The sequence below is a fragment of the Pseudopipra pipra genome, chromosome 2 (genome assembly GCF_036250125.1).
Source record: "Pseudopipra pipra isolate bDixPip1 chromosome 2, bDixPip1.hap1, whole genome shotgun sequence".
NCBI classification, from domain to species: Eukaryota; Metazoa; Chordata; class Aves; order Passeriformes; family Pipridae; genus Pseudopipra; species Pseudopipra pipra.
In genome coordinates, this window is record NC_087550.1 from 69837177 (window position 1) to 69908873 (window position 71697).

Genomic DNA, 71697 nt, shown 5'->3' on the forward strand with positions numbered 1-71697 from the left:
ATGTTGTATCTTTCTTGTTTAATATGAATGTTCATTATACAGGAAAAATAAAGAAAAATATTCCTTGTTACCCTTTTCCTTGTTTTTATGAGCATAGTGTTTATGTGTGATGGGTAGGAACATGTTCTTTTTTTGAAACTTCAACTCCTTTTTAAAGTTTTTTTCTGAAGATATTTTCATTACTTTTGTTGTTAAAACTCTTTCTATTCATACATATTAAATATTTTTTACAAATACTGTGATTCAACCAATAGCCATTATAACTCTTGTTTACAACAATAGTCTGTCTGGGGTTAATAAATACTCACCTATTACTACCACCCTCTCCAATCTGTCTGTTTTTCAGAAGTCTGAAAATGTAGTCTTCCCAGCTTCCAACAGAGCTAATGAACTGAAAATCTTCTCCAACAGAAGAGGCAGATTTTGCCTTTAAATTTTCTCCACTGAGGCTGTTTTGATATTGTTACTCTCCCAAATTAACATGTTTAAGACACTGTACTGCTTCCGGCTCCTAGAGCCATACAAATGCACATGTATGTGTATTGGTGTATGCATACAACACGTGTGTGTTGTACCATATACCCTGGCCTGCATTTTTTATGGTCAGATGACTACTGAAATCATATAAATATTTTACAGGAGGAAAAGGATTAATTCTGCCTAGTTGTAACCCTCTAAAAATGAAAAGAAATAGGTACCTCCAAGGAGTGCTTCATCTATCTGACATGAGATGCTTGTTCGGAGGTGAACTGAATTCCTGCGAGGTGTTTATGTTTTTACACTAACTCCAAAGAGACTTTGAACAAACAGTTCAGGTTCATTTTTTGAATGTCTAAAAGCTAGCTGAAGAGAACCTCACCCTAATTAATTGTTCTATCCTAAAGGATGAAATCAATATAATTGTATCCATACAAAAGCAATTGATATCCACGTAGATTTTATAGTATAATGGAAGATTAACAGTGCTCTTACACCCACTTTCTGTTGTTTCGTCACTACCTCTCTGTGGGAGCTACCTCAGCTACTTTTCCTTTCCTATATGTACCTGTGACAGGAAATCACCTCTAGCTCACAGGCCCAATGGTACAGCACCATCCTCACCAGGACCAATGCCTTCACATAGGCAGCATGTGCACTGCCTTGCACTCAGCCCTTTATCTTACCTAGGCCTTCTGCTGGCATCATGCAGCCTTAGGTCAAGTTCAGGGGTGAGAAGCAGGAGAGGAAAGGAAGGCAAGCTGTATTTAAAATACCTGAAATAACATGAGGGATGCTTGCAGAAGTCATTTTTAAGAGTAGAAGTAAGTAACAAAAATAAAAAAAAACAACTAAAGATACATTAATACAAAATATATTTTGCTATTGACTTTAGAGGATAGAGGTCGCTTCCTCTTTTTGTCCACTTTTTTTCTCCTCTCCTCTTTATCCTCCCCCTTAATGCAAAGTAATCAAGCTGAATCTCTGAGAAGTCAATGAAAAATTCTAACCTAAACTACCAATCTGCTGTTGTTCCTTGCACATGAATGACTACGAATCATTTTCATGTTCACACATTTGCAACCAAAACTAATTAATGAATGAACAGATTCCCTATATTCCCATGCTCTTTAAGACGCACCTGAAAGTCATGTAGACCTCGGCCACAAAGACTGAGGTAAGGATGTACAGCTCTCCAAGGCTGGTTAACCAGCTGAGACTTTCTGTCTCTGCTAATGCCAGCGAAAAGGATAGGCACCTCTGGAGAGCTGTTCAGCACAGCTATCTCAGTCAGTTGTCTTCAAGTGAAATAAATCTCCATTTGGAAATGCCTACCTCTTTATTCATGAACAGTAGCAGAAATCTAACTGTTAGCTCAGGCAATTTGTCTCTTTTATGGTTAAAGTTAGGTGAGACGAATGTACAGCTCATTGTCCACATTCTTTGGTCACAAGGTTCACTCTGCAATGACCGATAAATATAGAGCTGCCACCCAGCATGAGAGATGTGCATATGAAATCAGTCAACACATGAATTTCAACAGATTCACATTTGGATCATTAATTATAGCAGACCTTTGGGTCTGCCCCTTGCAGGTGCCTTAGTAGTGGTGGTAATCACATTTATTTGATAGTAAGAAACACTTTTGGAATCATACAGAAAGTACTGTAAAGAAGGTGCTGAGTAGTAGCAAACCTAAGGGACACACAACAAATTAAAGAAGAACAGTAAAAGATATGGATGATATCTGGGATGACAACAAATACAATGTTTCTTCTATAAAGAAGAGAGAAGTGGGATAGGAAGATTGAGTTGAGTTAAATAGAGTACACTATGCAGAAAAACAAGGTTAGGTGAAGGGACTGAAGGTCAGATGGGGTAAGGGGTGTTTCTTTATCTCATATCTAGAAAGTAACACAGAAACCTTTTCCTTGGGATCAGTGGGCATTCCAAATCCATGTGAAGCTTTTAAACTGAATATGGAAGAAAACTTGTGCTTGGTATTATTGATTATTGCCCATTAGAGCTTGTGTGGAGACCATTAAGCTCATTTCGCTTCAGATTATGGAATAAACTAAAAGGTGAAAAGTTTGTTTTTCATCCACTGTGCTAAAGAACCAATATCTTTTTTTTTTACATTAAGCAACTGTGAAAGGAAAGACTGTACAACAACTAGAAGTATAATGTAAATATCAAGGTTACCAAAAGTCACAGAGCAACCTTTCCAATAATCTGAAGTGGTGATAGAAAGAGTAATACAGTAAATTTATATTGATGCAGCAATCATTAACCCTACACCCTTACTTTGATTTGCACTAAAGAGGCAGCTGACTGTATTTTTGTGTTCTGTTTTTTTATCCCATCAAAACTGTTTAGCAGATTGGCAAGTTTACTGTCTATGAGTATACATGTGCATATGTGTGTCCACCTGTGTGTCTGCGAATGTGTTTGGGAACATATATAATATTCTAAGTTCCTTATGTTACAAAATAGTGTGCATATATTATTCAGATATTTTAAACATGCATTATTAAAGATCACTTAGGGGGGCTCAATTACGTGAATCCAGATTCTGCTACTTTAGAAGGTGCTGAGGAACATTACTTTGGGCAGTGGTACCGAAATATTTAAGATTCTCAGGAAATGAGTTACTCATGCAGAATCTGACCCGAACTGTTATTTCCACAGATCACTGTGAACAATTATTTATGTTCTTAGTTTTATACAGACTCTGTTGTCACTCCTCTCTCCCCTATATTCTGTGGCTTGTCCTATCCTTTGTAGAGGAGCCTTTGTACAGCTAGAGATTGTTGGAATGCTTGAGTCACTTACCCACATAAACCAGTGACTACTCACATTATTTTTCAGTGACAAAGATTTGAAATCCTACAGTGGACAGGCAACTTTAACTGGAAAACAGGGAAAGGCTATTTAATACTGAAATAAGTAATCAGGAAGCAAGTATCAGTGAATCATTAGGGTGTTTAAGAAAAAATAAACAGAAAAAAAGTAACTGAAAAAGCAAAGATAAAATTAAACAGTAATGATGATTTATAGTAAGATACTCTGAGACATGACAGAAGTCTCAGTACACCAAAAGGAAAATCTTGTTTGCTCAAATTATTTGTTTCTTCTGTCTAATGAATGTAATTCTAATATACAAGTGATAACACTGGCATTTCTTTGAAGTGTTGATTCAGTTTAATTATGAAAATCACCAAGGTATTTTCTGGCTGCTGCATCACTCCCTGTACTAAGATTAATCACATCAACATCATTCATTTAATCTTCAAAGAGTAAGCAGTTGTCCACAAAAGCCTTCAAATAGCTTCATTAGTGCAATTTTTCAGACTCAAACACTTATCTGGCAGCATATGATTGAGAGTAAGGAAGGTCATTATATTCATCTGTTTCTTAATCCAATTTATTTTTTTAATGTTTCTACATTTCTTTTGTGGATAAGTTTAAGCTCCACATTCTTGCCCTTTATTATGGACAATCAAACCATGTGCAGTTCAAACACAGATAAAATACTTGATGGCTATCATGATTTACTCAGTTTGCAATGGGATGAATTTGAGCCAGAATGTGCTCCTCTTCAGAGCTCTGCACTGATTTAACATACAGATTGTTTCCGTCACCAGTCATGAGCACAAAAGAACTTAAGATGTATTTGCTCAAATATGCAAATAGAGTTAAAAAGGTGAGACACAGAGTGATGTGCCTAATGTTTTCAATGCCAGACTGAGACCTATTAGCAATGTTTTGAAATAAAAATAAGTCCGGCCTCTCCCTATTACTAATATTTGATTACATGCTAAAAGCATCATCTTCTTCAGCCTCCCATGGATGCTGAAAAGACCTTTCCTTGTTTTATATTACAAACTTCTCTAGCACAACCCTGTGCATTGTCAAAGAATCATGATACCCAGTGACCAATTAGCTGAAATTGTGCCACAGTCTTTGATTAGTTTAAATTTTTTAAAAATATAGCATTGCAACCCAACATATTCACACTGAATGTGAGAGCTCACTAGCAAGATTGCAATGACAACCTGGTCAGACACAATTATCTTACCTGCATAACAGTAAAATAGCCACTGATCAAAATGTGCTTAGTTCTAGTATTGAGAACCAAAGCCTCCAGGTTTAGTTTTGAAGCTTTAAAAACCAAACACTTTATTAAAGTTTCTGCTAAGACATTTGCCTACAGCTGTCAGTGGATTTCGTAAAAAATTTCATCAATCAGAAAAGGGGAAGCCTTGAGATGTTGGGCAGTGAATATATTTTTTAAAAAATATAGATTATTTAAATAACGATAAATTATAAAAAGAACTATTACAATGAATTAAAATTGTCCTTCTGTTTAATTTAAGGTGAGAAAAAAAATCAATTTTGCATTCAACAGAAAAACTTGGGCAGAAATTTACAAAAATGTATCTTAAGGCTCTGGTGGATTGCCACAGTTGCAAATATACCAGTCATTCAGAGGCTCCCCAAAAGGAGGCAAAGATGTGTTTGAACCACTATGATATTTGTTTTATTTACTAGATATAGTTTAGAGAGAGGAGCACAGGAAAGTTCCGTAGCTAGAAACCTGTGTATATGCTTCAATTGTCCGTGTATCCCACATAGCTATTTTCATTCCTTTCCCTGGCGTATAAACAGCACTCACGCTCCATCTTTGGTTTGCAGTGATATCTAAAATCAATTGCTATATGAAAAAACAGCATAAAACACAGACTCCATGTGTCTCTCAATCTAACCACTCAAAGGTTAGATAGGTGAGGCTTTTGGAATCAAGGGTCCCCTGCACAAGCAAGTATTTTCTTTGTTCTTAAAAAAAAAGAGAAAAAAAAGAGAGAAAAGTCAGTATTCTCAAAAGCAGATGGATAACCTAATACCTCACTTGCACCTTTTTGTAGATAAGACTGCCCCAGCTTCGGTGCAGAGTGGAAAATCATAATCTGGTGCAATACTTATTCATGGTGGAGAAGATTAAGGCATATCACAAGATGAGTTTACAATGCAGGCTTAAGTTCTTGAGTTGATTTATGAAATCCAGTAGACTGTTTTTCTCCTGGTGAGCTTTTTGGCTAGAGAAGAGTCATGCTGGGGGACTCCTCACTCATGACAAGAGATTGAGTCATGGAAATCAATTTTGTTTAGAGGAGAGGTCAGGATGCAAGAAAGTCACAACAACTATAATAGTTACCACAGATGAAGTGACACAGAAGCCACAAGAATGTGTCTCCATTGGTATTTATCAGACATTTGTCACCTGGATATTTCAAGCTGCGTTGATATCCCATCCTTAGTTCGAGGTGTTAGACTCCATATATATCTATTGCTATTCCAATATATCAGAACTTTCCATGCAGGAACCGAGGGCCTCTGTGGAGGATTTTTTTTTTCTTTTGTTTTGTTTTGTTAAGAAAAAGAGCAAGTTTGGGCTTGGAGAACTGTACTTTTTAAAACCTTTCCCTGAATTGCTTTCAGGTCTTGTCCCTGGATCTTGGCAGTATGAGGCCACATCATTTCAAACTGTGAACAACAGAGGGAATGACCAGACTCATCCTGCAGTTTGTCCCACTTCACTGGAATACTTAGAAATTCTTATGCAAAGTAAGCTTATTTCTGCCTCTACTTTCCCTCTGCAGGATGTGGTGGAGTGAGGGCATAGCTACTCTATTGTGCACTTTTAAACAGGAATCTTTATGAAAAAGAGCTGCTGTATATCCCTGGAATCATTTCATCCAAAGAGTCATCTGCAGTCATGGTTCAGTACTAAAATCAGTATGTTTCTAATAATTTAGCCTTAAAGGGCTATAATCCTTGGGTGACATTTAAGCTCTCCTTTTCACTTCTCCTTTTTATTCAGACAGTGTTATCCTCAGGAGCCCCAAAGCTTCTAGGTCTCAATCAGGCCTTAAAAGAAAGCAAATTCTTCAAACAGGTCTTGCTGTGAAAAATGTAGGTATTATATGCTACCGTTCTTTATTGTTCTCCTCAAATCTCAGTTTCCCTAATTACACATTACGTCTCTGAAAACTACGAATTATATAATGAGTCTAACCAAGACGTATGCTGCAAGTACTGCTTCAGTTATCAGGCAAAGATAGGAAAATAAAGCTAATCATTGGGAAAGCATTTTCAATTAGTCTGCCTCACTGTGTCCATTTACAAGGCATTCATTTATGGTGGTTGCTTTTAATTTTAACAGTAAATGAACTTTTGCTGCTAAAGTAGGAACAGATCCCTGAGTAAGTGCCAATACACAGGACAAATAAATAATCAATTAAGGATGTATTTATATCTGAAAAGTAAGAGAGAAATAATCTGTAACCCTTAAAGATGACCGTGAATACAAATATATTTAGATCAGCCACTAAAAGTGAATTGGGATTCACCTCTCCAAGGGTCATGATCTGCCTTTTTTTTTGTATTACAGATACATGAGTTTTCAATCAAAACTGGTACCAAGTAAAAAACCTTCTTCATAGAGCATGAAGAAGTAGAGATTCACCTTTCTGACCACCTTCTTTCCTGTCTTCTATATATTCTCATAAAATATTTACTCTACTTCTGAATGACCACTCTGATTATCCTCAGACTCCTTTTCAGATTCCCTGATGATGTCATGGAAATGTTAAACCCATTATGCTAAGCTAGGACCTCCATCTACTGTGACCTCTTGGCACTAGCTTCTGAGGACAGCATGATACTTTTACATAAAAGTTAGTCTTCCTTTGGGTCATCAATAGATGGACTCAGCACTTCAGTCAACACCAATAATACTTAAGCAAGGCAATTTAAAAAGTTCAAATCCATTCTGTGCTTACAATAAAGCAATTAAAATGTCTTTTAAAACATACCATTATTTTCTATTGGAAAATAAGCATTTATATTATTTCATGGATCCACCCCACAGGTAATACATGGCATTCCTTTTCATTAAGCTATAAAGGAAGTGATTACTGACTAGCACCCTGCTCTAATTATCTTTAATGTAGTGTTTCAAATTGATCATGCATAATGCAATTAGAAATCATAATTAAATTAATTTATATTGATTTAAGCCTTTATAAGTTGTTAATAACCGTGACCCATTACATTAATTCCTACAAGCCAACATTAAAATTTCCAATATGCTGAAATATTTCCCTTTTTCCCCCTTCCTCGTGTCGGGCACTGCTGCAGGAACTCACAGGGGATGCCGGTCGAGGCACGCTCCCGGGCAAGCGCTCCCGTGGCCGGCGGCTCTAGCCTGGTCCTTCGTATTCCCGGCGCGAGAGGGTGCTGGGGAACGAATCGATGGCTGGCTTTAATGCGGGAATAATGACCGCTACCCGGGCTGACAGCCGCCCCTTAGATTTCCATGGAGACAGAAAGACCCCGGCAGCCGCCCAAGGGGAAAACTCGAGGGTTGGGAGTCAGAAAAGGGCGGGGGGGGATGTCTGCTGAAGGAGAGAAGCCCTCTCCCCACCCCTTCCCAAAAGCCGCTCGTGCAGGAGCTCCCCTCCGGCCGCAGGGAGGGCCCCAGGGGGGCTTTCCAAGGCGAGAGATGCAGCGAGACCCGCGGGGGTCCCGTGTGGGAACGCCCGGGCGGGGGGTGCAGGCAGAGCCGGCGGGGCGAGGGAACGCCGCGGCTCCCGGGGACATGTGCCCGTGGCTGGAGCCGGCCTCCGGCCCCACGGAAGGCTCCCATACCTCCCCTCACCTGACACAGATCTTGTTCTGTCCCATCCTCCCGTCCCCATTCCCCTTCCCCCAACCCAAAAGCTCTCGTGAAAGTTATTTTCCCCCAACTCCAATTAAACTCGTACAACATGGCCCCCTTTTCGGAAGAATTATGCATAAAAACAAGAAGCAAAACATCCAGCGTGGGATGTCACGGGCCAGGCAGTGCTCGCAAACGGGTGTACTTCCACCCTACCCCTGTCAGACACCTTTCATCAGATGCGAACGCTCCAGGGTCAAAATAAGTTTTTCAGTGAAAAAGATATCCGGCTATAGTAAAATCTTACAACGGGGGGTGTCACGAATCATTTAAGAAAACAATTTATGCTTAAATAATATTTCCTTTAAAAAAAATTCGGGGTTTGCAAACCAGAATTTGATTTAAGAGGCATAAATTCTATTATATGTACAATTTAATCACGGGGTATTTAAAATAGACATTTCCATCTAAAATCCAATCAGAAATCAACACAGTACCTCGAGGCATTAAGATGATCATCTCCATTTTGCATTCGTAAACTGGTAGAAATAAATGTGACTTGTGGATACCAAGAGGTCAAGTACGGCTGCTCAAATATTTTTCTTACAAAATGACGGATTTATTAGACAAATAAGTGGCCCGGCTGATGCAAAACCCCCAGTGATTGAATTTTGACGTTAAGTCAACAACAACTCGAACTACATCAGTGCTCCAAGATTTAGTTATGATGGTAGAGATTACTGAACAAACAGGAGGCAGAAATGAATACAGATTTCCTAGGATCTGCCCCTGGCACCCTCTTCTTGACATTCGCCTCCATATGCTATCCCTATTCATAGTGTATTCTAATTAAAGGACTGGGCTATGTCTTCTAATTTTACAAGAACTTTTAAATAATTAGTCTGGTGTGTGTTAAAAGGGACAGCTTCAGACATAAGGGGATTTCAGTCCCTTTAGGATCTCTCCCCGGCTTTGCAGTTAACACAGTCCCTTCCATGAGGAAGGGTGGAAAACGCCTCTGATTTGATTGCAGAAAGATATGAACCCTGACCAAACTGCCGTATGCAAACACAGACGTCCTCGGTTCATTTCCATCCCATCCAAAGAGAATAGTTTGGGGGGGGTGGGGGGGGGGACGGGACGACGGACGACGACACACGACACGGATTGACGGGCGGGGAGGTGTATTTGGGATTTTGGTGCAGGACTGGGGGGTTTTTCCCCCTTCCCAGTGTAAAAGATGTTGAGGGTTCAGCATTCCTGCGAAAATCCCACGGATTCGAATCGCCTATGAAACAAGGTTGGACTGCAGCCTGCATAGCCTCGACAGTGGAACCTCTACCACGCTGAACCTGTTCCCTCCCTCCTTTTCCCTTCCTCTCTCCTTTCCCCCAGCCCCCCTCCCACCCTACAGGTGTGTGTATCTAAGCGAGTCCCCCGGTCTGAGCGTTGTTAGCCGGCAGGGAGCAAGGCGTGTGCTGGAAAACCTGCGTGAGCTGGGCGAAAGCGATGTTATCCTTGCTTCATTTCTTCAGCGCTTTGGAGCGTTACTTTTACTTGCTAATCACGAAGGGGCGCTTAAATAATTGAGAGTACGTTTAAGCATAAAGCAGTCAGTTTCTAATCTTTTCAGGGGGAAAGGGACTAATCTGCACCTGCTGTGAGAGCCCTTTTTTTATTTATTCTGTATATTACTTCCACTCCAAGCTGGACCTGATGGCTCCAATTACAGTTGAGCCTTGCGGAATCCATACTCTCCCTTTTGCAGCCCCTTTCTCTGCTATAAACTTTTCCTTGACAGAGGAAGCAGGGGGATCTTACCAGACACCATTTAGCTGAGATTATAATTTATTTATTTTTTAAGAGAAGCTCTTCAGAATTCCCAAAATCTCCAAATTTGCCTTCTTTCTATTGCCTCCACTGTCTCATATGCATATTTGTAGAAAAGAGAAGCATACACTGGCTGCCACAGCGATCTGGATTATTTTTTAATAGGGCATGGTTCGAGAGGAGAGTTTTAACGTAGATTTTCTCTTATTTAGCATTTGGGAAGAAATTATATAGGAAGCCTTTCTTCTACTACCTATTTTCACTGCCGGGTTTTTACGTTGGATAGAGGCTTCCCAGAGTACTGCCACAGTTAATTCCAGATTTTTATTTCTGTAACCTACTTAGGATGCAAAAAGGAGAAAAAAATTCCCGTCAAATTAAAGTGAGTCCTCCTGTCTTGCCTGCTCCCAGCAAATAACTTGCAGCACCTAATAAATCCAGATGGAGTTCCTCATATAGCCCGGTGCAGAAATAATTATTGTCCTGGCTTGTTTCATGTCAGAGGCCTCTTTGGCTCATCTGTCATGAAACCAATTTCACTTTATTTACATCCATTTGCTAGTTTAATTACTGTGCTGATGAATAGCCTGAAGGAATTAAGTTACGAGTCTTTGGAAACCTAAAACGACAGATATATGGGTTACCTCTTAAATAGAGGAAGAAAATGATGGGTGGTGTGTGCACCAAAATTTAAAGGTAATAAGAGCCTTTCCCTAGCTAGGTGGAAATGCAGAATCAACTGATACTCAGCCCGTGCATTTACCTCTGTCTTGATGTAAAGTATTGCTTAGGAAGGCATTCATATTTTTGCAGATTTAATGCAATCTGTATTAAAGCATAGGTTCCAGAAGACGGGTGCCAGCTGTAGGTCTAAGCACAGATGCACTCATTATTTTTCCAGCCACCAAAAGGGGAAAAAAATGTTAAAAAGTAAGGCTGACTTCAACATAACCTATGCACTTTACCATATAATACATATCAATAGGGCTACTATCCTGTGTTTGCAATGGCAGAAATTGTCTCAAGCTCTTTTCCCTCCAACTTGCCTCTCTGTGGTGTCCTGTACCAACAGAGGGAATTCCAACCAGCTACAGGATACTGTGCTTTTTGTGTAAGCCTGCAAAAACACAGTTTGTCCTCGTGTTAAGCGTCCCTGCTGTAGCTCACGTCCTTTTCCTTTCTTCGGGTATTTTTTCACCATTTACAGCACATCCATGCGTGTCACTTGACCTGGAGATCAGGCATAGAGACCAGCCCCATCCACCTCCACGATCCCTACTGCAGGATCCTACCATACTGAAGTGAACCCATTCTCCCCTCCTCCACCGCTCAGTAACTTTCCTGAGCCGCTGTAGCATTTTATAGTAATCTAGTATTTCAAAACTTTATGTGGCGTGTACCTGAGCAAAAGGTCAGTCTCTTTTATACTCTCTTTCATTCACTGTGAAAGATAAAATAATAATTAAAAAAAAATAAATTAAAAATGGCAGCGGTCTCGGAATTGGGTTGGAAATGTCGATTGTCTGAGTTGTGCCCCCGAGTGCCCCCGAGTGCCCCTGACGTGTCACCTACGGACTGGCCAAGAAGGTTCAGGAGGAGCCCATGAGAGTACGTTCATTCTAACCCTGAAGAGAAAGTCCCCCGAAAACCCTATCCTCCAAACAAAATTGAGAAACCAGACCTGAGAGCCCGTGCCTCTTCTTGAGCACTGAGCCTTGACGTTAGATACATCAAGGCACCTTTATTTGCCTGAAACACAGAAGTTTAGGTGGTCCCGTTTTGAGGGCTGCATAAAAAATTTATGTACAAAAGGACTTTTACACCTCTCTCTTACACAGGCTGCTTCTTCCCCTTCTCCCGGTAATATTGCGGATTCAATACTTTTGTGGATCTCACGTGGGACAAACCTTCCTTGAAGAAATGACGTGCAGCAATAGGTAATAGGGGAGATAAAAGTGGTGAGGACGGCCAGAGCTCTGGCTGTCTATAGGGGGGATGATGTTTGGCTCGCTAGAAAAAGGCTTCCCCTCAGAGACACCCTCCGCAAGGAGAAGGCTGAAGGGGCACACAGAGATCCGCTTTGTCACAGAAGTTGAGTAGCACTTTAAAACCAAATCCTTTGCCAGGCGAAACGTGACACATTTCTCCCTCCTGCCTCAAATCTCGCTACCGGCTGACCTGAGTTGGTTACACGAGGGTATAAAAGAGCAGATCAAAAGAGAATTACAGCTGCCTGTTCGAGGTACTCCGGGTCTTTATATCTGAGAGAAATGAAAGGAGAAAGTGTACAGCAACATACAGTGGGGTATGAAAAGCTCCCTTCCCCCGCCGCCTCTCTCCTCTTCTCTCTCTCTCCCTTTGATTAATAGATCCATGTGGCTAACGGCCTGACATATGGTGTGCGAAGCAGCTTGAGATGGTACCTCAGGCATACCCTACGGCCATTAACATATTACAGGCTTCTGTGCAGCCACAGACGGACAGAGAGAGAGCCAGACAGACAGACAGCCTTCCCTTGGACCGCGCCGCCCGCCGCGGCCCCGCTGGAGCTCTCCGCTGTGCTGAAGCTCCGCCGCTCCGCTCCGCCTGCGCGCAGCCCGCCCGCGGCGCCTCCGCCGTGACAGGGTTCAAAAAGCAGGCGTGCACGCACAGGCGGATTTGAAAGTCCTGCGCCGCTTTCAAACGGAGAGGTGGAAAGCAACATCGGCATTACTCCTTGCGCTTAATATAGGGATCTACCTCCCCCCCCCTTTATTTATTTATTTATTTATTTTTTTAATTCCAGGAAAAAAAGGTATTGCTATATGTATAAATCCTTTACCACAGAGTACTCAAAAATCGCCTTGTGTAGAACTCGGTCGCATTTATAGTGCAGAAAAGACATTTTTGTAAATGACCCAAAAGTTTAGAAACTCGCATCCATTGCACCTGGCAGTGAGGAAGAGATCTGATATTAGGAGGGTGGAATTATATTAAACAAAAGAGTGGCTTTAGAATGCAGCAAAACCTAAAGTTTGTTTAATCCATTTCAAGGATTCTGGCAGAAACATACATCACTCCCTACATTTTGCCTTTTATTTTCCTGAAGATAACTGCCCCGACTCTTTGGAACTTTGTTCTGGCTGTTTTGTTGGGAAATAAATGCTAACACCAGATTAAACGTTTCAGATAGCTTCATCTTCTGATTTCAGGAAAATAGTGTTAATAAGGAGCTTTGATGTTGTTTTACTTTCAGACTGTGTGCCTTAAGGCAGAAAAACGTATAAAGGTACCTGGGAAAGTAAATTGCCAGAAGCAAAGAGCACCTCCCTTTCAAAATAGTGTAAGTACTCTTCTCACCTACATCAAACCGATCTTATGCAGAGCAGCGCTAGCTGTTTTGAGGTTTGTTGGCTTTTGCAAATATCTCTCCTTTCAATGCACACACGACGACGTGTGCTCCTGTGTTTATGTGTGTGCACATTTCAGTATTATCAGTTGCTAATGAAACTGAAGATTACAGGGGTAAATACGGAAGACTCATTGCTGTAGCTACTTTTTTATTGTAATTCTTTTCTTTTTTTCCAAATAAGACTATAAAACCCCGTGGGGAAAAGCCTCCTAGAGATGTGTGGTGAGGAGTAAAGCCGATGCAACGTAAGTAGAGAACTGTAGACCTCCACCACGCTGAAAAAAAGCCCAGAATAAAAGTTTCGCACGATGTATATACATCTGGGGTTTTCCTAGCTATTCCGCCAGGAATCTCCTCTATTCTTTCGGGAGCCCAGAACAGCAGCACCGCAGATTCCTCACACACAATCAATACATTTTGCATAACACGAGTCTCTCTCGCACGCTCTCCTCTTCCTCCCTCTCTATTTTGCTTTGCCCTTCGTCGGTGGACGGGGTTTCTACAAGGGGCTTTTCTTTTAAGAAATTAGCGCCGACGATAGAGTCTCATAAGTAAAACCTGCTTTCTCGTGTCAAAAATTTCACTGCAGCCCACCACAACAACCTTTCAAGCATGCAGTTCGGCTTCAGACAGACACAGCTTGTCTTTCTCCAGTTTCTCCTCTCACCCCCTCCCTTTCTATTCCTCTTACAGCAGTGCTTTAATAAAGTCACATAAGTGATTGAAATTAACATAAATCATTATTAGTTATTAGGATTTGCTCTAAATTACTCTGTGAATATAACACCAAACCCCATCTGCCACTCCTGCTCTAGCAGCAATAGATTGCAGATAAAATAAATGTCCTTACCCCATTAGAATGTTCCTGTCTCTGTAGCCAAAAGCCAAACAAAAGCAATAAATACAGAGCTTTTTTCTCTCCACTATTCAGCTGTGACTGTTTTCATCAGCTCTTCCTCTAGAAAAGCTCAATAGCTGCCTGAAAATATTGCATTTTATATCACCAAAGGGCGATTAATATTGCATTAACTGTATTTAACATTTTTTAAGCGCGAGTAATCTGAAATGAGTAAGTTTCTGATACTAAATACAGGGGATGTCAGAGCTGGTGAAAACAGCTTAAAATATCTGTATAAACAGATTATTTGTTTCATACTTTGTATTTTTATAATGTTATGGTATAGTGTGCTCTGTTTGAAGTAGAAGAAGCCATGCTAATGGTCTGTTTAAAGTATTCTGACACTGTCTGGAGACATCCAAGTCTCTGCCTTCATTAAATGTTTATTGTCAACACTTCAGTGAAAAAAAAAGTCTTGTGTAAGTGAATTTCCACTGCTGGATGCTGTCAACACTTTGTTTTATTCTGATCCGCGTGTACAAAAGTTTGTATACATTATGCTGAAGTGAAGAGCGACAGAGATTTAGTGAGCTATAATTAGTTACCGAGCAAACTTTTGTTAGTAATTCCGTTTACATAATGACCATAATCAAGGGCTAAGTTATGTATATCGGCGCCTTGTCTTCTTTCCGCGCAGCCCGTAAGAAGATGTATTCATGTTAACATGCTGTCCTCTTGTCAAGGAACACCTTTTTTAAAATAGAGTAAAACAAACAAACTAACTAACTAACTAAAACAAAACCAAAAACGCCACACCCACAACTTTTACATCTTCTAGCTCTGGTTCACAATGTTAAATTGCTTTCTTCTACCCGGGCAAGGGATGAAAAACCGCCTCGGTCCTTCTCTGCACCCCGGTGTTTGCAGCATGAGCTGGTGTCTGCTCCCGCTGCTGGACCCGGGATTGGGATGGTTTGTCCCCGCACCGAGACCCGCCCCGTGCTAGAGCCCGTGCGAGCAGGAGGGATGGTTGGCATTCCTACCCAACGAGGCATTCTGGAGACTTTTATGACTCACTTATGAAAATCAGTGGGAAGTTACAATTTGTCTTCAACGTACCAGGGCCGAATGTCTTTTTAAGAAAATATTAAATTAATTTTTATATAAAGCCTTTTAAATACTTCAGTCTTTAGACTGATTAACGTCTTACAACATATTTTTTTAATTCCCCCCACCCCCGACTTCCCGATAAATTATAATTTTATATTAAAAAAAAAAAAAAAAAAGAGGTGTTTAACCACGCTTCCCCACAGAATTAGAGATGCTTTGGTATACTTCGGTAAGCAGGCTGAAGGAGTTAAAATGCAGTTCAAAGGAGGACTCCTGCTTTCCCAGAGGGGCTATGACTCCAATTTGGGAAGCAGATTTTGCATACACAGCTGCCTCTGGACGACCAGCCACGGCGAGCTCCCGGGCAGGGCTTGACTGGTAACACCGCCATAAATCCGCACCGGCGCAGGGACCGACATCCCCGGCCCCCTCTGCCCGCGGAAACATCGCGCTGAGCCCGCCCCAAAGTTGCATCTTAAACCAGCAGGCGGAGAGGGATCCCGCTGGGGAGGGCGAGCATCCCGCGGCGCTTCCGCTCTCCGCGGAGGCAGGAGGCGCGGTGGGGGCCCCGCACCGACTGCTGCTGCCATCGGTGGTGCGGAAGCAAAGCGGAAAGTGCGTTACTGTGCCCGCGGGCTCTCCCTGCGCCTGCCCGCCCCCAGCCGCTGCCCGCCCTCCTGGCGACGGGGCTGGGGCCCTTCGGTGCAGGCGTGCTTTCTGCTACTGCTGCCTCTTCAAAGATTTATATGTGACATCTTAGTTTAAATTAACTTTTGAGCCCTGGGTTTCATTCATCCATCTACGCACCCACCCACCAGCAGCCTGTCTATCTATCTTTCTACTATACGAAGAGACTTGCTTGAAGTTTTACCACCTCGGTCTCGTCTCTGGGACCTATATATTCAGCTGACCTATATATTCATCTACTGCTTTTATCCCAAACTGAGCCTCCTTCAGGTGCGAAAGGGTTGCAAAGGAGGAAAAAGAAAAAGCTTTCCGAAAGGGGAAGGAGGGGAAGCGGCGGGGGGGGGGGGCGGGGGTGTCGTGCAGCACGCCTCCCATCAAGCTGTCTTGACAACAATTACTAAAGTTTTTAATTAGCCTCTTGTTATAATTCATTTTATTAATTTTCTAAATCTCAGCCCATGAATTATTAACAGCGGCCCCGTAATTGTGTTTGCCGCGGCGCACGTGATGGCGGCGGCCCCGCCGCGCCGCTCTCCCCGCCTGGGTCCCCTCCGCGCCCCGGCTGGGGAAGGGGCCCGGGCGGCGCCGCGCCCCGCTATTTTATCAACTCTTAAATAACATAATTACCGATAATCACACCCTCGGCTGGCAGGTGGAAACAGGTTCCCAAGCGGATTAGAATTCTGCTGCTGATCTTTTAAAAATCAATTAGGCTTGCCTCCGCTTTGGAATCAGCAGGTAAATATAATAAAGCTTTAAAAAAAATAGCGCCGGCTGAAAAGCGAGATATAAATAACTGGAGGGATTTAAAATCGTTTGGGAAATGCCAGAATAACACAGGGCACCACTGGCGGTATCAAGCTTTATGTGCTCGAGTCCGTCAGAGTTAAAATAATTATCTTTCGACAAATCTATTTCTCTTCGGAGGAAAGGGGGAACACGGGGAGGCGGGGAGGGAGGCACATAAACCATAAAGTCAGTGCTGTAGGACACTTCATTCTCCTTCTGGGGAGCCTTTTTACTTGTTGAACCAGGACCGAATTAGTCTTAATATCACAGGAGAGTAAAAATCAATACGACCGTGGCAGTGGGTGTCTGTTACTCACTTATGATGGCCTAATCTAAGTTGAAAGCAAGCAGAGAGCAAGTGTTAGGCAGAAAATCCGGGAGCCAAACCGGGTCTCACGGATTTAGGACTGGAAAATCACACTAGGAAAGCGGCGAAATACCTCGGTTGTGGAGAAAAAGGCCATTTAGGGGCCGGCAGCACCGAGGTGTTCTCGGCAAGGGGAACAGGCTGGAGTGCGGGAGTCATTAGAGGCGTCGGCCCCTGGCACAAGGGGGGGGGGGGGGGAATATCTGTATTTTTTTGGTCTCAAATTGCTCTTTTGTATGCAAGAGGCTGCAAACTGTTGAGGAATAAATGCGAACGCATGTTCTGCCTCTTCGTCTTTTATCTTACTTTTTTCCTCGGATGCAAAAGTTTTAACAGTTCTTAGTTTAGACGTTATAAATACTCCTTTTCTCTTTTCTTTTCTTTTCTTTTCTTTTCTTTTCTTTTCTTTTCTTTTCTTTTCTTTTCTTTTCTTTTCTTTTCTTTTCTTTTCTTTTCTTTTCTTTTCTTTTCTTTTCTTTTCTTTTCTTTTCTTTTCCTCTCTTCCTTTCACTCTATTTTTTTTGATATTTTTAATAAGGCATTTATTAAAAAGGCCTCATGAGCATTTTGTGGTTTTATGAACTATTCAGATTCATCTGACAGAAAGCAGGACGTTCCGGTTTTGCACAGTTTCCTACCATGAAAAATAGGAAACCCTGCAAAGCTTTTATTTTCACCATCTGTTTTATTAACATATTATTTTTTTCTTTGTACTCGATAAGGATTGTACTTATTACAAAACAAACTCCTCAACTTTTCAATACATACATCGGTCATTACTGTATGATACAAATGTGGTATCGCTTGCAACATTTCAATCGTTTGGGACTGATGGAAAAGAAAACCCAACATTTGTTATTATTTTTATTTGTTCATTCCTGACTCTCCAAAAAATGATACCCGGTAATACTTTTCTATAAAATAATATTTTTACAAATGCATTTATTAAAAATTCTGATGACATTTCAAGTCAATAACAACAGAAACAAGGTAATTTCCGGTGGATGAGATCTATGGTTTTTTAAAAATACCTTTAGTGCTTATTTTTTAACATCAACAGTTGTTTAAAATCACAGCTTTTTTGAACGTATTATTCTCTTCTGAACATCACGTGTCTTGATTCACAGATTTACCGGCAAAATTAAAAAAGATTTGGCTAAAATATGTCTACAGAAGAAATAATCCCAGCTATTAAGTAACTTTTTACATTTGGCATCTGATCTAGTCACAGGTCATCAGAAAATAGAAAGAGGTTCTTTGATCACTTGAAGCAGTAGGTGGCATCCTATACGTTCCTAATGAACAATTGCATTCACAACATAAGGAGAGATCAGTTTAGGATTTTCATATTTATTAACCCAAAATAAAAATAAAGTATCTTGTTACATAATTAAGTGCAATTAGGCCAGTCAGAACAACATATAAACCTGAAACCACCCAAGCTTTTCTTCTTTATACATATTTTGTAGGTGCATAATCCTTTCCAGCACACTGAAAAGAAATACTTCAGAAGTCCTTCTTAAAATTTTACTTTGATTTATATTCTGCAGTTATAGAATAAATTTCAAGAAACACACGCAGCTAATATATAGTTAATTTTATTCGGAGCACCGATTTTCACATAAGAGCTATCTCAAAGTAATGATTTCTGGATTTAAGCAGAAAAATACATCTCTCACTATTTTCTTTTTGGTAGAATTAGTCTTATCATCTAACGGCCATACCTTGAATTTACCAGCCGTGTCTCGGAAATATTTTTTTTTAAATGCACCCAATAATAATAGTAACTATTCTGTTTTCACGTTTGTTTTATTTGTAAGTATGCTGGGACGCATCTCCCTGTTGTATTTTGGCATACAGAAATATTTCTGATAGAAATAAAAGTAATAGAGTAAAGACACAACCAAGGAGAAAGCTCAGCAAACATACATGGACAGGTAGATTATTCAGTGAGACATTTTAGGATCCACACGTGGTTGCAGTTTGTAACCCTTTTATGTTGTTTTGTGCATTAAAGAAAATATTTACAATCGTCTTTCTTATCTTTTTTTTCCCGTTTTTCTTCCTTTTTTTTTTTTTCTTTCCTCTTTTAATTCTAAATACAAGAACGTGACAAGAACGTTTGTGTTTTCGGTGAAAACAGGCAGTTAAACTGTGAGATTACACCATCCACAAAAGATTCTACCAGAAGCTAGTCTATTTAGTGCTCAGTTTCAAAATGCATAGAATGTTTGCGCTGCAAACAATGATACACGAAATAATAATAATAATATTAATAATAAAATAAATAGATAAATAAATAAATAATATAGAGACTTTAACACGGATCTTTCTATGCCTTTTTTTCCTTTTTTTCTTTTCCTTTTTTTTTTTTTTTTTTAGGTCATGTCATGCATAATTTCAGTCTATTGTTTGTTTTGATTTAAACGGAATGGTATTTTCTTTGCAGAAATTCCTTGTTACTTGAAAGCCTTAGTAGTCTCTCTGCAAAAGCCAGAATCAGCGATGGCTTCTGCACGTCGCTGCCCTTTTTACCTAACAAGCCCTGATATTTTTTTGTTTGTTTTCAACTCGCGAGATATGTAACGCACTTTGATAGTTATTAGTACTACCAGCATCGTTTTTATGGTATAGCATCATCGCTTCCAATCCAGGAGACTGTGATAGTGCAAATTGAACCCCACACACCCCTCCCAAAAGCCATCCTCTACATAACGTTTATTATTTACAATAAAAAATTTTTAAGCCCAAATTTTTTTTGTTCCGTGTTTGTTCCTAACATGCAGACCCCTCAGAAACAAATGTTATTTCAAACCCATTTCAAACTGGTGATCTCCTTTGCCTACCGGGTGCAATAACCCTCAGCCCTCGGAAAAAAACAAGGAAGGACCTTAACCTAAATCCTGCATATTTGGTAGGGATGCCGGGGGGCATAGGGTTGGGAGCAGCGGGGAGGGAGGGAGAGGAGAGGACGTACTTAACCACGAGCATTAATGAGTCTGAACATAATCTTTTGCAGAGCATCCCCGCTCTGGCAGGTTTGGCATCTGCCTCCAGATGCATCTCTGCAGAAAGAGGGACCTGTCTTTGGACACAGCTGGAAACGCAAACCACGCAGGCGAGGGAGGAGGAACAAAGGGGCTGTGGAGTAACTTCTTTTTTTTTTTTCTTGTTTTCATTGAGCTAGCTAGGATTATTGAGGCAACAACGGAAAGAGACCGCTCCCGAGCTTTGGGAGGACCGGCTATCCCGTCGGGCTGCGGCGGCTCCCCCGGCCCCGGCCCCTGTCCCATTCGCACCGCTCCCCCGCCACAGACAAGACCCATCGCCAAAGCCTCGCGCAAAACCGCGTTTGAGGAAAAACAAACAAACAAACAAACAAGAAAAACCCAGAAAAAATACCAAAGCAAACAAACAAAAAAAACCCAAATCCAAGCCAACCAAAGAAAAAGTTCCCCACACCAAACCACCGCCGACCTCATTCCTTACCAAGCCAAGGAAAAGAAAGAAAAGCATAAAGTAATGAAAAAAGACCCAAACCAAACGTAGTATCATCATCACCGACAGTTTCGCCTTCCGGGTTTGTTGGTCGGTTTTGTTTTCCTTCGGAAAGTTGTGACTTAGGTTTCTCGGTTTGTGGTTGTTGCTGTCACGGTATTTATTGGTGTGTGTCTGTGTGTGTTTACGCTTTAAGTTGCGCTTTCTCCCGCTTTCTGTCAGGGGTGGGGGGGTAGAGGGGGAATGGGCCCGCAGAAGTGACCCCCGTGGGTTTCCAGAGCGTTTTTACCTCCTCTCTCCTCTTCTCGTTGATGTCCCGGTGTCTTTTTTGTTTTAATAATTGATAGCGCACCCCCCCTCACACACGCACACCCCCCCCTCTCCCCGACTAGTTCGCCTTTAGTTTCTACATCGTCCCGTGGTCCCCAGGAGCCTCCCACGGCGTCTCAGGCGACGGTGGCGGTGCGTGGGCGTCCCCCGCGGCCCCGGCCCGGCCCCCCCCCGGTGCCCCCGATGCTGGGGCCGCCCCTCCCGCCCGCCCCTAATAGGTGGCGGAAAATTTCATCCGTTTCTGCTTCTGTCTCTGGTTGCAAAACCAAACCCGCACCACGTTCTTTTTGAGGTCCAATTTCTCGGCGATGGCGGCGATCTTCTCGGAGGAGGGCCGGGGCTGGACGGCGAAGTACGCCTCCAGTGAGCGCTTCTCTGGGGCGGCGATGGAAGTCCGCTTGCGCTTCTTCTCGCCCCCGTTGAAGAGCTCGGGCTTGTTCATTTTTTCCCGCTGGGCGCCCTCGGCCTCCTCCAGCCAGGCCTGCAGGATGGGTTTGAGGGCGATCATATTGTTGTGGGAGAGGGTGAGGGACTCGAAGCGGCAGATGGTGCTCTGGCTGAGGGAGCCCACCCCCGGGATCTTCAGGTTGGCCAGAGCCGAGCCCACGTCGGCCTGGGTCACCCCCAGCTTGATGCGGCGCTGCTTGAAGCGCTCGGCGAAGGCCTCCAGCTCTCGTGGGTCCGTGTCCGAGTCGCAGATGGAGGCCAGGCCGGCCGCCCCCACCACCGCCGCCGCCGAGGCCACTTGCCCCGCGGCCCCGTGGTGCGCGGCCACCAGCCCCGGGTGCGGCAGCCCCGACGGCATGTTCATGGCGGCCGGGTGCGAGAGGTGGCCCAGACCGTGCATGTGCGAGTGCGGGTGGGCCGAGGTGGAGATGAGGCCGCCGCCGCCTCCGCCGCCGCCGCCGCCGCCCCCGCCGCTGCCGGCCCCGCCGCCGCCGCCGCCCGCCCCGTCGTGGCCGCCGCCGCCGCCGCCTCCGCCGCCGCCGCCGCCGGGCATGAGCGCGAGGGACGGGGAGGTGATGTGGTCGAGGAGGTCGCCGGGCTCCAGCGCCTGGTGATGGTGGTGGTGGTGGTGATGGTGGTGTGCCAGGGGCACGGTGGAGGTGGAGGTGCAGGGCACACTGTTCATGGTGTGGTATGTGGCGTCGGGCTTGAACGGGTGGCTCTTGCCCTGCGAGACAGCGATGTCGACGGCGGCCAGAGCCTCGGCCCGCGCCAGCAGGGTCTCATCGAGGCTGGCGAAGATATTGCTCTGCAGCTGCAGGAGACACAAAACAGAGCGGGGTGCAGGGAGAGAAGGGCAAGGGGGCAGAGATGGGGCAAAGCACGGAGGGGGAAGGGGACGGGCGGGGGAGAGCGTGGGGTTGCGGGAGCGCCGTGGGAAAGGAGGTGGAAAGTTGATGAAGGGGACAGAGAGGTGGGCAAAGTTGGGGTGATCGTACGGGCGGGGAGCCGACAGTAGGATGAGCGTGTAAAGGGGCACGGGGTGGTGGCGGTGGGGAGCCAAGAGGTTAGGGAAGCGTGGTATAGCAGGCGACAGCACGGGGAAGTGAGGAGAAACAGGGGATGGGGTACAATAATGGAGGGGGGAGTGCCGGGGGTGGGGGGAAAGCAAGGAGAGAGCAAAAGAGGAAAAGAAGAGGCGAAGAGTAGAAAGGGCAGGAAGCAAAGGGGAATCCGAAAAGGAGAGGAGGAGGGGGTGAAGGGAAAAAATAAATTGAAAGGAGAGAAATGGAACGAAAGGAGAAAAGAAAGGAGGAGAAGAAACGGATCTGTAACTCTCAGCTGGGGAATTGTGTCAAACACAAGAGCACATAAAACGCATTCCTTTTCAGAGGCCGAGTCATAAAAATTAATACAGAAAGTGGATGAAGTCGGAGACTCGTGTGAACACCGCTTTCAAAAAAGATCACAGGCGCTCAGATGATTGCAGAGGAAGACATGAAAAAAACATTAAGCGCCGCTTGTCAAAATGTGCCTCGCAGCGTTTTTTTATTAATGCACATACACATACATGCAGTATACAGAAAAGAGAGAGAGAGAAAGAAAGAAAAGTGCGTGCGTGTGTAAAAGAGAGAGAAAGAAAGAAAGAAGAGAGCTGCAGCTATCTATCCCTTACCGGTGGAGTTGGTAGACATGCTCTTCTTATTGCTTCCGAGCTGGAGTGTAGAGTGGGGTATTTGTGCTCAGGTAGGGTGGGATGCATGGCAAAATGCGGCTGTTTGCTATTCATGGACATCATCTTGAAGGCTTGGCATGTAAATCCACAAACACTCCTAAAGTCGGGGGAAAAGTGCTCTCCGGGCTCTCTCCTCCCGCCGGGGGAAGCCGCTGACAGCGGTGACGGAGCCGGTGGTGGCGGCGGTGCCGCAGCGGACCCTGCCCCCGCCGCCGCTGCTGCCGCGGTGGCCGGGGCTGGGGTGGGTGGGCGAGCGGGCGGCGAGGCTCCCTCCGGCCCCCGCCGTCTCCCTCACTCCCTCCCTCCCTCCCTCTCTCAGTCCTCTGCCTGCCGCTGCCCGGCGCCGGGCGCGCTGCGCTGCGCTCTGCCCGCACCTGAGCCCCGCATCCCGTGGCTACCGCCGGGCGGGCTCTCGCGAGAGCGCGGCTCCGGCTTTGACAGACATCAGCTGTCTCCCCCCCTTCTCCTTCCCCTTCTCCCTCCTCCTTTTCCTCCTCCTCCTCCTCCTCCTCCTTCTTTTCCTCCCGCCGCCCCCGGTCCCTGCCTCCCCGCGCCTTGTTGCATTTCCCGCAGCCCTCGCCCGTCTCGCCGGGGCGGCGGCGGCGGGGCCGCTCTTATAGAGAACGACACCGAGCACCGGCGGCTGCGGCACCTGTGGCTGCCACACGTGCGCGCTGCGCGGCCGCCGGCGCGGCCCGGGGCGCCCGATGGGGCGGGGATGGGCGGGGTGCGGGGCAGGGCGCCCCTTCTCTGCCCTCGGAGCGGCGGGGGGAACCAGCCCGGCCCCCAGCACTGAAACACAAAGGTGCGCTGCCCCTCCGCGCTGCGGAGCCCCGTCACAGAAAGGGGCGTCCTGCGGCCGCTCCCCGCTCCTGCCACGAAATGTACACCAGCTCCTGGAGAAGAACTGCGGTGGTAGACATTTGTTTGAACGCTCAGAGACTATGGTTTTCCCTGTAATTTAATTTCCCCTCACCTCGTGTAGTTTTAGTGAACATACTGCTGTTCCAGGTGCCGCGGGTGACAGCCGCTGCGCCCACGCGGGGCGTGTGTGCGTGTGCACTCTGCACGGGCAGCGCCGCTGAGGTGAGACTGTGCATCTCCTCCTGCTGCCCAGCCCCAACTCCGCTCCGTGGGAAAACTCAAGTTTCACTGGCGTGGCCTGAAGCAGAAAACAATCACAAACAGAATCTTTCCTTCTTTTCTTTTCTTTTCTTTTCTTTTCTTTTCTTTTCTTTTCTTTTCTTTTCTTTTCTTTTCTTTTCTTTTCTTTTCTTTTCTTTTCTTTTCTTTTCTTTTCTTTTCTTTTCTTTTCTTTTCTTTTCTTTTCTTTTCTTTTCTTTTCTTTTCTTTTCTTTTCTTTTCTTTTCTTTTCTTTTCTTTTCTTTTCTTTTCTTTTCTTTTCTTTTCTTTTCTTTTCTTTTCTTTTCCTTTCTTTTCCTTTCTTTCTTTCTTTCTTTCTTTCTTTCTTTCTTTCTTTCTTTCTTTCTTTCTTTCTTTCTTTCTTTCTTTCTTTCTTTCTTTCTTTCTTTCTTTCTTTCTTTCTTTCTTTCTTTCTTTCTTTCTTTCTTTCTTTCTTTCTTTCTTTCTTTCTTTCTTTCTTTCTTTCTTTCTCTCTCTCTCTCTCTTTCTCTCTCTCTCTCTTTCTTTCTTTCTTTCTTTCTCTCTCTCTCTCTTTCTCTCTGTTTCTTTCCTTCTTTCTCTCTGTTTCTTTCTTTCTTTTTCTTTTTTCCTTTTTTTTTCCTTTTTTTTTCTTTCTTTCTTTCACTCTTTCTTTCTCTCTCTCTCTCTCCCTTTCTCTCTTTCTTTATCTCTCCCTTTCTCCCTCCCTTCGTTCCTTCATATCTTTCTCTGCATTTTTCTCTCTTCTCTCCTCTCCCTCCCGTTTCAGTGGTTTATTCTTTGAATACTCTTGCATTTGAACCAGTTAAGGGTTCACACCAGGGTTAATAGTGCACTATTATGTTCCGTTTTAGAGTAGATTCAATTTTTTCTTGGAGTTGTTTATGGAGTTGGAGGCAAAACTGTGAAAGCAGTGTATCTGCTACTGTGCCTGCGAGATTATTGTGGATTCTTAGCGAACGGTCCAAGGTGAATCCTGTCCCCTGGGGCACGCTGGAGCCGTCCCTCGGTGACTGACCAGATACCACGTTGTTTGTTCCGGCAGGGCTGCGGGCAGGCAAGCCGCGGGGAGAGGCAGTAGGATATTTGGATCAGGGATGTGACAGCCTGGGAGTGCAACGGAATTGTTCTGTTTCTCCTGAACGCTCCTTATTTATGCGCATAAACACAGCCGAAATGGCACGCAGGCAAACGCGCACACAGGCACACACACACACTCGAATGCACATACACACAGAGCACACGCCACAACCCCAGGTGAAGTCCACATCTGTCTTCATAAGCCCTTTCCTAGCTCCCCAGCCAGTCCAGGAGGAAGGAGGGAACGACTGCCAATTACTTGTGCGAGGGGGAGCCAGGTCTCCATCCATTACTGCGTCCCCTGGGGTATCGGAATGCAACTTCATCTCTGAAGAGGGTGTAACTTGAAACTGGGCTTGGATTCCCCTTATTTATCGACATCATTTTATCAGAATCGACAAACCATACTTCATATGTATTTATTTCTTTTTTTTTTTTCTTTTTTAAAGCTATATGACTTATTCTAGCTACTTCTAATCTATCATGGCTTGTAAAGGAAAAGCCACCTGGGGAAGGGATGGGGAGCAGTAGGAAAGCGGGAGACATCACCGTTTTTCTCCAAAGTTGCTGAAAAGCGCCCAGAGGCAGGAGCAAGGCCCGAGCCGAGCAGCCTGTCGTTCCCACTCAGCGGCGAGATCAAGCCCATGGCACGCGCCAGGGGGCTCCTGGGCAGACCCCGACGGGGAAGGGAGACGGATAGTGGTGATCACGTCCTGGTCCCTTGGAGGAAGGAGTGGGATGCTGTTCCGCCTGGGATGCGTGGGTGTTTGTCAGTGCGTCTCTGCGCGTACCCCTCTCTCCAGGATGCTGTCAGGCCAAGTACACCAGGTCTCCCTAAGGAAAACATTGAGAGGAGGGAAAATTGTGCAAGTGATGGCAAAGGCTGCCGAGAGGAGGATTTTCAGGCTAAGCGGTGACCTTTCATGCCCACATACACCGGGGACCTGCTTTGCCACTGCGGCCGGGTCTTTAACCTCTGGGCTGGCAGGGGTTGGGCCGAGGCAGCGAGGGCAGGCAGGGAGGGCAGGCAGCCACCAGCGGGATGGGGATGGGAGGCTCGGGCAGGTACTGCTGGACGAGACTTTCTCCTTGGCTGGAGGAACTTCAACCCCGCCAGTGCTTTTAAAACGACCGCTTCTGTTCACAGGCTTATTTTTTTCGGCCAGAAAGGCAGGGAATTCAGCCCCACTCACACCTCCGCCCTAGCGCCAGCCAGAGGCTAAGGAGGTGAGGACCTTTAGAAGTTCTAAGGGTCCTGTCCCACCTCTCTAGTGTCTTCTGGACGCCGGGTTGTGGGTGGGCACGCTGTTTCTGCAGCTTGCGATATGCGTCCTGCTGGATACTCCTCGGGGATGAAGCAGTCCTGCCCGGTTGGGAGACACCCCCTCTCAAAGGCTCCTCGCTCCAGTCACAGAAACTGCTCGGGCCTCTGTCACCGCGGCTGCCCGAGGGACGGGGCTGGTAAAGCCTCCGGATCCCGGGGAGGAGGTGGGCTGCTGGCGCCTCCTGGGGAGGCTGCCGCCGGCCCCCGCCCATTCCCTCCTGCTGCCCCGGAGGCAGAAGCCTCCGTATGGACTTGAAGCCAAGATTTCCCTCTGTCTAATCTTTCAGGAGAAGGAGGAGCAGAACAAGAGGTTTTTTAGGGCACTGCTTGGTCTGTCACCTATCAAGTCCAGGAGGTAAAACTTCCCTTCGCAGTCCTTGGAACAAATTTTTTTTTAAAATTTTTTTTGAAGAGGTGAAGCACTAACTTCACGCTAACTTTTAAAGCAACGCTCAAAATTAGAGCCCGACCTTAATTCCCGCTCCAGCGTCGTAGCCCTTCTGCTCCCCTACACCGAGTGCAGGGGCTGCTGCCCAGGGGGATTCCCCTGGGCACGCCGGGGATCAGCCGCCCATGTCACCAGCCCTCGGCGGCCCCTCCTCTCCCCACCACACACAGCCAGCTCCCCGAGCAGACGGCTTGAGCCAGGCTCAGAATCGCACGGGCCTGGTAATAGATTTTATCTTAATGTTCGCTCTTATTTCTATTCCTCGTGGGTACGTCCAGCCTCATGAATACTGATGGCAATAAACTCGCAGGCTTTGAGGAGCGAGTTCATTGGCGACACGACCATGCTGTAGCCCTACTTTTATGACCCGAGATGCTCAGTAAAGCGAAGGAGGCATATATATATCTATAACGCATTTACATGTCTCCCGCAGTTTTATCCGGCTTCAAATGCAAGAAATAGGCAGATTTCCTTAATTGACTGAACAACCTATCTCGAGAAAGTAATAAAGTAACCCCTTATTCCCACAGTGAAACGATTTATAAATTAATTACTGTAACCCATTGTATTTGATTTCTCTTTTAGGATTCCCCAAAGATAAATATACTAAAGTTTATGATATTAAGTATTAACGTCTGATCATAGTTTGCTGTATATCTCGACTTTTAAAAAAATGTTAATGTGGATCTCACGACTCACTCTAAACCTTCTGGATATTTTTATTTCACCAGATGTTAGCTTTACATTTTGTAGTCGGAGTATTTGTCCTACCCCGAGTGTCAGTGGGAGCACTGAGAGAAAACCTACAGTACATGTGTTATTTGGTGAAGTTCACAGAAAGTCAATATACTATCTAGTGTATAAGTTATTTTCCATTTAGATGATAAAAATTAACCTTCAGAAGAAAAAAAACGTAAAAAGAACCACAACAAAACCCAACCAACCCTTTGGGTGAATGCACAAAAAGTATTTCCTTGTCCTAATGAGGACCTTCCTTACATCAGCAAAGATCTGCTAATTACTGATGTACAAGCCGCAATAATTGCTTTTGCAGCCAAAGTGTAGAATGTTGTCATATTAAAAATTGAAACGCTTGATGGTGATTTAAGTCCCAAGGTAGTTCACAACGTCCCCTTTCGGGTAAGGAAGGAGACCGGAGGAGCCAGGCAGAGGTCCGGTGAAAAACACTGCAGGTCCTGTCGGTAGTAAAGTTTCTCGCTCTTTCGTAAAAGTGATGCAGAGGAATTACAAGCTAACCAAGATGCCCCTCCAGCAAAACACCTCTCAGACCCCGCTCGCTTTTCACACCCGCTCTGTGGGCAAACCAGTTGCTGGCCCGCGCTCTCGCTCTAAGAACGCCACATTTCGATGGGTTAGCCTGTAAACGCAGCCTTCCTCTTCCCAGAAAGACACGGAGAGGGGTCGGAAGGGGCAGGGGTCGGTCGTCAGCCGCGTCTCACCGCGCTCCGGAGTCCGCTCGGCTGCTCAAACAGAGAGCAGAGCATTCGGCTTCCCCCGTCCCCCCGCGCGAATCAAAGCACCTTCCGAGGGGCTGGGAAGTAGTTGCCTTGTCATGTAACACATTGCCCTGATTTATTATAAAATTTTAACGAAATCATGCATATTTTAACAGCCTTTAATCACTGCATGAAAATTTAATTCATGAACTGTAGCGCGTTTAAATAAATGAAGTGTTAATTCATTAGGATTAATTAATTTGTTAAAGGATTGTGTGCAAGGTTAAGGTGGAATAAAAACTCTTTGTTAGTTTCGAGTCTTAATCACCGGGTTTTGTTAACAATGAAGGTGGGAAAAAAAACCAAAACAAACCCGCGAACTGGGTTTGCGTGGGGTGGGGGAGCCGGGGGAGGGCAGCGCCATTACTTCTCTCCCCAAAATTTGGAGACAGCTCTAAGGCGGATAGGTAAAAAAAAAAAAAAAACAAAAACAAAACAAAAAACTCTGACATCATTTTCTGTGAGGTTCGGATGCCCATGTAGCCATCCAGTCCTGTGGCTGGTTCCCACTGCTTTCCCAGGCATGCACCAAGCGGAGAGTGATCTGGGAAAGGAACAGGGACCCTTCTCATCCGTGCCTGGTCCTCGGGCTCCCCTGGCACATTCTGCTGGCTTGAAACTGGCACCCGATGGCCCAACGAGCATCAGGTAGGAGTGTCAGCTGCCCAGTAGGTAGCTTGACTACTTGTCCACCTAGCTTCCCTGAAAACCAGCAGACCGCACCCACACTGCCTCTAAGAGCTTTAGAGAGGAGACTGCTTTCTATTGAGAAAAGCCAAAGAAACCAGAATACAGTTTCATCCTCTGCTGCTATCTCTCACTACATTCACAGCTGTCAAAGCACACACAAGCTATCTCCTGTGCCAGCTGTGCTTTCCCCTCCATCCTTCAGCCAGTGATGATGGCTTTTTCAGTTAGAGCTAAGGGACACTGAGGCAGTAGCTCAACTTTGGACCACAGAGACAGACAGGCCACTCCTTTAGACCAGGCCTGAAAAGTGGGTGGCTTGTCACAGCAGTAGACTTGTCACTGCTGCAAGGAACAAAGGCACAGGAAGGGCTGGACCTGGGTTACTAGCCAGCAGGGAAATCCTTGGAATAATCATGAATCTCTATATTGAGTTACCTTAGAGCTGCTCTTCCTCTCACCCAAACCTGGGAAGGAGGAAGTGGAAGCCTTAGTCTATGTACACAGGTCCTATGCCAAAAAGCAGCAAGGAAGGAGTGTCCCCAGTTTGCAAAACATTTGTCATAACCACAGCACAGCAGAGGTGTGTAAAGACTGCATTTCAAGCCTGTGGTTGCTAGGAGTCAGAGGCATGACTTTGATGCTGTGCAAAGATTAGGATCAGACTCAGTCAGTTAAACTGCCTTTAAATAGCATTGCTGGGTGAGAGAAACAGTGAATGTTGAAGGATGGGAGACCCAAGTTAGCACACCTTGTATTGTGTGTACAAGCTACACATTGTCCCCTTTTCCCCTTTTAAAGGATACTTCACAAAGAGATAATAAAGCACATTTAAAACCAAACACAGCTCAAGTCACTATCTGGTGCTGGTATGCAGAGTTGTTCTGGCAGCCCTCATCCAAGGAAGCAATACCAAGCAGAACTGGGCTCCCACAAGGCCTTTAGGGAATCATGGAGAAGTAGGTCACTTGCTAGACTTCATGTAGGTGAAAAACTGCCAATAACAAAGTAAAAGCCTGACCTTGGCATTCTTGCTCTTACATATAACCCAGTAGATTTCACTGGCAACAAACCTAGGCTGGTAGCAAACTCATTTTTCTGTGTTACCTATTGTCCTGGAGAGCATTCTTCCATGTTAAAATCTGCAAGTTGACTTGTATTTAGTATAGGAAGTATTATTAGAGGAAGTAAAAATTTTATGACCTATTAAATATCATTAGACATCATAGATCTCTTCTGTACATCCCTTTGAAATATCTATTGTCAAAAATTAGCAGCAATGCACTCCAGTTTAGGCTGTTTTATTAAATACAGAAAGAGATTAAGTAAGCCCAGCATTGACAGAACTCAACCTGGAGAACTGAAAGAAACCCCATGTACAGCTGACAAATTTATAAGTGAAGAAACCCTAGTCATTACATATAGTTGAAATTTTTGAGTTAATATCGCATTGATCACACTACCAATTTTAAGCCAAAAGGAATCTACATGAACCAAATAAGACAAGGATTCAGAACAGTTTCAGCTTTACAACTTGTGACACATAAAATGCTCCTACTTACAGCACTGGATGCAATCACAATCTGCTCACTATAGCTGTGGCTGAGATCTGAGAGTATGAGAGAGCTTGGAATTCATTAATTACAGATAATGATGATAGCTTTCTTGCAACTATGTAGAAAGTTACCAGCCCAGAGTTGGGAGGCTTTACATGACAATATATGAGCTCCCACAACCATTCCAAGCAAAAAGCCAGCACTCAGCCTGATGGCCTTTTCCCTTTCCCATCTTGAGAGTAAGAAATTTACAACCTCAATTTTCAGCATTTAACCTTGGGCTTGGCTCTTCTATCCATTCAAGTTGCATGATATGTACAGTCAAAATACGTGTATTGAAGAGCAAGCCTGTATGTGATGTTCCTGCCTCAAAGACTACAAAGTAGCATAAAAACCTTCCACCGTTCTTTATTTTAGTTCGATTTCAGGCATGACACCAGTTATATTCATATTTCCATAACTGAAAGTAAAAAATGAAAAAGCAGAGTCTAAAATGAAGCCCATAAATGCACCCCCCCCAATGCCACAATGAAACAAACCCACAAACTATAGCACTTATTTACTGTGTATTTGTGATTGTTCTGTAATGCAAGGATGTTTTAAGAAAGTGTTTGTGGCAGCATTTTTTGATTTATTAGTAAAACTAGCCAAATCAAGTAACACCTCATGTCCAGATAGTGTTGAAAGCTCCCTAATTTCTGAATATATTAAAATTGAACAACTAGATTTTTCTGTGAAGATTAAAATTCAAGTGTACATGAAAGCACAATGCCATCCTGCCTGTCATCAGGAAAGAGTCTTTGCATGTATGGTTTGAACAATGATTTTTTTGGTAAAGCTCAAAAAAGAAAAATCGCAGTTTAGAATGAACACAATTACATAAATGCATGCCCACATTACAATGTGAAATGCAGTTCTTGTTCAAACAACTTACAGGACTTTACTCTACAAAAGATGAGCCAGTCTACTGAAAGTTTCCAAGTGGCTATCACTCTTTCCAAAGGGAGAAAGGGCAGTGTATGGATTTTTTATATCATAGGTATTGATGAAGCGAGGACGTCTGTTTCTAAGAAACGCCATCAGAGGCCTATATAGGAAGAAAAAACCTGCATCTTGTAATCAAATATGCCCTTAAAAAAACCCCACAATAATGCAAAGAAACCAATTTTGCTCTGCTGCTTAATTAGGTCTCCTGCCTGTGGCAGGCCATCACATTATGTTGACCTATGCAATACTTTATGGAAAAGTCACCTCCAGAGAGGCCGAAAGCCATTTCCATCAACTGTATCGATGCTGACACTAGAATGGTAGTATGTCTAACAAGGAGGAGGAAGGGAGATTTTTTTTTATGAATAAGCTCACATTCATGCTTTACCAAACTTAAGATATCTATTTTCCAAATTAGGAAAAAAAAAGTTTCCCCCTTTTTCTTTTTTTCCTAATTCAATATTTGAGGCAACATCAAGGATTACAGTGCTTATAACATGTTTTATTCAATTCACATAGAAAATCATGCAGTATTAATGTGAAATGGTACAGTATTAATGTAAGATGTTCAGTGCACATTAGGTAAACAAGTTATTAGCATACAAACCCATTTTTATTGTCTATACAGGCATACTAAACACACTTAGAATAACAATGCTTTTTGGGAACTAAATTAAAAATTGTGCTTAACTTCAAAAAAAAAACCAAACCATGACTGCAGTGTTAAAGAAGAGATGTTTTCTAACTGAAGTGCTGTAACCCTAAAAAGAAAGAGGCTGCTATCTTACACCCACCTAAAACAAGAGCTTCAGCACAGTACAGTGCTATGGAACAGTTTGAGCAGCAACATTTCCTCTGGGAGGAAAGTTTTATGGCAAAACTGACATTGTTTTATAGCAACTTCATGAATCCATAGGATATATAGCCAGTAGCTGCCTTACACGCAAAAAACTGCAATCTTTAGGAACAGGAAACGTAACCTTTAATTATCACAGGAATGACTGATTTGCTAAGTCCACTTAGAACTTCCTGTTGAAGAGAGCCATTAGCTGTGCTCACAACTGGAAGAGCATGTAATCTGAAAACAAAAGAACATCCAAAACCCACAAACTTCCAAGTACATAAAATGCCCAGTCAAAGAAAATAATCTGGAATGGTTCTTCCCTAGGAAATAGCTTGCAATGGGCAAGGGAATATTTGGTTTTCACATAGCTGAAAATGAGAGCATCAGATTGCATGGAAGATATTAAAAATTCAGTTCACCTGTAAATATTACACATTTGCAGATTTATCACTTTAAATCACGTTTGATTTTCAAGCAGAGTCAGTTTTTGGTGGTTTTTGATGGACTAGCACTGGAAAGGCTGCTTTGAATTTTCCTCTTGGTTGACTGACTGACATTTTTATTTTTTCTTTCAGCTGTAAAGGAAGACACCCAAGGAGGACTAAGCTGACTGTGCAGATCAGATGACATCTTTAAAAAACAGCAACCAAGCTTTTGTTCCTCAAACAACCTTTGTGAGTTACTGAACAGTACACTTGGGGAAAAGTCCCTTTGAAATAAAGAGTTTGGAGGTTTGCTACCACTAGCCACTGCGTTTTGGCCTGTAAACAGTGGAAAGTGGTCATTCATATCTAGGTCAGATGGGGAGAGGTTGGAAAACATAACAGGTTTCCAGCCAGTTCTATCATTTGCTAGATTGCTTGTCTCTGGACACTTCATTGTCTGTTCCTCATTCATTTCTTCCAGTTTCTTCTCAGTTCCATTCAGAAGCTTAGGGCACTCTGTTGACTTTGAAGAATTATCAAGGTCAGAGGACTTGAAATTATAGCATGGACTCTTGCTGTTGTCCGACTCAGACATCATTGAGTCCAACTCAGAAATTTTATCAAGGTAGGCAGCATCCATAGATGCCTCACTGGAGGTTCTTGTGCGATTCATTTCTGAAGAGCAGAGAGTATGTAGCCTTTTAGGTAAGCAAGTACTTGTTTTATCACTGGACTTTGCTGTTGTCTCATCTGACTGATCAGCTACTGAATTCTGCTCCGATTCATCAAAATCTAAGTTCTCAGCAAAATTTGTTGGGCAGGTGCCCCAAAACCCTGATTTTCCTGTAGTAAAACAGTTCAGCTTCTTTTGACTATTACAGCTGCTTGTGCTGTGTTCAGGAGAAGCTTTGCTGCCACCATCTGAAGTTCCACGAAACTCTTCGAATTTCAGTTTTCTCAGGAATGTTGATGGTTTCCTTGTATTTTCTTTTCCATCAGGAGTGTTCAACTGAAGGCGACTGAGAGACAAAAAAGGTGTGCATGGTGGTGGAAGATCATAAAGTTCTTCATCCTTATATGGGGTACATTCCTCAATTTTACTCCACTGCTCTTCTAAGCAGGCATCCATATTTGTACTATTTTCATCCAGGACAACCCTGTGACATCCTGGAAATAGTTCTTTCTGTGTGGCACACTGGGTATTTGAGCTATTCAAACTATCTTGACTAGAAGAGATTAAACAAGTTCCACGACTTGCCAGCTGTTCAAGACTGTCAGGACTTTGACTGGTATTCAAAGCTTTTTTCTCCTCAACTTGGGTTTTCAAAGAAGTTGCATCCTCACTGCTCTCACCTCCTTCAGCATCTGCGGAAAGTGCTCTCTCACTAACAGCACTCACTGTTTGGCTTCCTTTGCCTGCATTTTTCAGCTGTAAAAGCTGACATTCCATTTCTTCTATGTATTTATCACTTCTTTCCAATGCCTTTTTCAGACGGTTCATTTCACGTTCACTTTGTTCCACTTTGGACTGAAGTGCAGCTACTGTAAACCTACCAAACCTGCAATAAGTAAAAAAGAAAGAAAATATTAAGCTGGAAAAAGACATTCTCATGATGCTTTGCAAGCTTATTTCAAGACAGAGCAAAGCTATTAAACACTGTGTTAATTTGAAAAGTCATAACTTTTCTCTGCTAGTCATGAAAAAACACTAAAATCATCACAAATAACATACAGGTGGAGGTGATACGTAAAAAGACAAAATTAAAAAATTAGTGGTGGCAAGGCAATAACAAGCAGATTAGACTTCCAGGGGCTGGTTCTATCAGTTCAACTCAAATATGCATGAAGAATTATCCCCTAAAACAATGGCAAAGATTTATGATAACATTTGAACAGTGGTCCACATCTTGAAATATTTACATTCAATCATTTTCCTACAGTACAGCAGTGTTTTACAACACATTTCTTTCACAATGTCACCTTGTCAAATACAAAATGCCAATATGAAACGTAGAAAATGCAGTAGTCCTTTGAGGTGGTTTAAATACTTATATAGACCATTTCAATTACGTTCCTGTTAGATATACAGCTTTTCCTTACCTGTTCTGCAGATGGTATATCCACTTACTTCAGAGTTACTTGTTTTTTGAGCTTTACAACCAGAACAATCTAATTTCTACCTTGACTCCAATACAAAAACCTGCCACTTGTGGTTTGTGAAAGTTATGTGCTTGTGGGGCTTCCAGCTTGAGCACATTTCCAGCTGCCAAGATACGGACTTGCCTTCCCCCCGTCCTCCATCAGCTTTCAAGACTGACCTTCCCCAGAGGGCAGGTGAAGGTTTCAGCTATATGCCCTGACTAATTCTAACCTGTCACTGACAGGTGAGCACCAGGGAATTCCCTGCTCCATCCAAGGCCTTCAATTTATAGAAAGAAAAAACAATTAAAGTTCTGGTATTATTAGAAAGGAGGGAAGGACCTACAGCCACTCTACAACTCTGACAAATAAGGTTTTATATCACAAAGAAATGACAATTCTGTATGTGGGCTTAAATCTCCACCTCCTATCTTGCAGCTCTGTGTTACAGCATAAGTTTATATTCACTCTTCCAGCACAAACACTGCCTGGAATTTCTACCTTTTTTCTTTGCCTGTCTGCCTGTCCCTCCCTCAGAGTCACAGTGAATTTACATTCCATTTTCCCCATTCCATCCCCTCATCTCTTCACAAAATGCTCCCACTGCAACCCTTAGACCAGTGAAATCTGAAGGTGGTATATCTGTGGCCTGCAACTATGCTGGCAAAATATCCATGGATCCAGGCATGCATTTCCAGCAAACAATCAAACTGTATTCTATTTCTTCTAATTCATGAGCCCAAAGCAGCAAGAAACTGTTGTATGCTGACAACTGCAATACAGTTAAGTGGGTAGTTAGAGAAAGGAATAACGAGTATCACAAGCCCCAGACAAATTGGGCACAAGTGACCAAGATCTACTGATATATTTCACCATTCAACTGCTTCTGCATATTTGAAGAACTCTGAAGACTTTAGTGTAGATGGTTCAGTGGTGGGTAAGACTCACACAATAGTCTGCCACAGCACTGCTACTAGATGACTTTTTAAAACAGATCAGCCTAAGGTTCACACAGTTTTGGTATGTGCCACTCACTGCCTTGTTGACAAAAAATGCCAAGACAGAAGATTTATATTTAGTAAGATTTTTTTTCCCCCTACAAGAAGCTGGCTGGATTGGAACTCAGTCGAGGCAAGGATACCCCCCCTCCACAGTAGCTCTACTCAATTTTCTTTGTCTTCATAAAAAAGAAGACAGAACATTTTTCATTTGCTTACGCTCTGGATAACAAGTTTTCTCAATCGATTATAGCAGTTTCTCCACTTCTAGCTGCACACAAGAGGGGAATGGGAGAAAAGGCACAGACAACTTTCTGTCTCCCATATGAAACTAGATAAAAGCAGAATCACAGCTCAAGAATGTTTCCATTATATTGTCAGGTGAAGGGGGTTACATGAAATAAGCATCCTCCTATACAACACATGTTGGCTTATTTCCTCCTTTAGTTAAAGGAACACAGATTTTGCTTTACGATACAGAAGGAGTCAGTGTAGCACAGCAGGGCGCAAGTAAGACCTTTCACACTTCCTAAGATGATCCAAAAGTATTTATTTTGCCCTTCTCTAACAGACCTGTTCACATAGTCTTACAGGTGCAAACGCTACACTGCTTAATAAAAGATAGAAAGATGATGCAAAAATACAATTTAGCTGAATAGCCAAGTGAGAGAAAGGGAAAAATGCTTCTGCAAAATAAGCAAGATTTTCTCGAGTCTGCTGTAACAAACACTCTGACATAAAAATTAAAATATGTTTACATTTATATGCATACCTGGTAATTCCTTTTTAATGGAAGAATGGTGTAATATGTTTATTTAATGCAAATAGCATTAGTGACAGTCTGGGATTTGCTTATGATGAAGAAGCACCGTATTCTCAAGTGTAACTTTTATAACAAGTGTCCTCAGGTTAAAAAAATACAGTATGTTGTTCAAAGGCAAATAGCATCACTAATATGTTAATTGTTGCAGAGGGATGTGCTTGGGAATTTTGGTTTTCAGAAATGGAACATATGACAAGCTGCCTACAAAGTTACTTCTGCAGTTAGGCAAAGAACAGTAATTGCTTTCTGTTCCTGCTTTAAGACTTGCCTGCATTTATTTCCCAAATTTTCAAGGACATGGATTTTTAAGACAGCCATATTACTATGCACATATTTAAGCCAATTACTCCAGACCAGAGCATGATATAGATGTTTTAGTGACTGACCTAGCAGGTCAGCAGAGGGCTTAAGACATTCACATTTTGGTTAGAGAAGCCAGATTCCTGCTCATCTCCCCAAACCACTCATAAAAGATTTCCTCTTCTTTTCCCTTCAGATGTACAGTGAGCTGTGCTATAAATGAAAAAATTATGGTCTGATAATAACAATAGAATGCAGTGCAGTTACATGAAAATAAATCTAAGTTTCACTTGACAATCTAGATAAAATTCCTGAAGTATTTGAACTATTTCACACTTAGTAACAAGTGTTAACTTCTTCACTAGAAGTTAAGGTATTCAGTATACATGTGATAAAGAGCATACATATACTGAAGGAAAGCCACACCCTCACATATGGACAAAGACTTTTGAGCATTAGTGTCTTGTTCTTCAGTCACATCACTGAAACAATGACTTTGGATCTCAACGCATGTGTTTTAAATGCATCCTTTCTATAGAAAACTGAAAGCCTGCAGAAACAAGTGGTCACTCATAAAGTGAACAGAAAGACATTTCAGGCGGGATTTGGATTCTTCAACACAGAAACTCAATGACATTTTAGATCACCTAAAATCTTTTACATGACTGCTGACCTCCAGCTATCACTTTGGAAGGATACACATATTCTATAGACCCTGTATCACAGCCACCAGCCCCAGGAAGGTGTACTGGATATGTTATAGTGTCTGAGGTGATACTGGATGTCTAGATGGAACACTTGAATCCAAAATTTCAGGATCTCTCCTCAGTCAGAGTCCTTTTTCTTGACCCAGCATGATTCTAACTTGACAGAAAGCTACAGTCAGCTCTCTGAGCAAGAAGAACTAACACACAGGGAGCAAGAAAAACTAACACTGTTGGAGTAACTTTCCCGCACATTATCACATAACTGCTCGCTCAGTTATGTTTGAGTACTCCTATCCTGCTTTTGTTTGGGATACAGTTAATTCACTTCACAGTAGCTAGTATGGGCCTATGTTTTGGATTTGTGATGGAAACACTGTTGACAACACAGAGCTGTTTTAGTTACTCCTGTGTAGTTCTTACAACAGAGTCAAAGCTTTTTCTGTCTCTCAACCCATCACTGAGGAGGCTGGGGGTGCACAAGAAGTTGGGAGGGGACACAGCTGGGACAGCTGACCTCAACTAACCACGGGGATATGCCACACCATAAGGTATTTTGCTCTGAATATAAAGCTGGGGGAAGAAGAAGGAAAGGTGTGATGGTGTTTGTTTTCTGAAGTCACAGTTAGACGTGATGGAGCCCTGCTTTCTTGGAGATGGCTGAACACCTGTCTGCCTGTGAGAAGTGATGAATGAATTCCTTGTTTTGCTTTGCTTGTGCATGGCGTTGAAAAAACCCATGCGTTTTTTCACTTTTACTTCTCCACTCCTCTACCCTGGGAGGGGAGTGAGTGAGTAGCTGTGTGGGGCTTAGTTGCTGCCTGGGGTTAAACCACAACAACTTCTGAAGAAGTCCACTTAGAAACTGTTTGGAAAGTTGAAAACCAAATTTCTTCAGTTGTTTCTTCTCTTCTTATCTATCAGTTCTGCAAATTCAGCTTTAGGGTTTTATTTTCACACATCAGCGACCACTAACACATCTATCTGGTTGAGCCCTTAAGTGATACCAACTCAGTTTAAAACCACAGAGCCTCATACAAACATTTCCCTTTGTGGATAGTAAGTAGCTGCAACAAATTTTTCTTGTATAACCACTTACTGAAGACTGGGGCTGCAAGGATGCTATGGAAATTGACTCTCCAGTTCTAATCACCTGATGGCCCAGGCTGGGGGCCACCCTGCAGCTCAGGATGCAAAAGCATGATCCATACTCCAATGGAAACAAAGAGTGGTGAAAAGTGGAAAATGACAAGGTACAGTCAGGGCCTGTCACAGTTTGAGATAAGGGCAATGCCAGAGTGTACAACCAAACCCAGTTCTGTCATGTAGATACATATTTTCCCATTTTCCCTTGGGTTCTGCAGTTAGGTGGGAAGACAGAGGCAGGAAATCTAAGAACAAAGCAGCTGAAAGCCTTAGTAGCTTCTACAGTCCTTCTGTGATATCGTGTACCAGATGTAGCTGTACGAGAACAAGTTCTGCAATCCCCCTCTACATCACCTATGACAGGTGATCTCAAGTGTCTGCAGATCAGAGAATATCCCAGGTTTTATACAATTGCCTTAAAAGTATGTCATATTTGCACAGGCATGTTTAAGAAGAAAAAAACAGTTACTGTAAGACAGGGGCCTTTTCCTAGCAAGCAAAAAAAAAAAAAAAAAAGTCAAGACATATACTGTTTGTTGGACGACTGTAGAGCAGCAGGATTTGAACAGAACAGACAAGTCAGGTATGTTCTTTGAAATGAGTTTCTCCTTTCACTTAGGGAATTGGGTGAATTTAGACAAATATGCAAAATCTCTCCAAGCATTTTAACACCTTTCAGTGAAGCAGCACTGGTTTTCCATAAAAGAAAGGCAGATTATACCCAGGGTCAGCAAACAGCATAAACCAGAAATAATTACTTCAGAATTACTAAAAAAAAAAATCCTACCAGAAAACCCACAAAACTGGAGTGTGATCTGAATGTCCTTACCCATCTGCTTAAGTTTTCAGACCTTCACGCCTGGAGTGGGCACTTCCTCAGGATTTAATGCTATGACTTAAGAACTCAGAGTTGTTTTGAAGGCTACTATATTCTCCGTTCTCCTACTTACTTTTAAGGCCACACTGCAGCTGGTCTTTGAAAATGGTCACTCCTCTGGAATAGCAAACTTGTGGAGAGGTAAGAACAGAGCCCAGTTTTCTATCAAGGAAGACAGTAAAGTTCTTACCCTCTGCACCATGGACACAGGTTACTAGAAGCCTATTTGTAGGCTCAGTAAAATGAAGACTAAACTAAAAAGTCTGGCATGAGCAGAAATATTTGACTTAGATAAAAATTCAATGTAGTAACAAATGACCCAAAAAGTCAACAGCCTTAGATTTATGAAAGTACTTGATGTTAAAATCTAGACAAGATAAACAATAAAACTGGAGATGGAGAACCTCTCCTCCCTCCTCAAACTACAACAATAAAACAAAATCAGAGAAAAGAGATAATGCAACAATTTTGTGCATTTTACAGATAGTTTTTCAGACTGGGATTTTAACTGGCAGAAGGAATTAAATATTTAGGAAAAAGGCTCCTAGGAAGCCTAGAAGTCTGGTTCAAGCTAATTTGAATCTAACCATTCATAAAATACACTATACCCTGGAGTAGATGGACTTGCTAGTTATTTTCCTTCAGGTAAAAAGCAAACATCCTTTTGCCAAAAATGCTTTTAGATCCACTGTGCCTTGCCAATAGACGTAACAGTTTTCTATTTTAAGTAGAGCTGGAATTAATAGGGCTTTATCATCCTGCAAAACTTAAGTTTTAGAAGTTTTCTTGTTCCCCATTGGGAAAATGAAAGTTACTGAGAATTCATCAGAAAAAAAGGGTAAACAAAGAGCAAACAACAGCCACCAGTCAGTCTGATTTGCCTGAGAAATGGGAGACAAGTGAAGGTCTTTAGCAAGAATTAGAGCAAGAAACTTACCTCTATTTGCCTTTCAGACCTGTGTCCCAACTACATGATGTTATTGTATTCTGGTGAAGGTCTACTCTTAAAAATGTTTCAAGAAAAAAAAATAAAAAGCTAATCAATCAGCATCATCAGTTTAAAAATTGTGTAAAAATCCCTGAGATGGTTGAAATATCAATTTTATTGACATACATGACATTTTTCAGCAGGTTTTAATGGATACGAACAAAGAAAAAACAACTCAAGACTATGATAAAAGGAAAGTTTTTTATTGACCACTGAAGAAGGGTAATTATACTTTTCCTGTGATGTAAGAGGTAGAGTCTGTGTTACAAAGGGATCATTCACCTGCCATTAGTGTTTCCTCTGCTGTAAAGCAAAGTCCACTAAAACAATTTAGGTTTTGCTATTCAGCTCCACTGTCATTATGCACAAAATGAAATACACTTGGGATACAGGGACTGAATACTGACAAAACCTTTAAAAAAAATTTGTTACAAATTTTATTTAGTTAATTTAGTCAGTTGTTTAAGCATGAATCCATACCTGAGACTCTGAAGCTAAGGAATACATGACAAATGAAACAACGGTTGTGACAGTAAACAACAAAGATCCAATTCAGTAGCTGTTTTAAATTGCATTAGAGACTCATCCAGAAACTTTCCCAAAAATTACCTTCTGAAAACTTCTGAATAAAGCACACTGGAACAACTGTACTGGCAAATCAATGTACTTGCACAGAAACTTTTGATTCTAGTGACATTGTTGGGCTCTGATGCTTATGCTTTCAATTCTGATTTCATAAGCAAGACGTTTATTGCAAGCCCTGTTCAGTGTGTGAAGCCCAGCTGAAAGACCTGTTAGATATTACCAAAGTTTGCTATCAGAGCTGAAAGAACATTTAAAAAATGTCTTGATGTTAGGTCTGGTCTGGATATTGACCAGACTGATGACCACAAGGATGAAAGTTAATTTAAAAATTCTGCTAACAACACTAAGATGGGAGAGACTTCCCACCACCTGAAAGATGCATCTGGAATTTGAATAAGTGAAGTTTGACACGCATCAAAACACCAACCTGAAGAAAGCCAAAAAATGGTTTAATTCCCACACTTCAAAAGGAGACATAGCAACACAAATGCAAATTGAGGTAGGAAGGTAGCTTTCTAAGTAGCTATTTGACAGAACTGGTACTGGCCATTTGTGCTAGAAGTGTCAGGTTAAAGGAAAGAACAAAAAAAGGTATTGTAAGATATAAGATGTTGTAGAAGACACAAGACAGTTTTTCTGCTCTAGTTAGTGCTACTGAGACTTCACTTGTAATCCAGTACCCGGTTCTAAGCTTTATTGCTTCAGAAAACCATAGACACTGGAGACCCCTGAGTGCAGAGCAAAACCAAATAAACAGAACTTTACTTTTTCTCTCAAGTTACACTTATCTAAAAGAACTGGATGAATTCAGTCTATAAGACATGACTAGGAATGAATGGGTACAGGTAGGGTGAAGTAAAACTGCTAAATTTAACGTGCTGAAGGGTTTCTTCCAGGACAAGTTTTTTGTTGCATATACTTAAATTCTTGTAGCACACCACTGGGCCCAGAGTAAAGCAAAAATTGAATATAGCAGAATCAGGGTACAGAAATACAAACTCCTGAAGTGTTTGAACTCTTCCTAGCCCAGGTTAAGCCTGATTCAATTCATATCCTAAATCCTATGCACAGTTCTAGGTTAGTATGGGTCAAACATAATTCCCAATAGGCAGGCAGGATGTGATACCTGTTCTGGAGACTAAAAAAATAATAAAAAAATTAATAGCAGAGACGTAGACAGGCAAATCTAGCTGGCATATGGGTTGCAAGACAGATCTTGAAACTGTCTGATTTCTAATAACATTTGGCTACATCTGTGCTTCTAAAGAAGAAAATGACAGGCTATAGTTTTAGGCAACACTGGCAAAAGATGGAAAAATAACTGGCTTGCAGCAAAAACTAATTCTTCACACCCCTTCCCCTCAGACATCTAATTTTTTCTGACCATGGTAAAACATGCACAAGCTAGAAGAAAGGGAAATTCTCTCCACTGAGGAGTTTACCTAGTATCAGTAAAGCAAAAATCAACTTATATTATCCGGTCTTTTCTAGCTCTTTTTTTCTAGGATTTATTTAGTTAAAATTTATTTAGTTTTCAAGTTTGCCATACTTGCCAACTCACTCTTGAATCTTATGCAAAAAGATATTCCATGTCAATAAAAGCCATTGCCAAGACCTTAAACAGGGCTCTATCTTATTAGGGAACTTCAGGGCAGAATGTACTTTTATGTATTCACAGTCCAAGGATCATGCATCCTCTTTTCTGTTGTCTCAAATAAAAAGCAGTCTGGCAAGTAAGTTTTTCTATAAGGATAAATTTTATCTTCCAGCAGGTGAGTTGTGAACTAGAACAAAATCCAGAGAGCTCTCTTCTTACATTACGCAGGTGCCTCCTAACCCCCTTCTTCAAAAGCTCTGTATAAACCTTTGGCCAATATTGCTATTAACTTTTTCCTTTCTAAACCAATGACAGAAAAATGGTAGAAAGCTAATGAAAGAAAGGAACACAACTTTAAAAATATCAATATATTGCTTCACGAAGTACTCCCAAGGAAGGGTACCTTATAACACAGCTCTAAGCAATATGGCAAAGTTTCTGCTTTTTGAGGGCATTGTCATTGGTGTTTTAACTATTTATTGACAGAATATTAAACACAGGTGTCAGTTCTGGGAATGGTGTTCTCATGCTGCAGAAGCTTGATTGCACATATGCTGCTGGACACAAAGCTATCAGGAACGTTCCTTGAGTAGGGAGCCTAACCCCACAAAACAAACCACGAAGGCAGCAAAAGGAAGAACAAAACAAACCTAAACACAAGCAACCAGAATATCTGCACTCAGTAAGAGACCTTCTACTTTGACCATATACCAGATTCAGACATTTCCAAATAACAAGTTAACTGTAGAATTCAACTAATGAATCCAGTTCTTCGATATTGGCCAGGTAACACAAGGAATACCAGTTGTAGTCAAGTCATATTCCTTCACTTGCTGCTATTCTCTAAGATGCATTTCTCACCCACTTGCTGCTATTCTCTAAGTTACATTTTTCACCCAAGTCCATGAGGATAAAAATTCCAAAGTCTACCTGGAGACACATATGCAACACTGTGTACACCACCACAGTTTTAGGTTACAGTCCTACAACAGTTAAACAGTCTATAAATAAAATATGGTAGCTTTTAAAATATTCACATACTTTTGGGGTGATCTACTATCAACTTCAGCTTTTAGTCGCAAATTCTCTCTTAAAAGGTTATTGTTTTCCATGCTCAGTTTCTTATTTGCCTAAGGAAAAGAAACAGAAAAAAATAAGTATACAGTAAAACAGAAATGACTTCTAATATTTATAGGACAAGCTGTTTCTCCTTTTTAAAGGGACAGAACTAGAAATGTGAAGGCAGGAAAGAGTCTTCAGACAGGGACACCACTTAAAAATCACCATGGGAAATGGTTTGCAAAACTGAATAGCGAACAGACATTTTTTATTTATATTCCCAAAATACATTGCAAGTGTCCTATCTAGGGAAATAAACACAGCAATGTTAGTTAGCACAGAAAGTCATTAAGGAGATGTACTAATGGCAATTCCATGTTTTTTTTTCCACATGACTAAATACGTTAAGTACATTAACATTACAATGTGCAGGTATCAGCAAAACTAATGTTGAACAGCTTCCCTCATTCCAAATTAGAGCAACATTACTTTGTGGTTTTTTTGGCTTGTTTTTAAAGCATAGTTATCCTGTGGATGTAAATGCATTACGACAAGCTATTTGCAGTCTTTCTTCACTTTCTTCCAGGATGTTGTGATTAAGATTCCTGATTCACAACCCTTCTTACTCCTTGAATTGAGGTCAATTCCTTCTTCTCAGTTCAGCAGACACCCTTCTTAACAAGATGCTTCATATAAAGAGAAGTTTTCCTGCCACTGTGTTTTAGAATAATGAATGCCACTATCCTAACCATCAGAATATACTCTTTGCACTTCATAGTCTGCTAATCTCCGTATGCTAAAAAAAAAAGCACCACCAGTCCAGGACTTGTAATTCATAACCTCAATTAGATAACACTTCCACTGCATAATAAAAGTATGATCTAGAGTTAGATCTGAAGAAGGAGGTATGCAACTGGGCTCAGGAGTGAAATGTACTTTTTTAGAAGCACTGAACAGTGCAAGAAGAGAGGCAGAAAACTTTAAATGCTTAGACAAATATCCCTAGCAATCTTTCCATGTAAGAGGTAGGGAGAACAGAGTGGAAAAAAACAAACTAACGCCCTGCTTCCCCAACACCAAATATTCCTAAGGGCCAAAAGAATAACTAGAGACCTTTGATAAAGAAGACAAGGGAAAGGTGAGCCCAGGGCTTAGGTGTCTGAGTGTCAACTACTTGATATTCAAAAAATAAAAGCACAAAAAATTATCCTGAAAGCGATGAGTAAGAATTCAGGAAACCTCAGTTCCAAAGAAGCTCCATTTGACAACATGGCCAAGACCTTTCTCCATTTCCAGAGACAGTTCCCCCAACCACATAATCAAGTAAAAAATTTCATGACTGAACCTCTTTGGTGTCCTTCCTCCAGAGAGTGCTTGACCCTCCAGGCCAGTAATCTGCAAGGGATCTCCACTAGCAGCATGATGTCTAGATTAATTAGCTCACATAACTGCATTTTTAATGAGTGTTCTTTGTCCAGTATTTCTACTGTTGGGTTTGTTTCACCACTCCCATACTTGTTATGACTCCACTCAAAGCAATAATGCCTACTTTGGGCATTTCTACATTTGTCTGCTCTAGGACATTTAAATGATAAAGGTGGTTGCTATTTCCTGACTCAGTCTGGTTTTGAAAAAGAAAGTGATGGCAAGCACATTTGCTGAGGGACCATGTCTCGCTAGGAAGAGATGTACAGCTGAAACCCCTGGGTCAGGCACTTTCATGGATAAGAAGGTTTCTGGTTCCAGACTGTGTGTGCGTCTTGCTGTTCAGACTGAACTGTTCAGTGCATGCTTACAACTGAGACAAGGTCTAAAAGGAGAGCTTATGGAATTGAGCAGCTATTGAAGAGGGAACAGATGGGAAGAGTGTTGGACTTGATGATCTTAAATGTCTTTTCCAACCTAAATGATTCTAGGACAACAGTTTAATATTGTTCCCTAAAACGCATCTAAACCTCTATTTGTTTCTAACCCTTAACCAAATTTAGAGATTCCATAAACTTAAATCCCTTTTCTTGTTAAGGCTGAAGTTACATTGAAAAAAATACCCAAACAAACTCTTCCCTCAGTTCCTGCTATATTCTTTTTTTTACTTACCTAGGGAAAAAGTTGAAAAACTTAGTCATCAAAAAAAAAAAAGTCAGTACAGTTTAACTTCATAAAAAAATATACAAAAAAATAGGCAGACAAGAACTTTTGCTGTGAATCCCCTTTTGCCATCTACAAGTGACTCTGAAGCTCCTGGGGTCCTAGAAGTGTCCTTTTAACTACAGAATGGCAGAACAGTATAATGTGTGCCTCCAAGTTGGTAGCACAGAATAAGTGGGAACACTATTAATGTTTAAAAAGTTAAGAAAAAAGTCCTAAACACATCACACTTCATTTTTGCAGGTGGCAGCTCAGGATTGTTAATAGAAAAAATAAAGGCAGCATTTTGAATAAATGCAAGTCCAGTTCTTTCTACCTTATTTTCAAATTAATTTTGAAATGTCACTCTTATTCAGTGTTTGAGGTGATCCTTCTTGTGCCCACAGGTATATTTTGCAAGATATTTTTATTTACATGTATTTTCACACATCTATCTCCTGCATCCCCGCTTCTGCAGTATCAGATTTTTTTTATATTACAACAAGATGTATAAAAAGGCTGCAGGTTTCCAGTAAAGGATCTTCTGGTCATAAAATGCTGAAGCTTGTCTATTTTTGGTCAAAGGGTCAAGTTACCCTGTCTCAGCAAATTGCACCAAAAATATCGGCTAGCAGGGAGGGCAATAGTGCAAAATCTGCCTCAGCCAACTGTACTGTGTTTGCCCACTGAATGTTGTAAAATAGATATATCATATAGATTATTGCAAGCCTGAAAAATCTGGTCATCAATACTGTTGACAAGTGCTACTATAATCCAATTACCCAGGCACAGAGTGACGGAGGAGTTGAAAAGCAGTCACGTACAGGACTCACTAGAACAAGCAATAACATTTGACACTTGCAAGGGCTATATGGAAATACTGTGATACAACAACTGCCACTGGAATTCAATGTTTTTTCTTTCTTCCGGATCTATGAAGTACCCAGAGGTCATGCTAGCTCTGACTCCCGGTTAACTAACACGAAACAGTTACACTACAAGATAGCTGAAGAAATGTGTTTATTGCATTTATTACCTCCTTTAGCTTTTCCACATTATCCATCAGTTTTTCATACATATCATTGGCAGCTTTCAGCTTTTTGCTCCATTCCTCTGGTGCTTCTGGGCCACTGGTACTTGCTTCATTTGCTGACTGGTTAGTTTCCTCATTTTGGCAAGACAAAGCTGATGCTGCAGGATCCAGAAGAGATTTCAGCTGTGTCTGTAAACTGAGATTTTTACCTCTCAGATCTTCTACTTCTTTTTGCAGGGAGTCTATTTCATCCTAAAGGTGTCAGAAATTCACAGGAATTAAAATAATTTGTGAGATTAATTGAATAACACTGACAAGCTCCCACATCACTTTGGAAACATGGGTTCTGGTAAGCCCAGATGCATGCCTTCGCTTACACATATATCTAAGTATGCTTACGTATTGTGCTCTAGGCAGGATTTTAATCAACCTGCACACTCAAGTATAGTGAAGATTTTAGTGAAGGAAATCCCTTGACTATGTAAAGGACCCTGAACAAACTGGTGGGCAGACCAGAAGCTTCAAAGCATTCAGCAACATGAATCCATTATTAGGGCACTCTGTTGGGAGGATTTCCTGTATCAGGAGTGTTCTTAAGGCTGTCCTCTGCTGACTCATTTGCTGTTTTATAAGAGTGTTTCTCTCTTATCATTTGGAAACATTACATGTTCAGATGCTGAAAGCCTCAAAACTCAGAATGGACAGAACATTGCCTGAAAAAGGCTGCTCCAGCTACACCAAAGTAGCAACACCTTAGGAAAGACTCTCAAAATGCAAGGAACAGAGCTCTTAGCTGTAGCAGTCTGAAGCTACAAAGAAGCAAAAACCTTCAAAAGGTTTGTTAAAGGGATAAAAAATTTATCCTGAAAACATGTCTTCTACACTGTTCACCAACTTAAATACCTGAGTTGTTCATGGTCAGACTACTAAAGGTAGTATATATAGCATATTTAGCATTGACACAAATCCAAGGCATATTTTCATAAATAATCAAGCCTGCCTCTGCCCCTATCATGGGAACAGCCATTTTAAATTCAAGGTTTTTTAAGAGATTTATGTTATCCTTCTGCCTGGCAAGGTTATGGAGCAGATCATCCTAAGTCCAATCACACAACACCTGCAGGATGGACAAGGGATCAGACCCAGCCAGCACGGGTTTAGGAAGGGCAGGTCCTGTCTGACCAACCTGATCTCCTTTTATGACCAGGTGACCCGCCTGGTGGATCAGAGGAAGGCTGTGGACGTGGTCTTCAGCAAAGCCTTTGACACCATCTCCCACAGCATACTCCTGAAAAAGCTGGCAGCCTGCAGCTTAGACAGGGGTAGTTTCTGCTGGATCAAGAATTGGCTGGATGGTCGGGCCCAGAGAGTGGTGGTGAATGGTGCTGCATCCAGTTGGCAGCTGGTCACTAGTGGTGTCCCCCAGGGATCAGTGTTGGGCCCAGTTCTGTTTAATATCTTTACTGATGATCTGGATGAGGAGATCAAGTGTACCGTTAGCAAATTTGCAGATGACAATAATTGGGGGGGGGGAGTGTTGATCAGCTGGAAGGCAGGAGGGCTCTTCAGAGGGACCTGGACAAACTGGAGAGATGGTCTGATTCCAATGGGATGAGGTTCAACAAAGTCAAGTGTCGGGTCCTGCACTTTGGCCACAACCCCCTGCAGCGCTACAAGCTGGGCACAGAGTGGCTGGAGAGCAGTCAAGGAGAAAGGGACCTGGGGGTTTGGATTGACAGGAAGCTGAACGTGAGCCCAGGTGGCCCATGAGCCTCAGGAAGCTGAGCAGTGTGCCCAGGTGGCCAAGAAGGCCAATGGCATCCTGGCCTGGATCAGGAACAGTGTGGCCAGCAGGACGAGGGAAGTGATTCTTCCCCTGTGCTCAGCACTGGTGAGGCCACACGTCAAGTACTGTGTCCAGTTCTGGGCCCCTCAGTTCAGGAAGGATATTGAGGTGCTGGAGCAGGTCCAGAGAAGAGCAACAAGGCTGGTGAAGGGACTGGAGCACAAGTCCTATGAGGAGAGGCTGAGGGAGCTGGGGTTGTTCAGCCTGGAGAAGAGGAGGTTCAGGGGAGACCTCATCACCCTCTACAACTCCCTGAAAGGAGGTTGTAGGAAGAAATTTTTTACAGAGAGAGTAATCAGGCATTGGAATGGGCTGCCCAGGGAGGTGGTGGATTCACTGTCCCTGGAGGTTTCTAAGATGAGACTGGATGTGGCACTTAGTGCCATGGTCTAGTAACCATGGCAGTGTTGGATCAAGGGTTGGACTCAATGACCTCAGAGGTCTTTTCCAACCCAGTTCATTCTGTGATTCTATGCCTAGCTGTGTGAATTTGGAGTTGATTCAATAGAAAGGAAAGAAACCTTTTTCCTGACTCCTTCTCTCATACAGGACAAAAGAACCTGAGCTATAGGTAAGCTTGTCATAAAAGATAGCTTTTACTTCCCCAGTGTTAAAGATATATAGAGTCCATTTCCCTTCCCTCATTCTCCTCCCCAAGACAGGTTTCCTTCAAAAATATGTGATGTCTTCACACTGCTGCTACTAAGGGTACAACAGCTGAGAAAAGAAACTAAGCATATTCCTTATTAACAGCTTTTCATCTTCCCAAGAGAGTATTTTTCCAGCAGGAGAGTTAAGCATTCAAGCTCCACTTTGAAGCATTTACTCACTTTCAGAAAACAGTAAAACAATAACACTAAAAATTAACCTATGCCAGAAGGTTACAGTGGACAATATTCTTTAAGAAGGAATTTAATCTCCCTGAGCAAGAGGGAATTACTTCAAAAAATGTTTGCATTTGTATTGAAGACAAAACAAAAGGATCCCTACACCCAGTATGCATAAAGAAAACCCCCCCATACCACCTGGGGGTAGAATTTCCACAAAACTAAAGAATTGGCTGTACTCGACTACCTGTAGCCTAGAAAGACTATTACCATGACTTCAGTGGGGCCACTTCAAGCACCAGCAAATGCTGTCCTGTAACCTGAGTCAAAAGGTGGGATTTTAATGTAGCTGAGTTTAACACAGATACAGTATAAACCTTTACTCAAATTAAAAACAGCAGGACTCACCATTTGTATGCAGCAATTTAACAGTTGCAGTTCATCTGGAAAGCCACAACACCCCCCTGTCCTTACCTCATATTCTTTGTGCAGCAATTCAAGCCTTGTTTTACGTAGGTGTTTCCTGACTGCCGGACTAAATAAAGGATCACTTTCACTTGTTCCTCCTAAAGCAACACAGGATGACAGAAGCACTGGTATTGTCTCTTCTTCAATCAATTCAATACTAGTAATCCACCTTACAGCACTTTTCATATTATGAATGCAGCTAAGATTGGACCAATTGGCTACCATGGGAGATTTAAAGTCCTTTCACTTTCAGAAAATGCTCAACTTGAGTATCTACTAGTGGTATTTAGAAGTCAAAATCCTGACTCACAGCAGGAAGAAAACTTTTAATTTTTTTAACTTTTTATTTCTGTTAACAGAATCCTATCTTATTTAAGACAATACTATTAAAACAGAGCTGAAGGGAGGAGGTGGGGTATCAAGCCTACATTTAATTAGTACAAGACAGTGTAAGTTTTTAAAGTGAGATCGTTCAGATATATTTTTCTCTCAGAATGAAATAGCAGAGCTGACATTTTATGTTAAATAAAGACTACAGTATTTCCTAGCTCTGGAAGTTCAGATCCTCATTCAGGTGCTGTAGCTTTGTCATATTTCTGTGCTAAGAGTAATTTTCTTAAAGATAAAGCAAAAGGGAGGAAGTGACGAACAAAACAAAACAAACAAAAAGTAAAAAATACCACATACTCATTCAAGATTCTGGATTGAAGTACACTATCTCTCAGCTAAATGCTGTTCTCTTAGGTCAGTAGATTGCACTGCATTGGTGGAGTACTTCAAGTGAGAATACATTGTTTCCAGTTACAGGACGTCCAATCAAGATTTAAAAAACAACAATAGAGGCGTGGGGTACTGGTTACCATGAATAATCTAAGCACTAATATACACATGATCTTTAGAAATGTAACCATGTAGCTATTATGTATGTTTCTGGAAAGATTTAAAGTTAATTCTTCCTTAGATGCTGGTAAAAAACACACAGGCAAAAAGGTATCCAGACATCTTTCGACTCAAAGAAATTTCCTCCAGCAGTAAATACCAGAAAGTTACTTCAAAGCCTAAAGTTGTCCTTACCTATAATTTCCTTGCAGGGGTTTTCAGGTGTGATGGGAATCCTGCAAGCTGGGCACTGATTATTGTTCTTCAGCCACACTTCAATACAAATGGAACAGAAGACATGGTTGTTCACACAGATAACTGGGTGACGGACCTTTCAGTATTAAGGGGGAGAAAAAAACCAAACAGAAAAACAGTATGAATACTTCAAAACTCTCCCAGGTAACAAAATACGAAAATACACAACTCCATCCCTCAATGCAAGTCTGGTCTTGCAGGAAAGTGACACTGTTGTTCCACAGGATTAGCTAGGAGTGATCTCCTGACTCAAACACCAAACTTCCCTATTATTGAAGGCACCGAACCAAGGTCCTTGGTTCCAAGAGCTCATTAACACATAATGTGGGAGCAGCACCTTTCCTTCACCCCACAACCTCCAAGAACTACAGCCAACTGCTCCAGTGAAATGCGTTAGCCTCCCAAGGCAGAAGGAGATCAAAAGACCCACATCAACTGATTTTCAAAACTAAGGGAAGGAGGGATTTCTCCTGGCAACAACCAACCCTTTGCCTCAAAAGAGGTGTCATTGAAATGTACAGTGTTACAGATTAACTTTAGCCTGCACATAATCAGCTTCATGGAAATCAGCTCTAAAAAGGATCAGGGCCAAAACCACAGAGCTGAAACATGAACCAGCAATCACTAATTCAACCCTCCTGCTAGATATGCATTGCTACTAAATAAGTCATTACCCAGGAATGGGGCAGCTAACTGAAGGATTAAATATTCCAATCAGACACAGATTCTTTCAAGAAGCTTTCGCTCCCCTTCTGAAACAGCAGGGTAAACAAACTTTTAGAAAATATTAATGACAATGCATTATTCTCTCTTGTCATTTAACTATAAACCCTGTTTGAAAGTAAGTGTGCATAGAGGGACCAAATACAATGCGGAAGGAAAAGACTTTATGCCTTACTGCAGCTTCTGTTCCAGCTTACTGTAATACACACTCTCAAAATCTCTCACGTGTTAACACTAGTATCGATGTTAGGGGTCTTAAAAATAATTATTTGTTTTTCCTCCACTCCCTCTTTGCCCAAGAAACACATTTTAAGATGCAGAAGCATCAGTATATATTATTTTAGATTCTACTGTACTGCACTTAAAACCCAAGTTCAAGAGAATCTTTTCAACTTTAAATGAAGTCCTCATCACCTCCAAAGATATTGCTCTTTCAAGATATTCCTCTTTTGTTTTATTAGTAAAGCAGTCAAACTAAAAATGAAACGTTGGCAGGGAGAAGCAAGGAAATGGAAATGACAGCCAACAATCACTTGGGCAATCAGACTAGATGTGTCCTGTTTTTTACCACTGAAATACACTGATATACACTGAAATACACATGGATATGAATTAAGGCCCAGATCTGTCAGCTTCTTCTCCAATTCACTACCTATACCTCTTACATGATTCACAATATTTTTAGGATCTCCTATATTACAGTCCTGGGAGCCATAAGAATTATCTATCCATAAACAGACACTCAAGTTACTAGAGGTCTGAAGAGAGAGAAACTGAATCGTACTCCTAAGGAAAAGATTTTTATAATAATCAACACTTTTTTGTGATTATTGCAAGCATTAGCATACCAATGCTTTGGAAAAATTTAAATATTACAATTTCCATTATTTTTAAAAAATCTTGTTATTTACTGCTTTTCTTTAACAGAAAAAGAGCTTTCTCACCATCAGATAGCACACCCCCCCACATACCCCTCCCCCAAAAAAAAAACAAACCAAAAAAACCCCACCCCAAACCAGAACTTTTTCTCTAGCTATACTTTTTTCTTACTCAAAAGCAGCCTGAGAATAGTTATATGCATGGTGATGATAAGATACAGAGCAGAATAACATAAAATAATCCAAACAGGAAAAGACATTTCAGGAGTGCAGGTCTTCCCCCTGGGGAGCAAGAGACCCTCAGTTACCCCAAACCTGACACAGAAGCACACTTCTTGCAAGTGAATGATTACTCCATATCTCTAGCAAAATAGTAAGTCACATTTATTACTCTCCAGGGTACAGTGCTTCTGATTTACACACCTTTACAAGTTTCATTCTGGGGATGGGTTTTGTACTTTTGTTGGCTCAGGATCCACACAAAGCAATCCAAGCAGAAGCTCTACTGATGTCACACAGTGGCTGGGGGTGCTGCTGCCCTTCGTGCAGTTCCCGAGCCACTGACTGTGACAAGCCCACGGGGTAGAGGACCATGACATACCCAAAAAGCATTTTACTTGAATTACAGCCCAGTTTCAGTTCCTTAATTGACCATAATGTCACAAAGACTACAGCTCATTTGAGAAGACTTGATCAGCTAGGTGATTTTGAGCAATTTCCTCATTTTTCCCCTCCCGCAAAATGCAATGCCTATGCAGATCAAAATCAAATCCTGTATACATCTATATCACTTTGAAGGCACTTCTGGACCTTCAAGTAGGATTAATAGAGGAGCAGGCACATGGAAAAGAAGGCACACTAATACCAGTGAATGAATTCCCAGACATCCTACGCAGAACTGTGTGCTCGAGCCCAAGCAAACTGTCAACACCAAAACCAACAGGTCTGAGAGACCTTCAGACATTCTGGGACAAGTAAACCCAACAGTCCAACGCAGATGGCTTCTGATATGGTTACTGATTATAAATATGGATATGTTAGAAGACAGCCCAGGCCTTGCTAAAAGAATGTTCAAGTGACAAACATGAAATTGATCCAAGCAATTAGCTCTTATTATAAATGGTTATTTACACATCTTGCCAATATACTTTTTGACACTGCTCAAGTTAACAAAAGGGGCTAACATGTCCTTCCTGCCCAAGATTTCTGCTTTGTTAAAAACAATGTTATTGAATGAGTATCTCTTTTTTTATCCCCTTACCATTACGCACAGTAGTTTCTATTTTGCAGACAGACCTTTGCAAATTTTTCAAGGATAGCAAGAAGTACATTCTGATTGCAGGGTGGGCCTTCTACTTGATTGAAGCCTATGCTACAAACCATAGAAGCATCAGATTATGTCAACTCTCCACAATACTCTCTGCTCCACCCTACAAGACAGGACAAAACTGACAAGACATTTTCCTTAATCTAAACTAAATAACTTTCTTACGCTAACCTTACTCCCGAGAAGAGTTTTTTTCTGATGAAGTTTTTCAATGAAGTTCCAAGCTAGAGGCAAAGATGTGCATTGAAAAGAAAGGACGGTCAGAGCTGCCAACTTTGACAAAATTTAAACAGTTTCACACATCTAAACCCAAAAGCATTCAAACACCATTATTACAGGTAGCACCCATAGATTCACTGATATAATGTTAATGTATTATCTCAGTGCAATATAGCAAGAAAGAGTGTGGAAATCTCTTCCAGTACAAACTCAGGAACACCAATGCCTGACCAACTCTAGAAAAGAAGTGGAAGTATGAAACAATGGCTTGAAATAACCCAGTGGTTTTATAGGAAGATATGAATGAATACCTAACCAATCTGTTACAGTTAGAAAGTAACTAGGATTGGATTCAAATTCAAAATACCTTGTTGGTTTAATTTTGCTCTCCTCTCTCCATTATAGACACACTATGTTTGTGTTCTCCTCCATTTTCATTAAACAGATAAACAGAAAAGGAGAGGTAGCAGGACAACAGCCAGGAAGTCTTGCTTGGCTTCCACAGAAAAGCCAAAGAGAAGAGTAAACATGACTGCTAAAAGTAACACTCTCTGTCAGAGTTAAGGCTTGAGAAAAGGTAGAAACAAACCAGTCAGTAAATGCCCTGAGTATAAACATAAAAGGTTATTTCTTCCCTTGTAATTACTGTTGTGCTTTAAGAGATTAGTTTTGTTTTTGAGAGCAGGAAAACAAGAAAAAAAAAAGAGTAGTAATGAATGAGCAAAGAATTTGAGAAGCAATTAGTGACCACTATGAAATTAGGTCTGGGGCTTCTAGAGAGGAACAGACTATTCAAGAGCCCTCTGCTTCCCGAGGGAGAAAAGAAAGGAACTGAGAAAGGGTCAGAAAGAGGAAACTGGAAACTTTTCCTCCAGACTGCTACAGTTTTGCTCAGTACATTTTAAATCCACCTGGTTATACATCCCCTCTTTGTTTCACTTGTTCTCCGCGACACCGCACCACGCTCAAATACAGGCTCACCGAGCGTTTTGAAGCAGAGCATCCTACTGGGGCCGGAAGAAAAAACCCAAACCTCAAACCTTCCCCTCGGGAGCTGCATACCCGCGTTTGGGCGGCCTCGGGCCCCGAGCCCCCAGTAACAGCCCCCGGGACGTTCCCGCCGGGGCGCGCGCGGTTCCCGACATCCCAGTGTTGCCAAGAAACCTCGGCCGCAGCCGGGAACGGCCCTCACGGGAGAAGGGACCCCATACCCCAACTTTCTTCCCCTTAAAAGAGACAACTCCGGTGGGGGTCAGGGCGTCGGGCCACGGCGGGGCCCCTGAGCTCCGCCGCCGGCCGGACCGCCCCGCTCCCCGCCTTCCGCTCCCCGCACCCAGGCCGGGGCCGCGGGGGCCCGGCGGCGTTGCCGCCGTTACCTTGCCCAGGCAGATGTGGCAGGTGATGGGCAGCGTGAGGGACAGCGTGACGCTCGGCCCGTGCTGTGCCATCGCGCCGGCCCAGCTCAGCCCAGCTCAGCTCAGCCCCGCTCAGCTCAGCCCAGCCCGGCCCCACGAGCACGGAAGTCCCGCGGGCGGGCTGCGGCCCAGGATCCCGCCAGCCCCGGTACGGCGAGCCGGCGGGGCCAAGCCGCCGCCCGGCGGAGGGAGGGCACCGCGCGTTGTTGCAGCGCTCCCCTGGGGGGCGGGCGGGAGCCGCGGCCCCTCACGGCTCTGCCGGGCCGCTGCTGTCCCCCGTATGGGTCTGGGGGACCCATGGAGTTCTCGGCCTCCGCGCGGCCTTCCTTTTGGGAAGCACAGCGCCATGGGGAGCACTGGTGCAGTGCCCGTGCAGGAGGAGGCCGACGCGCTGACAAGGGTGATCTCCTTTACCCTAGTAAAACTTATCCTATGCTCACGTTTCATCGTGCTGAATTGAATAAATGGACTGTTTTAATCCTGCTGATTCACATGAGTCATAGAATCATAGAATAGTTTGAGTTGGAAGAGACCTTAAAGATCATCTACTTCCAACCCCCCGCCATGGGCAGGGACACTTTTCAGTAGACCGGGTTGCTCGGAGTGCCATCCAAGCTGACCTTGAGCTCTTCCAGGGTTGCGGCATCCACAGCTTCTCTGGGCAATCTGTTCCGATGCCTCACCACTCTCTCAGTAAAAAATTTCTTCCTGCTATCTAATCTAAACCTACTCTCAGTTTGAACTCATTCCCCCTTGTGCTGTTACTACATGCTTTTGTAAATAGTCTTGCCCCATCTTTCTTGTAAGTTTCCTTCAGGAAGGATGCAATTAGGTCACCCTGAAGCCTTTTTCAGGTTGAACAATCCCAATTCTGTCCACCTTTCCCCACAGGAGAGGTGTTCCATCCCTCGGATCTATTTGCTGGCTTCTGCTGGACTCACTTGATCAGGCCAGTGCCCTTCAAGGGACATGGGAACGTGCTGCCCTGGAACATGTTCTAGGGGAAACTCCCAGGGCACGAGCCTCTCTTCCCCATCACCTCCAGTCCATACTCGGCTGCAGTCTCGCCCCTGGCATTGTCTCTGGGTTCCTGTGCTGCCCTCCCACTGCGCAGGCGGCTTGGCCGATCCCCCTTGCTTCCTGGCCCAAAGCTTTGCCTGTCAACTCAGGTGGGAATTGCACAGCCCTTGCGGCTGCAGCTTTGAGGCCAGCAAGAACATGAGGACTGATAAGCCACCAAGCCCTGCAAGGTGCTGTGTGTGGTGATGCTTGCTTAATGATGTCTGATGGAAGATCCTGATCCATGGAAATTGAGGGGCCAAATTCACAGATGAAAATTTGTATCTGCCACCCGGCTTGCGCCAAGGAATCTCCAAACTGCAGAGCCTCTGTGTTGCTCTTTCTGGGCTGATGAAGAGCAGCTGGGAAGCAGTGCTGGTGAGACAGGAGGCTCCTAGGAGTCTGCTCACTTGACCTCCATCCCAGGATTCCTGTAGTTTCTTGTAAATGTGCCACAACATGCTGAAAATTATAGACCTGAGTGATTTAACATTGAGGCACATGATAAATGCTTATAATGCTGAGCAGCTAATTCAAACAAGCATAAAGTTGTGGATGCAATGATTAACAAGGAAAGTATCTTAGGCTGACATAGCAGAGTTGCACGAGTGCATTTCGATTTGATATAGGTAAGTCGCTGCAGATAAAGTGAGGAAACTAATCCGTGGTGACATTCCAGTGTAGACAAGGCCTAGCGGATTTCGTGGTAACGTAATCCTTGGGTAGGAAAGGACAGGTTTGAATAAGATGTGCTTGATAAAGATTGAGTGTTTACACATTACAACACCTTTCCGTAAACTTCAGGAAAAATTATTAACTGTCAAATAAAAAAAGAACCATTTGCCAAAATAATGGACATACCCTTAATTAATATAAACTGGGGTGAGTGGACATCCACTGCGAGGAGATGCTTTTAGTCCTGGCACGACTGACCTGCCGCCTAGGTAGAAGGGTGCTCAGAGAATTTTTTTCAAGAGAAATGTAAAATTATTGAGTATTTTGAGCTTTAAAGAGAACCACTGAAGCCTGAAATTCATTGAGTGAGTTTATCATGCAGCCAGCAAGCTACACAGGAATGCAATGAATCCCTGTTATTTATCTTTCTTAGCTTTATTTTTATATTGACTTTTATTGAAAAAACTTGAATACACAATACAAAGAGTAGAAAGGCTAAATGCATGAAAGAGAAATCAAAAGCAAGGAAATGCGTCTTGCATTTGACATGTGAAACTCTTTTAAATGAATCTGGGATGAAGCAGGAACTCTTTCAAAGGCATGACTTCCACTACTTCAAAAAAGTGTCTGTAACTGGAAAGTGACCTGTTGGAGAACAAGCTCTATTGGTATGAATTTATTTTCTCTCAGCCAAAAATAACTTGTAAAGGAGTTTATTCTTCTGAATAAGCTGCTAAAAGGAACACATTTTCTGTGTAAGGAGGTTAAACCTATTTGTTTAGTGAATTTCTGCTGAGGTTGTATGCCTAGTCAGGGAAGAAATACTTAAAAAATTATTTGTGATCTAGTAGCGCCTGAGGTTTTGTTGAAATTTATGGGTTGATGTTACCAACTCTTCAGGGGTACGGAAAATACTTAATTCTGTAGTGCTGAAAGAGAGATCTCAGAGAGCAAGGAGAAAGAAGCTGGAGGGCTAACAATCTGCTGCAGCAAAGCGGCACTGAGAAATACCATGTAACTGCAAGAGATAAATGTTTAACAGGTCCAGGCTACCGAACACCATAGTCCACATAGCATGAAGGATACTTTTGCAGGAGGGCTGGAGCCAGGATGAATCACATAAAAATTTGTGGGATGTGTCGCATGCATCTGCTGAAGGATCAAACTGGATCCTTTGATCCACTGGAGGATCAAACAAGCAGGCAATTTTCCAAAAATCTGGCCACTGTTGTTGGTAAATCTACAGAGTTAGATGGTTAAAGGTCAGCAACATAACCATGAAAGATCTTCCAGGATTAGGGCTTCATTTGTAAAATGCTTCAGCCACTTCATTACCAGATCTTGAAATCTTAGAAACCTTGAGATGATTAGTAGTGAAAATATGAAAATAGCATCCATCACAAAAATTAAAAGTTCTTTGATGAGAGCTTGGAAAGAACCAATATAGGACAAGAGAAACTGATCAGAGTCCTAAAGTGAGCCAATTAAGTCTTTTCTGCTTGAGACATATATTGCTTGATTCATAAAAATGAATAAAGTTACCATATTTTTGGCTTAAAATATGTAAGTTCCTACATTTTGGGTCTGTGCATGTTTCCCAGCATCATTGTGCAGAGAGAGGAATGAGCAGGGGAGGGTGTGAAGTGTGTGTCTTCTTGGCTGATTAGCCCAGCTGATAAGTGATAAATAATGCAATTGAATTGTTTCTAACAATTTGGATATATACAATATATTTGGATGTGGCACTTTATGCCTCGAAAACCTAACTTGAAGATCATTTTTTTGCACCTACACAAATAGATATAAACCACTAATATTTTAATTTTTTTTTTTTTTTTTTTGTTCTACCATGCAGTGCCAAGCCAGGCTACCTACTCTCAGTGTCCACTTCTGCAACAGTGAAGTCTGGTCAGGTTGGCCTTGAAGAGTTTCCTCCTCAAAAAACAAGACTGGATGGATCTTTAGCTTTTAAAAATGGTTTCCCAGGTGTTTTTACATGATTTAGGGGAATATATAGTGAAATTTGCCTAAAAAAGAGTAAAGAAGCATGGGATTCTAGGTGCCTAAAGTCAGACTTGTGGTCATTAAAACATACTACTTTCAGAAAAGGTGGAAACATGTTCTGCCTGCTCAGGACTTTACTGTTGACAAGCCCTGCAGAGTGGTAGCCTCACTGGCTCCTTTTGTGAGACACCATCTCAGGGATTCACTGGCTGCCTAATCCCTTCTTGATGGCATTCAGAGGTCATTCAGTGTAAATATGTAGCTCTCAGATGCCCCCTGTCTATGATGCCTGAGCACTGTAGGCTGCTCTTCCTAGTTGCTCTTTGGGAGTTGCCATGTGGCTTTCCTTTTAACATGTAAGCAAATTTCGTCTCTTTCTTTAAAACAGTGTTTTGGGTTTTGGCTGTGGAAAAAATTTTGTGTTATCAGAAAGTAAATAAAAAGAATGTCAGAGACCAGAAGATTAATCTCTGGCTGTTGGGTAAGTGAACTGGGGCAGAGAAAGAGAATAACTTTGGTGATTTAATGGTGTTTGAGACTGACACTCTTTTGTAAGCTTGGTGCAGTTAGTCTTCTTCACAAGAAATAGTAAAAGATGACAAATCGCTTTTACAAATGCAGTTTTTGTTTTGAGTTTAACCGCCGTAACTTTATCTCCTCTTAAAAAAGAATATACCTGCCTTCAGGTTCCAGGATCCACAAAGGAATTCAAAGTGAGTAGCTCAGGTTGTAGACATCTCACTCCTAGGCATCCAAAGTTCAGTGAGAAAAACCCTGTTCTTCATGATCCCTTTTAGATTTTTTGATCTTGGTCTTCTGATACTTTCCATTTTTCTTGACATGTGTCAGCAAGGAGCCAAATAAGTAAATAGATAATGCTGGGTTATACCTGAAGTCAGTGCAGCTTGCATACTTGGGACATTAGGCTATGCCCTTTTTTATTTTTGAGGGTCATGAAAAAGGTTCATTTCCCATTAGACTTTTTTTCAGATGGATATTTTATCTAAACTGAATTGCATTAGAATGGTGTCTGAGGGCCAGAAAAAGCTCCAGAAGTATTGTGCTGTGCAGTCACTCTCTAACCCACCTGTAATGGTATGTCTCAGCCTAAGGATGTCTCCATGAGCTTTTCAGGAGTCTGTGTTTGAAGGCTGGTTGCAGTGAGCCACAGATGTACCAGGCAAGGTCCTGATCATCATCAACAAGTGGTATGGATAAACAGACCATGCTTTCTGTTCTGTGCTTATTTTATTTGCTAGTATTTATAGAGACTTTGTGAAATAAGGTAATATAACAGTGAAGAGGGGTGAATTTTAGCTACTTTTTATGCATAGATGATCTCTCTCTAACCCCTCCATCTACATAGATTTAACTGATTTAGGAGACAAGGCTTCTGCAGGGAATATCTTCAAGTCTGGGCCATTAATCTGCAAGTTTTGGCTGCTACTTGATCTCTGACATTACTTCTTATACCAGTGTTCGATGCAACAGGCCTTGATTTAAACTGTAATTATAAAAGCCTTTCTGTACACCTTGTGGTGCCTGCTACCATGCCTGCTACCACCTGAGTATCTATCCTCTAGGGTGCAGCAAGGAAGGAGGCAAAACGCTGTAATACACCAGAAAAGTTTAATAAAGTTACAGACATTATAGAGATCCTGGTTCCCTTCCCTTCCCTTCCCTTCCCTTCCCTTCCCTTCCCTTCCCTTCCCTTCCCTTCCCTTCCCTTCCCTTCCCTTCCCTTCCCTTCCCTTCCCCTTTTCCCCTTTTCCCCTTTTCCCCTTTTCCCCTTTTCCCCTTTTCCCCTTTTCCCCTTTTCCCTTTCCCTTTCCTTTCTTTAGCAAGGGGAGGCTGGAATTAACAGTGTTAAATCTTAATGAATAGATTGTGCTAAGCAGTGTGGTTCACCTCCCTTTTTCTCCCAGTCTAAAATGTTTACCAGCCAATCAGAGTGTTCCTTGAAACCAGAGATTTATAATGAAAAGTCAACCCTAATTGAATTTCTTCATTAAGAACTCCATCAAACAGATACAGAACACCTTACACCACCTTGTTTAAATTAGATTCATTTTTCTGATTAATTATTAAAAGCAAAGTTTAAAAAATCATAAAATCTTAAGTGCTATTAAAAATTGATTAGGAATGCATTTTTTCATTGACCTAGTTTGTATTTTTTTTTAAATTTTTTTTGGTCAAAGCTAATACATTTGAGTAGCTGCCTCAGACAGAAGTTTGTAATCATTTGGTCATCAGTCAATTAATCACAACTTCATAAATATTGATCTCAGATTACATTTATTCTTCATTCTTGAAAGACAGTTTTTTATTAATTTAAGCTCACTCACATACATTGTGGTTTATGCTGAAATTATTTTTAAAAGTTCTGTTAAAATTTAATTTGAGCAGCCAGCCAACAGTGCAGCCACTGCACATTGTGCCACCTTTCGGCAGGTTTCTCACCTCCTCCTGAAAGGTCCCGAATACTTACAGGTCATACTGTAGGGCTTGCTGACTGGCCTCTGTCACCTATAACCCTCTTCAGGTGGAAGCTGCACACCACTTGTCCCAGGCAGAAGGAGTAATTTGTGAGTAAGTGTGGATTTTTCTGAGGGGAGAAAAGAGGGCTCTGATGTTTCTCTTCCCACCCTCAGTGGCCACGTCCTGAATCCTGGTAATCCATCACAGATAGTGGTGTCTTCCTGATGGTTGTACAGCACTTATCTGCTGCTTGACCTCTCCCAAACATCAGACAAGCCATGTGAGGGAGTGTGTTTGTGGTACATGGGTTGAATGTCCCCAGCCCTGCTGTAGTCCCTGTCATGGAGGTCATATGATAGGTATATATATACCTGATAGTGCCCTGATAGGGCCTGCTACTACATCTCTTGTGCCTGGGAGTAAATCCAGTACTTACTTTAGCAGGAGTTGCATTTTTAAACAAAAATTCTAAGGACTTTTAAAGTGAGATGCTGCAAGGAAAAGCAAGGGCTCTTTTATCCCAAGCATTTGGAGTGAACACAGTCCTTTTCATAGCATGTTCATCACACCTGAAGCAGTACTGAAGCAATGCAAGTAATGTTTATTAACATTCCTGGTCCAGTTGTAGGTAATAATCTCCATCCTGACAATTAAATATATTTTTGTTTTGTTTTGTTTTGTTTATGCTTGATGTTGTAGTTTAAGAAAGAGAGATATGGACATATCAGGTGTAAGAGCACATACCTGAAGAGTGACCTGAAGCATTCACCAAGAAGAATGAATCTTTTCTACCCCATACTTTGTGTTTTACTTTGAATGCTGTACTTCATGCTAAGAATGACAAATTTCTTGATATGGCTTCTGCAGTACATTTGGGTTCTCTAACCTATGCTCTGGTAAAAAAGCATATATTAAAGGCAACATTCCCTAAAATCTTTCTTGACTGAGGACTTTGGAGCAGTGGGATCGTGTAGCAACTGCTGTCTCTTACAACTCTGAAAAATCCTATGATTCATATTTAATGTCTGAAATCATAACTTGTTGCCCATTGTTGTCACTCTAAATCTGTATTTATTTTGGCACAGCTCTCCTGAGAGGCTCTGAAATACAGTTTCAAATCATGAGCAACAAAGCATCCTGGTGTGCTCCTCAGCGTCAGTATGGAGTCATGCAGATCTCTGTTAACATTCCTTATTTTTGCTGACAGTGGATTTGTTGTATTATGGAGAATGGATCACTTTTGTGACTATCCATTTATCTAAGGTTGAAAAAAGCTGATGTAATTTCCAGAATCCTATTCCCCAATCAAATATACTACTCACCATGTATTTGGCATACCCACAGCACTATTTTTCCCATAAAAGATGAAATTACACTAGAGCAAGTTCTCAGACCCTTTCCTTTAAATATCAATCACACACAGTGCTTTTCTGCACTTTCAGAAAAGTGATCCTGTAAGGATCCTATCAGAAACAATATGTGCAGAGGGCATTCAGATATACTGTTCCTGGTTCTCCTTATCTGATGGCTGCAAAGTCAAACTCGTTCTTCACTTTCGTTGTCCATGGGCTATCAACCTGCTGGACATAATTTGTTTGTTTTACATTATGGCAAATCAAGAAGGGTGTTGTCTGCTATGGCACAGTCATTTCCAGCAGAGAAATTCTAGCAAGTGTATGTAATAGGGGATGTGTTAAGTTACTCCAGCCGTAACCTTAAAAAAATGTATGTTGTGTTATCAGAAGTGGATTCTGAGTCCAGTTGCAGCTGGCATCTTCAGATAGGAGGAATGCTAAGGACATCTGATAAATATGTCACCCTCTGACCAGTTCTTTGCAATAGTGGAGTGGTAGCAACCAGCTGTCTGTTGATCCAGTAATTTCACAGATGCTGCTGTAAATGTGAGCAGTGTGTTAAGTTGTACCGAGCTCAGTAATCCTGGACAGTCTTTCCTGGCAGAAAAGAAGAAAAAGAAAAGCTGCAAAGCAATAGAGAGAGATGTAACAGTGCCCCAACTCTTCCTGGCTTTTTGCTGCAGACACCTGCAAAATGGCCCAATTGGAGTTTTCCCACTGAAGTATTGTGCTGCTAATTCACTGCTCAACAACTTCTGCACTTCTGAGAATGAACCTGGTAGTTTATGGAAATGCATCTTCTTTTTTTTTTTTTTTTTAATGCAATCTCTTCCTCAACATGTAGAGTTCTTTTAGTCCAGAATTTACAAAGCTGTGTTTAATGAAATTGTTTGAACTTCATAATAATGAAAGAGAAAAACAATGTATCTCCTGTGAGTATATGCAATAGACATCTTTAAAGTTTTTTGCATTAATTGGATTGAATTGATTAAATTCAGCTGTGCTTTGAAAGCCTTTCTTGTTAAAAATGTAAAAAAGTGTAATTTTGCGTTTTGTTAATATATGTGGTTATCCTTGGCTCAAAATCAGAGACCTCTGGAGTGCAGTGGCAACCAGGACACTGTATATGGCTCCTTGCAGGATCAGGCATTTGCCAGCAAGATATGTAAGATGCTGTAGATCCAAATCAGTCACAGGTCTTTCCTTTTTGACTTACCTCTGAAGTCTTTACTTCCAGTTTCTCCATCTCTTCATTACAAGACTGTTTAGCAAAGATATTCAATATTCAAATAATTTTTCTTGTTGTCTATCATGATAATGTTACTGGATTAAAACAGAAACTTCCCACCCCATTTTTGATAGTTGATGACATCTTGTCAGACATGATTTTAGAGACTTCAGAGTGCTCCTGGGACACTGCAGTTCAGGTAAATGTAGACTTAGCCTTTGAGGCTAGTTTCAGGACAAACATAGTTAAGAAACAGACTGCTGTACAGACCTTAAATTGACAAGAGAGGAAGGAAAGGGAGGATGTAACATATATCCAGAAACTGCTGGAGTTTTATAAGCTTTGTGTTATGGTTTTTAAAATCTATCCAGGGAGGTTATATTGGGAGGGAAATGGAGAAACAGAGGAGCAAAGAGAGAAGCGATTGGAATGAACAACGAATAAGCAGAGGGAGAGGCCAAGGAGGAAACTGCAGAGCTACTGTGATGATGTTATCAATATCCATCAATTCTGGCTTGAATGGTGACTGCAGCTGTTCTTGCCAGCTTTGCTCCTTGGCAGCTCATCTCTGCAGCTCCCCCCACCCCTCTGTGCCCATGGGGGTGAAGGAGAAGAGGTCCCAGTGGCTGTGAAAGGGGGCTCTCCCAGTTTGCGTGCTCTCTTCAAGGAACCCATAAAAAGCCCTTTGAAGGGCGTGCAGAGTACACAACTTCCATATTGGGTGTCTGAAAAATGAGTAGAGGAATTTTTTTTAGATTCCTCTTCATCCAACAAAAAGAAGTAGGTATCTACATATGAGCAGATCTCACCAACCACATCTGGGAGTCACTGCAGAGAAACAGAACTTTCTAGGATATGATGCCTCATATCTTGAGATAAACAGTCTAAATACATTTGAGGAATTGTATTCCACAACTGCCTAGTTTTAATCCAGTGCCTATAAAGGGATGCTAGGATGAATTGGCCAGACGCTATACATATGTCTTAAGGCTGATGAGGTGGATCCCACACTTTTTATTAGAAAGCTGGGTGAAGAAATATCTGTGTTTCAATTCAATATGATTGATAAAAAAAGGGAAGTCTGACCAGTAACTAAACATCTTGATTTCAGTGACATTTCTGTAATCATATCCCAAGTGCAGTGGCTTTTAGATCCAGCTGTTTATTTTCTGGGGGGACACTAAGGCAAACTTGCTTACAATTCTGTTTTCCTGAAACCAACACGATTCTTGCTTACTGACAAATCTATAAGTGAACCATTTTTCCAGATATACTGCACCAAAGATTTTCTTGTGAGTCTTGCTTGTTACAAAACATCCTCTGAAAAAGATTGCACTCTGGCAATAAAATTTTTCTTTTGGAACTTTTTTCTACATAGTTTATTAATAAATTTTTAAAATTTTATTGAGTATTTTCTATTATTCAGAGAAAGAGTTTTGGTAACTTTAAGGAGGATGATAACATTAGTTGATGAATACATATATTTGTTGATAGCACTTGTATGAAAGCTGGACTGCTATATCATCTGTGCTGAAATATAAGGGTAATTAATTCACTATGTGCAATCAGGAAAAATCAAGGACTATTTATATCTGGCCTTGGTTTTGATTTACGTGTTAAAGTTCATTGTAGAAAGTCAAGTAAGATCTTTGATCTCATAATATTCTCCTGAAAAATCCCAAATTTCACTGGAATTGAAGACTGAGGAGGCAGCCTGCGGTGTGTGTGCCTGAAGCCCCCTCTGCTCAAAGCTTCTACTGACCTCAGAGGGCATTTTGTGTGAGTACAAAGAGACGAACACGAACCAAGAGAACAAGCAGAGGCAATGATGCAGTTTCATCTAAACATGAAGCTTATAAGTGCTATAAAAAGTTGTAGGTTTATTTTTTTCTTGGTTGGTTGAGTTATTTTGTTTCTTATTTTTTTTTTAACTGTAATAGGCTACAGGTATTTTAGATTCAGATTGTACACCTTTAGGCTGGAAGGAGAACTGTACTTAATAACTGATAACTTAATAGCACATCTAAATGTCTTTTAAAAGACTTCAATTTACCTATTAAGACCAAATAGACTGTCTGTTAATTTGATAGAATATCCACGTTCCCTGAACTTAGGGCTATAAAAATTGTTCATCTGCTCAGTCACAGGCCATTTAATTTTGGATGCATCATTGCCAGTTGGTTACAGTAATTAGCATTCTCTGTATTGTAGCAGCTTCCCTGAAGCTATGCTAAGTAGGGTTACACTTCTGTATGGAAACATAAGCAGCCTTGTGCAAATGAGCCTGGCCACCCATCTTAGAGACAGAAGCCCTAGCTACAGCTTCTTGGCTCAGGGTGCCCTATATGCCCACCTGCAGATCTTATTTACTGGTTATTAATGACATGAAGTGTAGGCAGCTGTGAAAGGCACAGCAGGGCAGCTTAAAGCCTCCGCTCCAAACTATTCTCTCAGCCTTGTCATTTCTTTGAGTGACACTTAATTTCTCTCTTTTTTTTTTTTATTCTTCTCCTTTATACTCTCTTTTGATGAAGTTATGGGACAGAAATGAATTCTCTGGATGTAAATTGTGTATATCTGTATATATATATTTATATATATATATATATATATGAAACCTGTGAACTGAGGCATAGCGTTTGCTAATGCAGTTACTTTCCACTTAAAACATGGGTTCTCAAATAAAAATGTTTTAATAAACCCTTCATTATTATGAACATATGCTGCAGATACTTTGGTTCAGTATGTTTTTCCATATCTCCTAATGCCTAAAGTAGTGTTTTTATTGTATTTTTAATAGAGACACCAACTGCCAGTACCGGTTTATGAGTAGTGCTGGAATTGTTCTTTCGTAAAGGCTAGAATAAACAGTACAATAGCTAAAACCATAAATAAATTAAAGAGAGGACAAGATTTTTTGCCAGTTGTTCTGCAGCCTATGCACATTTTTTTGTTCTGTGTGGAATGTCTGTGCTTCTTTTTCGTTTCCTGGGAAACAAGTGAGGGGTGGTATGCACTGCAAGACATAGAATAAGAATAATTCTTCCCATTTAATCCACTCTGATTTTTACTTCTTAATATACTGGAAGGTAACTAATATTTAATATCATGAAATCTATCTGTGCATGTTTAATGATTCAATTAATCAGAGAGAAACCTTCTTTATAATTAAATATGGATAGGCTATAGTCTTTTCTTCTCATTGACTGATGCTACGGAGAATAAGGGATAAGAATATTATTCTGTGTGCCTTTTATTAGAACTCTTAACTGTTTGGGTAAAATCAGTGATAAAAATACATTTTTTCTTAGAGTTATGCACTCTGCAGTTTCTGTATTCCATAAAAGTCTAACCATATGAATTTAGATACCAATTCTACAAAGACTTACACATGTGTTTAAGCACAAGAGAAGTTCCACTGATACTAATGTGATTACTCACATTAAGTTTAAAGCCTGTGCTTGAGCCTTTGTATGACTGTCTCTTTCAATTTCTGAAAGAGGCCTGATGCAAGCTTGGAAAAGCTTGTATATGCTTGCTCTGTAATTCCTGGTTTGATGGTGATTTGCAGCCATAGTTCATTTTGTTCTAAGTAGCTATTTTATTAATCTGGTCATGAACCTCTCTTGACTTGATTACTTAAAATAAGGTTGCAAACCATCACTATAACTTATTCTTCTACAGTTCCATACAGAATTGTAGAAGTATAGGCTAAAGAAAAGCCAACTGTTGTCAATACAGTATGCAGATAGTGCGCATCTATTGGCGAGTTAATAAAATAATGATGTACATACAGGTAGATTTAAATATGGAAATGGATATTTCCTGCTTCTTGATTTTGTACAAATTGTTGAATGTATTTGTTTAGTGACTTATACTGAGCCTCAAGCCATAGCAACTAGGTACTGTTTACAAAAGTCAAAGCATAAGTTACATGCACAACCTACAATGGACTTCATTAAATGACCACTTATGCTGCCAAGGTACCATATATTAATAGTCATGTTGTGAGACCACTTTTCAAGTTTTTCACTGCTCACATTTCACATAGTCATATTTTCCAACATGTACTTACCTTTGTAATAAGAGGATATTTTTCATTATCATTTTAACAGGGAAATAATTTGCAAATAAATCAAATGCCAAAATTTTCCCGTATCAATAGTCCAAACTTATAATGGGTAATATGGAGCCAGAAAATGCCTAGTCTGAAGAATAAAGATGTGATTATACTATTTCTGTAGAACTTCAGTCAAGAAAGACCCATTAATTTGTTTTTACTGTGACCTTAAATCCAGAAAAATTAGTGTTTTGCTCAGTAAGGGCCCAGGTGTCTGGAACATATTATTTGAAATGTTTCTATTGAGACTTTAGAAAGTATGAACAAAAACCTGAAATCCACTGGATATTGCTGAGAGTAGAATTTTTTTCTTAGGGGCAGTAGGATGTGGCACTCAGGTGTTCATTAAGAAGGTGATATTCTGTGAAAAGAAAACCAATAACCTTCTCTGGATAAATGATCCAGTCAGTATGTAAGTAGGAACTGATGCTGGCTATCATGTTTGGAACATTTTTGTGCTTCTGTGCGTCTATTTTAGAGATCAATGCTCAAGTGTTAAACTACTCCTTCATTGCTGATGTTCCATTTTCTTTAACTGGAGTGAAGAACTGAAATGATGTTGTGTCATTAGAGAGTGAAAAGCTGTTGATTGTGACCAAATGTGCCCCAGGTGAGGAAGACAACAACTACATCTGTCCTGAAGGAAGTTCTTCTGTCAGTCCTTATCTATACAAACTGCAGGATGATACATCGGGGAGTTTTATCAACCTGTGTTTAGTATAGGTGCAGAGTCAGCAGGTAGGTAGCAAAACCTCAAAATAAGCTATACAGGTCATCTGAAAATGATTGACAGTGACAGGTTTGGACTATGTCAAGCACTGACACACTGGGTAAGAGTTTAAGTCAAGGTATTTTAAGGGAATTCACTCTTTTAGAGTGTTTTAAGCAACATTATTTACAATGTGTTTGAAACTTCTCCCCTTGTGAAGTCACTTCGGATACCTCTTCTTCCGTGAATACATATCACTGAATGATTTTAAAATATGTTATCTCATCACACTGCAGGGTGAGAAATGTGTGAAATGTTCCCTTGAAAAGTCAAGGTTTTCCTTCTCTCAGAACTCCCATTTCTAGCATGAGCAGGCTGGAAAATGGTGCTTAAAACCCTAACATTTTCATGCACAAAAATGTTACCGCTTTAAGATGAATTTTGCATCCTTGACTCATGGCATTTGCAGTTGTGGGTAGAAGTCCACTTTTGGTGAAAATTCTTTTAAAGGCAAATATCCTCAACTTGCATGGTTGTGCAAGTTAATACTGCAATATGTGCCACATAGGGGATATAAACTCCTCTTGTACATCAATATGAAATGAAATGTGAAGAGTAATTAAGCTGATTTCTTACTGGGTCCCAACCTCAGGATACCTCAAGATGTCTGATTTTTTTCAGAGAAAAATGGAGCTGAAGGTAATTGGGTACAGTGGAGAGGGGGGGAAAATTGAGATCCAATATCAGATAACACTGACTGTGAGATCTTGTGGGCTGTGGAAAAGTTCCAGAAAGAAGCCTAACTACTAAGTTCCATTTTAATCTAGAGTGAGCAAAACCCTAAAAGTACTCAGTAGGCAATTACACCGTGTCAGTAAAAAAGTCTAGTAGATGATCTTTAAGGTCCCTTCCAACTCAAACCATTCTGTGATTCTATAATACTCTAAAGAAAATGAGTGGAACACAAATCCATTAGAAAAGTAGATTTTTGGAGTTTTTTTAGGTTTTGGTTGGGTTTTTTTACCTCCAAACAAGTCTTTAAGAAAAACAGATCCCCCACAATCCTTTCTATTCAATAAAGACTATGAACATAGGGATACTGTATAAAAAATAACCATTTTCAATGGCTATTAGAGTCCATATATTCCTGTCAAATATTGACAACAAAATCTTTACTTACCAGCTCCCAGATATCTGTCCAAGGAAAATACTGAAAAAGCTGATGATTGTTCTCAGGCCAACAGAAAAGAGGACGAGCTGTTCAGTAAGAATGGGAGGATGGGTAAAGAGAGAAGGAAGAGTTGCAGTGGTGTTTCCCTCACTCAACATGTCTGGTCCAGAAACTTCCTTTCCGAACAAGAAGTGTACGTGTAGGAAGGATATGACATGATTCTTGGCTTCCTAGATGACAGTAACTGCTACACATAGAACTTGACACTCCCTCACCTCTGTGACTACCTACTGCACTTTCCCACATGCCGTTGCATAATAGGTATGAGGGTCTGCAAGTGGAGCCAAACAATGATGATATTAGTTCGTCTAGCTTGGAGGCCTCGATGGGGTTAAGTCAGCCTACGCTTGCGTCAAAACTGCTTCCATAAGGAAAAAAGATGTGTCATTGTCATAGGAGACTCCGTTCTGAAGAGA

The 71697-nt window shown here is 41.8% G+C and overlaps 2 protein-coding genes and 1 long non-coding RNA gene across 5 annotated transcripts; 1 reads left to right on the forward strand and 2 right to left on the reverse strand.

Annotated features, from left to right (window-relative positions):
* Positions 1-5982: 5982 nt before the first annotated feature.
* On the forward strand, positions 5983-15472 carry LOC135406953 (uncharacterized). The gene is made up of 3 exons (XR_010426600.1): positions 5983-6102; positions 11866-11964; positions 13263-15472. It is a non-coding gene; the product is annotated as an uncharacterized LOC135406953 (long non-coding RNA).
* Positions 15473-21212: 5740 nt separating this feature from the next.
* POU4F1 (POU class 4 homeobox 1) lies at positions 21213-23638 on the reverse strand. The gene is made up of 2 exons (XM_064645967.1): positions 23160-23638; positions 21213-22298 (listed from the first exon to the last, which is right to left on the reverse strand). Exons 1-2 carry the CDS (start codon positions 23280-23282, stop codon positions 21249-21251), a joined length of 1173 nt encoding a protein of 390 aa, XP_064502037.1. The 5' UTR covers positions 23283-23638; the 3' UTR covers positions 21213-21248.
* Positions 23639-32421: 8783 nt separating this feature from the next.
* OBI1 (ORC ubiquitin ligase 1) lies at positions 32422-56550 on the reverse strand. Of its 3 annotated transcripts, none has more exons than XM_064645968.1 (6): positions 56384-56550; positions 51801-51936; positions 50733-50824; positions 47589-47837; positions 44408-44496; positions 32422-34768 (listed from the first exon to the last, which is right to left on the reverse strand). In XM_064645968.1, the coding sequence occupies exons 1-6, from the start codon at positions 56453-56455 to the stop codon at positions 33265-33267; spliced, it is 2142 nt and encodes a 713-aa protein (XP_064502038.1). In that variant the 5' UTR covers positions 56456-56550; the 3' UTR covers positions 32422-33264. The 3 variants fall into 3 exon arrangements, with proteins under 3 accessions (XP_064502038.1, XP_064502039.1, XP_064502040.1); XM_064645969.1 differs by lacking the exon at positions 56384-56550 and adding an exon at positions 55919-55945; XM_064645970.1 differs by lacking the exon at positions 56384-56550 and having other exon boundaries at positions 50529-50824; positions 51801-51854.
* Between the last annotated feature and the right edge of the window lie 15147 nt (positions 56551-71697).

What these genes read in the sequence shown, in the direction of transcription:
- POU4F1 (XM_064645967.1), bottom strand. Translation starts at nt 23,282, where the DNA reads ATGATGTCCATGAATAGCAAACAGCCGCATTTTGCCATGCATCCCACC. An exon ending in CATGTCTACCAACTCCACCG is followed by an intron (nt 22,299 to 23,159) that starts GTAAGGGATAGA and finishes TGTCTCCTGCAG; the next exon opens with CTGCAGAGCAATATCTTCGC.
- OBI1 (XM_064645968.1), bottom strand. Translation starts at nt 56,455, where the DNA reads ATGGCACAGCACGGGCCGAGCGTCACGCTGTCCCTCACGCTGCCCATC. An exon ending in GCCACATCTGCCTGGGCAAG is followed by an intron (nt 51,937 to 56,383) that starts GTAACGGCGGCA and finishes TAATACTGAAAG; the next exon opens with GTCCGTCACCCAGTTATCTG. An exon ending in GATAGTAGATCACCCCAAAA is followed by an intron (nt 34,769 to 44,407) that starts GTATGTGAATAT and finishes TACTTATTGCAG; the next exon opens with GTTTGGTAGGTTTACAGTAG.